The sequence below is a fragment of the Dendropsophus ebraccatus genome, chromosome 1, assembly GCF_027789765.1.
Source record: "Dendropsophus ebraccatus isolate aDenEbr1 chromosome 1, aDenEbr1.pat, whole genome shotgun sequence".
NCBI classification, from domain to species: Eukaryota; Metazoa; Chordata; class Amphibia; order Anura; family Hylidae; genus Dendropsophus; species Dendropsophus ebraccatus.
In genome coordinates, this window is record NC_091454.1 from 155,208,453 (window position 1) to 155,280,541 (window position 72,089).

The 72,089-nt window shown below is 42.5% G+C and overlaps 1 protein-coding gene across 1 annotated transcript; it reads right to left on the reverse strand.

Moving 5' to 3' along the window:
* Positions 1–21,026: 21,026 nt before the first annotated feature.
* Positions 21,027–48,816, reverse strand: LOC138783565 (tetratricopeptide repeat protein 24-like). The gene is made up of 9 exons (XM_069958400.1): positions 48,156–48,816; positions 45,285–45,500; positions 41,458–41,586; positions 35,210–35,331; positions 26,744–26,863; positions 24,039–24,103; positions 23,928–23,947; positions 22,374–22,545; positions 21,027–21,435 (listed from the first exon to the last, which is right to left on the reverse strand). Exons 1-9 carry the CDS (start codon positions 48,814–48,816, stop codon positions 21,027–21,029), a joined length of 1,914 nt encoding a protein of 637 aa, XP_069814501.1.
* Positions 48,817–72,089: the final 23,273 nt, after the last annotated feature.

A 72,089-nucleotide genomic window follows, 5' to 3' on the forward strand; every position in this document is an offset into this window, starting at 1 on the left:
CATAGAAACTGTATGCAGGGCTGGGCTTCCAGCTGTCAATCAACCAGAGACAGGGATGGAAGAGGGAGTGAGAAGTTGTTGCAGCTTCAGGCATGGGAACACCTCTTTGACACTTTGCACTAGAGAATAAAAGCATTTTTCTACATGGTGGAAACACAGACAGATATATGAAAGGCGCTATGTGTTTCCTGGCTCTAACAGCTCTCTAACAGTGTCTGCAGTATGGAACATGAATTGACAAATTTACTTTAAATTAGATCGGTAAAATACAGAGCCTGAAAGGCCATTGGAAGCAACACCAAGTGCTCCTTGAAGTTATATAATGTAACTTTAGCTCCTTGCCCTAAATCCGCAGTGACATTTATATAAATATTGCATCTTTAGTTAATAATGCTAGTTACTGGGCATGGCAAAGGCTAAAACAGGTCCCTGCAAAAAAGAGATATGGGAAAAGCACTGGATCAGGAAATCTCTACTTCCACTCTGCACTATTTACAACTGAACTAACTGCATTTTTCTCTATATATTACATAGTTATATATATATATATATATATATATATATATATATATATGTATAGTCTCTATACCACTAGTCTTTGAACATTTGCATACTTAATGTTTCCATAGCTAAAGTATTAATGGGCAAAGAAAAGCGTTGGTGTTAGACTGTGTGCATGGAGCATGAAGCTTCCTGCGGGTTTTAGTACAATTAGTCAGAGCGGTGTTTAGCTGCATACTAATCACAGCATTTCCATCATTTCCACTATGGAGTCTGAAGGAGAAATGCTCATAGTGTTTGTAATAAATACTGAAATGACTACAACCATTACTTGCATTATGTATACACAACATTACTGTGTGGCCTCAAAAATGGGAGACTCGCCATTTTGTTTCTTTATGTTAGCCAGGGAAAGTAGACACCATGCTTAACACTTTACCATATGACTGATCATATGACTGTTTTTTTTTTTTTTTTTATTCTTGCTTCTTCTAATCAATTGAGTCTACTACCATAAAATTCAATTAAAGATTACAGGCAATTTTTCTGGAATGTCATTTTGCTTTGATCTTAATCACAGCGCTCCAATTCGTGTGAAACAGAAATACATTTTAAATTCTGGGTTTGTCATTGACAGACTGACGAGATTATTGCTTGCTAATTTCTGCATTTATTATACCAAGACGTATGTAGTATATGTCAAGTGTAAACATGAAAGCACTGACAATCAGAAGTTAACACAGGAAGCCAAGAATTGCTATTTTTATACTTTGTACTTACATATATAATATTACTGAAGGCTTTGTTCCCACAACATCTTTTTAGGCCATTATTTTATAATGAGGGCAGTAAACAATGATTGTTAGCATTACTATCGGCTGTCATTATAAAAAAAACAGCTTTTTTTTAAATAAACGGATAACTGTAATTTCTAACAGCTTCCCTCCCTTGGCATTTCTGTAAATCCTTTCATGTCCCAAAAATGACTGTTTCCTTATCCCCCAGAAAAACTACTCTATAGTCTTGGCCACTGGGTGTCTTTGTTCTCTGCATTCTGCTGACCACTATCTATGTTAGAAAATAGTGTGAAATCCATCGCGAATCCTGTAAGTGTGAAACTGGCCTAAAGGTGCATTTGTCATATGCAACAATACTTGTAATCTTGCACTACTGGCCCAGTTCTACGAATATTTGATGAATATACCTGCTTCTCTCGAGATGTATATATCCACTTCGGAGACACTGTGGAGAATGTTTTGCTGCCTGCAACATCCTCCAGCATAACCAGTTTGGCAGTGGGTCAATAATGGTGTAGGGAAGCATTTTTTTGAAGGGCTGCGCAACCCATGTGCTATACTTATCATTGAGACACTGAGGCAGGTGGAATTCTGAGCAGAGTCCGCGGCAGGCACTCCGCTGTGAATTTCCGCCACTTTTCCTCAGTGTGAACATACCCTTAGGCTACATGTACAGGGAGCAAAAGTGGTGGAATTCCGCCTTGGAAAGGCGCCAGCCTTCCTGTCATAAAGAAAGCCTATGGGAGGTTTGCGCGCCTCCTCTCTCCGCGCTAAATAATGAACAAGTTTTAGAAAATAGCTGTAAGTATGATCATCGAATATCCTTACTGTAATCCCAATTTTATAGAGGTTTTCCACTCATATTAATTTTTTAGGAAAGTCTCATTAATTTAGCTGTTGGAGAAATGTGCCTTTAGCTTGCTTAACCGCTTCCGAGTAATTTTATTTTTTGTTTTTTCCATGATGCCCTTCTAAGTGGTATAACCATTTCATTTTTCCATCCCCCTGTGTTAGTAGTCAGAGACACACATGTATGGAGAGTTCAGAGACTTTTACTTCCAAGATTATAACTACAATTACTATGCAGTGTTAGACCTAAAAGTCAGAGATCACCCCAGCCCATGTCGTGAACCTCTCTGAAAATTTCAGGGCAGTGTCCTGGTACAGAGGAACTGACCCGGATAGAGCAAAGCTACCGTAACAAAGATCTACGTACTCTATCTCGCAGCAAAGGTGACATCGGATAATTTCGGACACTTAGCTTTTTTCAGGTAACCAAGACTGGTGCTTTTGCCACCCTGAAAGGACGGGTACCCTGACAATGCAGGGCAGAAGGTGGTTCGGTGACATCATAGTCAAAACACAGGCACAATTATTCTTCTCACAAGTATTCTTCTCTCAAGTATCTCTCTCAAGTTCTGGCAAAGCACACTACTACCCTGGATTGGGGCTCTCATGACAAACTCTCTCCCCTTCTCTTCACTACTTAACACTAAGCTACACCAGAACCGCTATTCTATTTCAGTGCTCTCAAGTATCTCCCAGCACAGATTCAGCAAACACAAGTCTGTATCTAAAAAGTTATCTATCACCAGCGTATCCTGTATTGCAAGAGCCATTCTATTTATTCTACTGGGATTCAGTGATCATTGCACCAGCACCTACACATACCGGCTACATACTCCTTGGGTTACTCTCCCCTTTTTGTGTGTGGCAGTACCGACAGTCTGGGTGGGTTATCTCCCACTCTGGACCACTGTGACAAGAGCCCAAGGGACCTATCCTGACCATTGGGGAACAGTACAGCCAGTCACAACTTAAAGCAGGTATACCATCACACCTGTGTGCTGAACTAGCACTGGCGTCCCAACATTTCCATCACTGGCATAGCTGTACTGCACTACCAACCACCACAGAAGTGGCGCTTAACACCTCAGTGTGATACCGGTAGTAACACACACCACAACAGGTGACGTGAAACCCATTGACTATATTGTTTCTTTGGCACCCATTAGGGGGCGGGCAATATAAGGCAGCAAGTGATAATCAGTTCTTAAAGATGAAGTGATAAAATCTGAAAACAATTGGTAAGTCTAAGGATGTAAGCAACAAGGACTAGTCTGTGAAGGCTAGATGGCTGTGGCAGAGCATCTATAAAATTGCAGATATTGTGGGGTGTTCATGTTATGCAGTGGTTAGTACCTGCTCAATGTAGTCCAAGAAAAGACAAGCAGTGAACCAGCAAATAAAGTCAATAGTTAGAAAAGACTTGTACATTCCAACAAAAGATAGAAAGGTGTCAGTATACACAGTGCATTACAACTGAATATGAGGCTCTATAGCCATACATCATGCACAGAGCCCTTACTTACCCTTGTTCACGGCATACAGCACTCATAATCAACACAAGAACATCCGAACTGGACCATAGGGCAATGGAAGAAAATGGCCTGGTCTGGGAGTGAGGTTTTCTTTTGGGTCATGTGGGCTGCCAAGGTCATGTGTGTCACTTTAATGGGGCAAGGTACCAGGGTGAAATATGGGAAGAGAGTAAGTTGCCTGCACTACCCAATCTTCTGCAGGGATTCAAGTGGATACTATTTAACACCGATCCCAATTCCGTGATGCTCAACCAAAGATCTGTGGGATGTGCTAGAAAAACAGGCCTAGTCTGTCATTGATGTTAGAGGGGGCAATACACGGTATTAACCCCTTCAAGACAGAGCCCTTTGATGCACAAAACATAAATGCAATGTCCCCCCCCACACACACACACACTCTAAGAGCCATAGCGCTTTTATTTTTCCACCTACAGGGCTGGTTGGGGTGTCATTTTTTGCACCATGATCTCTAGTTTTTATTAATATCATATTGGTGTAACAAAAAATTTTAATTGTTTTTTATACATTTTTTTGTGATATATGATTTAATAAAATCATCAATCCTGGTGCGTTCTTTTGTTTCCGTTTACGCCGCTCACCATACAGGAACAATAATGTTATATTCTAATAGACCGGACAATTCCACATGCTACGATATGTAAAATGTTTATTTATTTATATTTTTATAATAGGCAAGGGGGTCTTTTAAACTTTTATTGGGAGGGGGTTTATAGCGTTTTTTTGCTACGATATGTAAAATGTTTATTTATTTATATTTTTATAATAGGCAAGGGGGTCTTTTAAACTTTTATTGGGAGGGGGTTTATAGCGTTTTTTTTAATACTTTTAAAACCTTTTTTTTATAACTTTTGATCCGTCACTGAGCACCTTAAAGCTCTCTCTGCAGCGATCCCGCTCACATCAGAAAGCCCCTGTAGTCAGGTACGTATATATACATTCCTACTGCACGAGGTATGTGCAGTACGAACGTATATATGTGGAACGTTACCATATTAAGGGTGTGTTCACATAATTAACTTCTTAAGATCTGCTCCAAAAAACTCCAAAAACAATTGCCTAGATTCACCATTCTGTCTGAGACACAATTGTTTTGATTTGCCCAAAAGAACCAATCACAGTTCCCAGAGCCAACTGAGAAATAGAACCCAAACTGTGATTGGTTGTATGGGAAAAAAGACACAAACTGATAAATCTGGACTAATGTATTTAAAATGCTTTGTGGATTAATTGTAGGGCAGTTTCAGAAATGCATGGGAAACGCTGCGCTGTATTTCCCGTGTGTGAATACACCCTTAAATGGAACTTTTCATCACTTTCATGCTACTTGAACCACAAGTCACTGGGGCACTTCCCAGCAGCTTTTCCTTGCCTTCAAGTCGTGTTCACACACACACACACACACACACACACACACACACACACACACACACACACACACACACATATATCAAACAGAAGTCCACTAGACAGGTATATATCATCAATAAATACCAGGGCCGGACTGGGACTTAAAATCAGCCCTGGCAATCAAACCCCAGCAGCCCACATACTGCTTCAATTCTGCTTTATTTAGCCATGTCCCCACTACTCCCTTATACATGTGAACCCCACCATCAGCACCTAAAAATAATGATATAACATAATCTGCTGCGGATTTGATGTGGCATATTTATGCATTCATTTCAACTGATTAAATCAGAAGCATCAAATCCGCATTGGATTAGGTATGAACGTGCCCTTAAAGGGAACCTGTGGGGTCTATTCCAGGTATAGAGCTGTAGATCCCAGCGTACAGGTCAGGGACTGGATCTTTAGTCCAGTGTAAACCTCTATAATCATTCTTTTCATTACCAGCTGAAGTGTCACAGAGGTGGAGCCACAGCAGCACCTTCTGCCCTCGTCCCTTCCTGCTCTGACTGATGGACGTATAGGGTGCTGCTGCTGCGGCTGCTGTTGTGAAACTTTAGTTGGAAATGAAAAGGACAATTATATAAGTTTACACTGGACTAAAGGTCCTGTCAGTGATATCTCCCTCACACCTGTCTGCTGAGATCTACAGCCCTAGACCTGGTATGGACCTCACAGATTCCCTTTATAGGAGAAAAACATGGCCACCTTCTTCCAGAAACAGCGCCAGACTCTTCTTCAGTTTGTGTGAGGTATTGCAGCTCAGTTCCATTTAAGTGAATGGAGCCAAGTTGTAAAACCACACACAGTCTGAGGACAGGGGAGGTGCTGTTTTTGGACAAAAGTTACTATATTTTTTAAATCCCTTTTATCCTCACTAAATCTGCACTCCATATAATGGCGGTATAAGTAGTAAGGTTTAATTATCATAATGTGTCTGCTGGTTGTGATCTAATGTGTAATCAAAGCTACATAATAAGCTGCTAGATAGCCATTTCCTACTGGATATCTATCTATCTATCTATCTATCTATCTATCTATCTATCTATCTATCTCCTATCTATCTATCTATCTATCTATCTATCTATCTATCTATCTCCTATCTATCTATCTATCTATCTATCTATCTATCTATCTATCTATCTATCTATCTATCTATCTATCTCCTATCTACCTATCTAAGTAGGGCCCCAGGACAAATTTTAGCATATATAATGGTAACATAGGTAAGAATTTCCTGTGCATGATAATACTGTCATAGTTAATAACACCAGTAAGCAAATATTATCCCCATACTGTACACGTTACTGCCATACTGTTACTAAGCAAACCTACCAATATTCCAATACTACCAGTATATAAGTAACAAATAATACCACCTCACCATGAGCCATTACCACCACATAATGACTAATACCGCTACACTGTGACTGAATATAATCCACTATATAAAACACTAATATTACCAATAATATGAGTAATACCATCACACCATGCCCACTACCCTCAGCATACAGTGACTGGACAATACCCCTATACCATCACACCATGCCCACTACCCTCAGCATACAGTGACTGGATAATACCACTATACTGGCACCAAATAACAGCCACTATATAAAGACCAATATTCTCCCAGAACACAGGTGTCACACTCTGTCCCTCCAGCTGTTACAGAACTACAAATCCCATCATGGCTGGACAGCTAAATCATGATGAGAATTGTAGTTTTGCAACACCTGGAGGGCCGAAGTGTGACACCCCTGATACTGAGGCAGATCCCAGCTGTATAAATGTTCTGAAGACCTTATAAGGGACCATTTACACAGAAAGATTATCTGCCAAAGATTTGAAGCCAAAGCCAAAAACAGACTATAAACAGACATCAGGTCATAAAGGAAAGCCTGAGATTTTTCCTCTTTTTAAATCCATTCTTGGCTTTGGCTTCGGCTTCAAATCTTTGGCAGATAATCTGTCAGATAATCTTTCTGTGTAAACGGACCCTTAGTGATTATAGTGCAATTACATCCTGTCACTCACAGTAGGCGTCTTCTCTGCATGAAGAGACGTCCACTTTTCCTTTTCTTCTCCATCTGGCTCCGGCCATCATGAAGGCTTCTCTGGCCAGGACTCCTCTCCACGGGATCTGCCAGACAGACATTTTAGGCTTCTTGCTCCAGCAACATCCTCATCTATACATCCCCCCAAATAGAATAGCCCCCCCACGGTACTTCCCCCCATATAGAATAGGCCCCTCTGCATCCCCGCATATAGAATAGCCCCCCCTGTGCATTTCCCCATATAGAATAGCCCCCCTGCATCCCTCCATATAGAATAACCCCCCCTGCATCCCACCATATAGAATAGCCCCCCCTGCATCCCCCCATATAGAATAGCCCCCCCTGTCCATCCCCCATATAGAATAGCCCCCCTGCATCCCCTCATATAGAATAGCCCCCCTCCTGTACATCCCCCCCATATAAAATAGCCCCCCTGTACATTCCCCCATATAGAATAGCCCCCCTCCTGCATACCCCCATATAGAATAGCCCCCCTCCTGTACATTACCCCCATATAAAATAGCCCCTCCTGCATCCCCCCATATAGAATAGCCCCCCCTGCATCCCCCCATATAGAATAGCCCCCCTGCATCCTCCTCCCATATAGAATAGCCCCCCTGCATCCCCCTCCCATATAGAATAGCCCCCTGCATCCCCCTCCAATATAGAATAGCCCCCCCTGTCCATCCCCCTCCCATATAGAATAGCCCCCCTGTATCCCCCCATATAGAATAGCCCCCTGCATCCCCCCATATAGAATAGCCCCCCTGCATCCCCCTCCAATATAGAATAGCCCCCCCTGTCCACCCCCCTCCCATATAGAATAGCCCCCTGTGCATTCCCCCATATAGAATAGCCCCCCCTGCATCCCCCCATATAGAATAGCCCCCCTGCATCCCCCTCCCGTATGGAATAGCCCCCTGCATCCCCCTCCCATATAGAATAGCCCCCCCCGTCCATCACCCATATAGAATAGCCCCCTGCATCCCCCTCCCATATAGAATAGCCCCCCTGCATCCCCCTCCCATATAGAACAGCCCCCCCCCCCCATGGCCAGCCACATATGAAGGGGTTAAAAAACAAAAAAAAAACAAACATTCTCACCTCACCTCGTTCCCAGCAGCTTCTTCCTCGGCTGGATCTTCCGTCCACGGCGGCGGCGGCTCTCCTCTCTCTTCTCCAGGTCCTCAGCGGCGCGTCAGGGAAGTGACGTCACCGCTGGGGGCCTGGTGGAGGTGGCCGCAGACGTGCCTGCGCGCGGCACGTCTGCGGCTCTCGGCACTTGGGGGAAGACACACCACCGCAGCCCCCTTCTGCCACCGCAGCCCTCTCATCTGGACCCGGCTGGCCCGCTCCTGATGTGCTCCGCCAATCAACGAGGGGCCGCTGCGGACCCACGTTGATTGGATTGGAGGAGCACGTCAGGAGCGGGCCGCAGCGGTGATTTTTTTATTTATTTATTTTTTTCATTATGCGGCCCACGGACTGGTAATCTGGCCAGCCCAGCGGGCATTTGCCCGCCTTGCCAGATTACCAGTCCGGGCCTGATAAATACCAATATTTGCAATATAGGGTGCAAATTAATGGCATCATAGTATACAGGTAAATGCATGGGAAGATGATTACGGGAAGACACAGGGTTTAAATCTGGACCATAATACTTTTTTCTTGTTTACAGGTATAATCTATGCACTTTGCAATAATTTTTTCACATGTTTTCCTTGAGCTTGTATATGCGTTTTTGCTGTGATTTTGCTGCTAATTGCACAATCGCTGTAAAATATCGCTCTCTAAACCAGTGTGGGCATAAGTAAAGCATTTAACTACATCTGCACATAGTCAGATATAACTTGTGAATGTAAAAATGAGACTATACCAAACAAATCAAAATGTCCAAGCTCAAGCACAAAATAAATGTACATGTAGTATGAAATACAACACTGTTTGAGAGCTCCAAAAAGTCCTAGTCAATGTTGTTTTTTTGCCTGGTATCATCATCTCACTAAGGTAGAATGCCTGCTAATAGTCAACAATCCCATCATTCCACATTGAATGTGATGGTAAATCAATGTCTGCCAAATAAATAACAGCATGTTCTCGGTAAGAAAATAACCTTTTGTTGACATTTTTGCTCACTTTAGCCAAATGCTTAAGAAATAAAATTCTTATTTTAGTGCCAGCAATTAAAAAGCTACTTAATTCATGCTCAATTTAGTTCAGCAAGGACACCAGAAATTAATAATTCTGAAGATTTAATATTAGGAAAGAAAGATGGTGAATATAAAAGGGAGAGCTGAGTTGGCGGTGATGGCGTAGCAGAGCTGAGTTCGTGGTGACCGTGTAGCAGAGCTGAGTTGGCGGGGACGCCGGTGTAGCAGAGCTGAGTTGGCGGGCACGCCGGTGTAGCAGAGCTGTGTTGGCGGTGATGCGGGCGATTGCGAGGGGCGGAGGTTGTCGCGGGGGCGGAGCTTGACGCGGGTGATCGCGGGGGCGGAGCTAGTCGTGGGCGATTGCGAGGGGCGGAGCTTGTCGCGGGTGATCGCGGGGGGCGGAGCTAGTCTCGGCGATTGCGGGGGCGGAGCTATCGCGGACGATTGCGGGGGGCGGAGCTAGTCGCGGGCGATTGCGGGGGCGGAGCTTGTCGCGGGCGATTGCGGGGGGCGGAGCTTGCCGCGGGGGGGGGGTGCCGCGGGTGAGTGCGGATGCCACGGTTGATGGGGGGGGGCGGTTGGTTGTGGGCCAAGGGGCTGTGGGTGAGTGCTGGACGGTGCCGGGAGGCTCTGGACATGGGGTGAGCTCTGGGCTGGGGGTGACCGGGTGGCTGCTGTTAGAGCGGGATGCAGTCACAGCTGCGCTGATCACTGTCTCCCTCTGTAACAGCAGCCACCCCATTAGTGTTCTCAGTCACTTCACTGTGCTGGGACTGAGGACACGTGATGCCGACACGGAGGTTGGGGGCCATGAGCAGGGAGCGTGTCGGTGTGGACTGAGGTCTGATGATTCTATGCAATCCGTGGGGGTGAATGCAGCAGGATAACAGCAAAACTGTGCAGAATCCGTAATAACTTTATATTGGAAAGATGGAAAGCTACGGGTGGGCAGCGTATTAATGCAAAAATAATTTTGGGGGGAATACCCCTTTAATGCAAAAAGGTAATTAAGATGGACATTGTATGCATAATATTTCCATTAATAAGAACATGTTTGAGGCAATGTTCCCACACAGTATTTGTGCACAGTATTTTTGGTCAGTATTTTGCAACCAAAACCCGGAGTGGATTGAAAACACAGAAAGGCTATGTTCACACATTGTTGAAATTGAGTTGATGGCCGCCATTTGGATGGCAAATAATTGCTGTTATTTCAAAACATCACATTTACTTCTATTAAAAAATGTCAAGTCTTCCAGTACTTATCAGCTGCTGTATGTCCTAAAGGAAATAGGGTATTATTTCTAGTCTGAGGTAGTGCTCTCTGGTGCCACCTCTGTCTGTGACAGGAACTGTCAAAAGCAGTAGCAAATCCACATAGAAAACCTCTCCTGTTCTCCAGACTGGAAAGAATACAGCACTTCTTGCAGGACATACAGCAGCTGATAAGTACTAGAAGACCAGAGATTTTTTAAATAGAAGTAAATTACAATTTTCTGGCACTTTCTGACACTAGTTGATTTAAAAAAAACTTTTTTTGCTGATCTACCCCTTTAAAAAAATAAATATATATATATATATATATATATATATATATATATATATATATGTTAAAGCAGTCCAAAGCCTTAATTGCCTATGACCTACCAGCAGTCCTTATCAATCAGTTAACATCCAGTTTTTTTTAATCACTTTTAGATTTCTGTGTGAAAATATATAAATTTTAGGAGAAATTGTCATGAGACCCAGTGCTGACTTAAAAAACCCATCAGCAGATACAGCGCATTTGCCACTACTTTGCTGACTGTGCCTGCAGGGCATATGCAAGGAAGATGAAATTCCTTATTATTGTAATTGCTAATGCTTGTAAAAGGGGCAATTTCTATAACAACATTATATTAGGGAATTGGTCATAATGAGAATTACTAATATAATATTTATGTTGTCTTCAGTCAGAGCACTGCTGTAAATATGGTGTGACAGGACGGAGTCAGCGGAGGTTCAGCATTCTTCAAAAACAATGTGAGTTTGCAGGTCGATATTTTACAGCAAAGCCAATGTAATAATAACTTTGCCTTTCACAAGGCTATAATGCTGAACGGATTTTCTGAATCCATGTCATGCTGGCGTGATAATCTACAGTTGATGTGCAAGGTAACACTGTGCTGTGACACTAGCTTTATTGTAACAGGCAGGCTGTATAAATAATCGCTGTATTGTAATTGCTACAATTGAGAGAAGCCAAACGCTCTCCATCCTACTCTTTAAATGTCAAGGTGATGTTCTACTTTATACAAGTGGCCAGTTAATAGCTTTCATTTTAATAATTTAGTGTTTGTTAATTGAGCAATTCTTTTGTGTCACCAATGCCACAGGTAACTTCCTTTAGATAAGTTTATGTTCTCCGCTGCGACATATACTGGCATATTTAAAATTAGATAAAACCTAAAAATCAAATCTGTGCAAGCCATTGTACCCAGGGGCGTCGCTAGGATTTAATGTCCAGGACCCAAGGTCTAAATTTTACTATGTAAAAGAAGAGCCCGTGGAGCATATTCATGTTTCCCAGGTGGCAATGCACCTAGGACTTCACTGCTTTGAGCGCTTTCACTAGCAGCCGGCAGTGTTGTCATTTGTCTGGTCTCCCTGAGATCAGTGATCTGTTTCTCTTAAAGCCCTAAATTTTGGCATACAGAAAGCAGGGACTCCAGTGTGAAGCTGTACTCCCTTGCTAATGCACTGTGTGAGGCACCTGTCATGTGTGTCTGTATCCTGTTAGGGCGCAGATGTAGCTGACAGTAGGCACAGAGCAGGGGGTCATCACCTCTCCGCTCTGTGCCTTTTACTTCTGGATCACAGGTTACGTTGGGCCTGTGATCTAAAAGGGACCTGGAGCAGCTAGTAATGTCTTCTTGGTCAGGTTGCTCCATGTGATCAGCCTGAACCAGGAAGCATCTAGGGGACACTGCAGCATGGGAGCCACTGATCAGGTAAGTAGCTGGATTTTCTTTTTTACTTGTTAGGGGTCATGCACAGATTCTGCAGAGCGGAGTTTGTCACTTGACTCTGCAGGTTGCATTGCTTGTATTGTTTTGCGTATGTAGATTCTCTACTTTTGCTACATCTGTACACTCACCGGCCACTTTATTAGGTACACCTGTCCAACTGCACGTTACCACTTAATTTCTAATCAGCCAATCACATGGCAGCAACTCAGTGCATTTAGGCATGTAGACATGGTCAAGACAATCTCCTGCAGTTCAAACCGAGCATCAGTATGGGGAAGAAAGGTGATTTGAGTGCCTTTGAACGTGGCATGGTTGTTGGTGCCAGAAGGGCTGGTCTGAGTATTTCAGAAACTGCTGATCTACTGGGATTTTCACACACAACCATCTCTAGGGTTTACAGAGAATGGTCCGAAAAAGAAAAAACATCCAGTGAGCGGCAGTTCTGTGGGCGGAAATGCCTTGTTGATGCCAGAGGTCAGAGGAGAATGGGCAGACTGGTTCGAGCTGATAGAAAGGCAACAGTGACTCAAATAGCCAACCGTTACAACCAAGGTAGGCAGAAGAGCATCTCTGAACGCACAGTACCTCCAACTTTGAGGCAGATGGGCTACAGCAGCAGAAGACCACCCGTTACTAGCATGGTGTACCTGTATATTGATGCCAGGAAATGTTCATTGCAGTGTACTATGGGCTAAGAGCTTTATGCAGCTTTTCTAGAGATGGGGGGATTACTATTACTTGGGACACAGTGAAGGGGGTCATTACTGCCTGGGACATAGAAAGGAGCATTATTAATACTTAGGGGCACAGAAGGGGAAGTCTAACCACTGTCGGGTGCAGAAGGGGAGTTATTGCTCCTTGGGGGAGGATGCTACTTTGAGGCCTATCTATCTGTCTGTCTATCTATCTATCTATCTATCTATCTATCTATCTATCTATCTATCTATCTATCTTTTGTGTAAGCACTCAGTAATTATGAGGTTCAGATCGAAGATATAAGATCCAAATTATTTTTACTGTTCTTCATACTGGCTTTGGCTCCTGCCCATTTCTGTCATTCCGCTTTGGCTGTACAGAAAATGAAGCATATGCATGGCAGAACTATGGTTATCAGCAAAGATAAATAAAAAAGACATCATGGGATACAGTTTAGTATTGTCGTGAATAAACCTGGTCATGGATTCCTTAGAGAAAATTCTGTAGACTGTAGCTTTTTCACATTGAGTGGCAGCCACTCATTACTGTTTGTTAGAACATACCTGCTATAGTAGCCCTCATCGGTTGCAGATACGAAATGACCACCTAGAAGCTATGAAGACAATGTACTAAGGCTGGAGCTACATTGCGATTCCTGGTCCCACAACCAAGAGCCACATCACACTGTCTGTTGCACTGCCAGTGTCTATCCAGGATGGATTCTTTGCAGCTATGGGTTCACAGCTGCTTGTGAGTCACAACACTTGGAATCCTATGACCAGGTAGCGCAACAGATAATGTGACACAGTGATACCTGGTCACATGATTGAGAATTGCTGTGTAGCTGTGGATGACACATTCACTTTAAATAAGTGCCAAGCCAGACCATAGAGTCATATATTGATAAATATTGTTTGTTCATGGTTTACAATACTATTTGAATTAAGTATTTTTGTCCATGGTCCATGTGCAGTTATGTCTAACCTAAAGGACACCTGTCACCCCCCGTGCCGGGGTGACAGGCTCCCGACCCCCTGTTAGATCCCCCTATACTCACGTGATCCCGCCAAGTCCCGCTTCCTGAGTCAATCGGGTCACGAAGATATCAGCGCCCGAAGCCCGGCGCGCGCGCTGACAGCAGAGTCAGATGCCCATAGAGAATGAATGGGGAGTCCGATGCTCCGTCATTCTCTATGGGCATCGGACTCATCTGTTAGCGTGCGCGCCGGCCTTCGAGCGCTGATATCTCCGTGACCCGACCGGCTCAGGAAGCGGGACCCGGCGGGATCACGTGAGTATAGCAGGGGGTCGGGAGCCTGTCCCCCCAGCACGGGGGGTGACAGGTCCTCTTTAAGTGCGGTTTTACACACAGCTTGGCATTTTTTCTATAAAGGGGTTGTCCAGGCAAGAGTCTTTTTTGAGTAATGGCTAAGGAGGGGTGCTTGACAATAATAAAGTACACTTACCTCCCTGGATTCTGCGCAGCTGGTGGTGTCTTAGGGCCATATTACATGGTGTGATCACTAATTTATGCAAGAACGATCTGCTGATACAAGACAGTTCAGCAGCCAGTGATCAGCCGAGCAACCTGTCACTTTAGAGACCGGCTCAGAACTTACAGTGGCAGCTATGGTCAGAGGGCAAAAGCAAGAAGAACACCAGGAAGCGTGGACAGGCATGTACATGGTTTATTATTTTTTTTACTCAGTCATCAGCTGCCAGCTGCACAACGCTATTACATATAACGATGCACGCACGGCGGCCGATGATTTTTAGGCTGGAATAAATGACAATGATCAGCTGATGATCAGTTCATCAGCTGATTATTGTCTTTCTTACTCGGAACAATAATCTGCTGAATCAGCTTGATTTGACAGATTATCACTCTGTTAAATAGGGCCGTTACCGGTCAGTCCCAGCCATGCATCCGTTTTTGGGTTCCAGGGCTGTGACCTTGCAGGCCTACCTAACTAAATAGGCACTGGACGAAAATATTTTCAAGCACTCCCTCTCAAAACTTATGTTACTTAATGTTCAACTTTACTGTTACTGTCAACAAAGCAGTAGTCAATGGCAGGTGAGCAGTAGTCAATGGCACCATGTCACCTAGTCAGCCATTGTACTATATTGTACTGTACTATACTCTACTGCCTAAATTCATTGCATGTTCTTAATGGAGAGCAGGATCCATTAAATAGGCTTTCCTTCTTTTAAAGGTATCCCCTATCCATTGAATAGGACATAGCTAGCTGTTCGAAGGGCCCGAATGCTTCCCCCCCCATTCTTCACAATGGGGGCCCAAAATGCCCCAGAAATGGCATTAAAAACATTAACATTAACAACAGATTGTTGGTTTCTCCAAGAAAGTCTTTATGCTAATTGAATCAGCAGGTGAGGACATCCAAAGCACATGCAAAAAAGCTGTAATGCAGATTTTTTCTTGTGGGACCTCCTGAAGGAAACTAGAATTAGCTATGAACTATCCAGGTAGTGAAAAGGAACATTGTACAAGGAACGCTTATCATGTCCACAACTATGGATAGTCAGGTTCAGGCATGCTTGACTGCAAATGGAGGACACTTTCAGCACATGCTATGATGGGCTCCTGATTCTCATTGAAAAAGGTAGGTTTTGACAATATTTTATTTAAATTTGTTCATTAGTTTTGATGTTACAGTTGGGCATTTAGTGAGTGGTATAACCAGTACTTCCAATTTCTTTTGAATCCACTTTGGCTTTGGTTAAAAAAAAAAATCCTGAATGAAAACTGTCAGAAAAATCTGTGTTTAAACCCGTTTATATTTTCCTCTGACAGGATCCAGTCTTGCACTCTCTGTGTGACTTTTGTTTGGTGTTCGATATATATAGAAAAGATGAATAATCTCATGAAAAGTATTCTAGAATGTATAATTTTGTACCATATTCTAAAATGGTAAATATGCATATAGTTTCCCTTGCATTGTTTGCATATTTTAGATCAGACTGCACTCAGAGCTGACTTTAATCGCATTCTATCTGAATTATTCAGTTCATCCTTCAGTCACTCTTAACATGAAAACAAATATTTTATTCACTTTGAAAAACATTGCTACAGCGGCAAGTTTTGGTCTTATTATATGATATTTATCCATGTGTATGTTTAAGTACTAGTTTAACGTACATTTTCTTGACTGGGCAGGAAGCATGGAATCACTTTAATTACCAGATTGTGAATTTACCCGCCTGACTTCAAGCCCATCCATGTACATCAGGTATTTGGCTCTATATGCTAAAACCAGAAATGTTGTGCTAGCTGAGAATTTTTTCCTGTAAGAGACTCGCTTAGAATGGATTATTGTTGGAAATTGTACAATTTAACATTTTTTCAAATAGGAAACAAGCAAACAAACAAACAAAAACTTTAATTAAAACTAGGAACTTTTGAGTTAAAGGGGTTGGCCATTTTAACCTAAAATTATAAATGCTACTTTAAAGCGACTCTGTACCCACAATTTGAGCTCCCAAACCACTTGTACCTTCGGATAGCTGCTTTTAATCCAAGATCTGTCCTGGGGTCCGTTCGGCAGGGGATGCTGATATTGTCATAAAAACAACTTTTAATCCTGCAGCGCTTTGTCTAACGGCCGGGGCTTACATTTGTATATGCATTAGGCTGGCACACCCTCTCTGTCCTTCCTCCCCACCTTCCTCATCATTAGGAATGCTCCGGGCAGATTGCTTCCTATTCCTCTTCTGTGTGCATAATGAACATGGGCTGGATCGTTAAGACACCTGTGCAAAGCTCAAACAGCAGTAAATGTTCCTGGATCATTCCTAATGATGAGGAGGGTGGGGAGGAAGGACGGAGAGGTGGTGCCAGCCTAATGCATATACAAATGTAATCCCCGGCTGTTAGACACAGCGCTGCTGAATTAAAATTAGTTTTTAGGACAATAACTGCATCCCCTGCCGAACGGACCCAGGACAGATCTTGGTTTAAAAGCAGCTATCCGAAGGTACAAGTGGTTTGGGGGGGACAGATTGTGGGTACAGAGTCACTTTAAGTAAAGTTATCCCTACCTACCTCCCTATAATGATATGCTCCCAATGTGCCTTACTCTTGAGGTAAGAGAAACCCTGCCCTTTTGCTGCCCCATCCTTCCTAGAACTGTAAATATATACTGTCCCTAAGATGGCCCAGCATGGAGGAGCACCAGGGGCGTAGCTAATGTATCTTGGGCCCTGGTGCAAGAGGTCAACTTGGGCCCCCCCTTTCTCGATGCTATTGGTATATATATATCTCAAGACTGATATTACCAATAATACCAGTATACAGGAAATATCACCATACCTATTACCGCCATACTGTTACTAAACAAATCCTGTTTACTGAGACCAATATTGCCAATATTACCAGTACACAAGGGGAAATATTACCGCCACACCACAACCATCACCACCATATTGTTACTGACCAAATCCAGTATACTAAATCCAATAAAACACAATACCAGATAACAAGTAACAAATAATTCCACCACATGCTGACTAATACCGCCACATACTGACTAACACCCCGCTGCTACTGACTAATACCACCACCACATACTGACTAACACCACCGCTGCTACTGAATATAATCCTCTGTACATATGCCAATATCACTTCATACAGTCATATAGAGGTGGACGCACTGTACACAGGCTCTTCACACCATATATATTACAGTGCAGTTATATCAAGTGACTCACAGGGGACGTCTTCTCTTATCGGAGTTCTTCCCTTTTCATCTTCTCCATCTGCCCTGGGCCATTATGAGAATCCGCGAATCCACAGAATCTGCTAGACAGACATATTAGGCTCCTCACACTGCCACCATCCTCATCTCTATACTAACTGCACATCTGTATTGGCCCCTTTACACCCTCATTTAGTAGGTAGCCCTGACACGATGTGACCCCCCCTTACAGTACATGCCCCCCTCTGTGCATGCCCTATTGTATACACCCCCCCATGTAGTCCACCTTATAGATGGCCCCCCAATGTTTCCCCCTTATAGATGGCCCCCTGTGTTATCCCTCTTATAGATGCCCCCCCATGTTATCCCGCATATAGATGGCCCCCCATTTTATCCCCCTTACAGATGCCCCCATGTTGTCCCCTCCTCCTGCCCCTTCATCACCATACTACTACCCCTTTCATCCTCCTGCCCCTCCATCATCATACCACTACCCCTTCATCCTCCTGCCCTTTCATCATCATACCACTACACCCTGTCATCCTCTTGTTCCATCATCATACCACTACACCCCCAGCATCCTCTTGTTCCATCATACCACTACACCCCCATCATCCTCTTGTTCCATCATCATCATACCACTACACCCCCCATTATCCTCTTGTTCCTTCATCATATCACTACACCCCTCATCATCCTCTTGTTCCACCATCATACCACAACTCCCCTCATCATCCTCTTGTTCCATCATCATACCACTACACCCCTCATCATCCTCTTGTTCCATCATCATACCACAACCCCCCTTATCATCCTCTTGTTCCATCATCATACCACTACACCCCCATCATACTCTTGTTCCATCATCATCATACAACTACACCCCCATTATCCTCTTGTTCCATCATCATACCACTGCAGCCCTCATCATCCTCTTGTTCCACCATCATACCACAACTCCCCTCATCATCCTCTTTTTCCATCATCATACCACAACCCCCCTTATCATCCTCTTGTTCCATCATCATACCACTACACCCCTCATCATCCTCTTGTTCCATCATCATACCACAACTCCCCTTATCATCCTCTTGTTCCATCATCATACCACTACACCCCCCATCATCCTCTTGTTCCATCATCATCATCATACCACTACACCCCTCCTCATCATCCTCTTCTTCCATCATCATACCACTACACCCCCATCATGCCCTTTAAAACAAAAAAATCTTTACTCACCTGAATGGTTCCTCTTCTTGTCACGCGCGCTGGCGGGCTTCCCACGGCAGGGGCGGGGCTTCCCGCGGAGGGGGCGGAGCTTCGCGGGACCTGTTTTTTTGCCCACAAGATGCTCCCAGCCCCGCAAGTCAGCTGGGGCCCGTCCCAGCCTGCTTCTTGTGATCGCAGGCAAAACATTGCTTGCGGTCACAAGAGGGAGTGGGAAGCGGGCAGTACAGTGGCAAGGGGGGCCTCGCGGGACCCCCCTTGGTAGCAGCCCGGTCGCGGCGGCGACCGCTGCGACCGTGGTAGCTACGCCACTGAGGAGCACATAACATACATATATGTCTGTGGGCAGGAACAGTGAAGGATGCCAAGTGAAGTGTATGGTCATCTGCTCTGCTGTTCTCTGCCATCTTATGGACAGAATTGTCATACACACTGCTGAGAAAGATTGAGCATGAAGAGGGTAGGTATTCCCATATCTCAAGAATGGGGCACAGTGGGAACATATCACTGTAGGTGGCATAACTTTACTATTAGCCAAAATCAAGAGTAGAACCAAAGGAGAAAAATTGTAATAAAAAGATTTGCACATTTTCTGTGTTGTCAAACATAGCCAAAAAATAACATTAATTATTTCAGAATAATGTGGCCAACTCCTTTAACAAGAAGAGGATATGGCTTTATGGCTCATCATCTAGTAGTAAGGAGAATTGAAGCTTCCCCCACACTTTACAAATGGTTCCTGTGGGTCCAATATCAGGATCCTGTAATCCGTCTATCATAGGTGGACCATTCCTAGAAAAAGTGGTGGCTTTTGTGTTGTGTTTGTAATGTTCATTCTGGTTTATCTAACACTCGGGATGCCTGTTTATCCTTAAATCTAATCATACTGCCCCATGAACATATGATTGTCAATTAAATCATAGTTTATAGATGGCAATTTACATTAAATTAATGTTCTCCAAACCTACAGGGAACAGAACACCCTTCAATGTGGCTTTTTAACTCTCCCCCAACCTTAGATGTCAGGGAAGAGAAGGATCAGGTGTGTTGGATTTTGTCATGGCTGATCCTTTTGTTTTCGGGGAGATAGTCTCCACCAGAGGTGTCCAAAAGTAGCTTACCCCTTTTCCCATTTTTAACACCTGCATTCTCGGATCACAAGAGATAGAAAATTATTTGAAATATATAACCAGCTTAACAAATATCTCATGGCTCAAGTGGTAAGCTGCCCATACACATTAGACAGAAGAAAGGTAAGCACCCGTTCAGCTGATATCTACTCATGGTTAAGTCAAGTAGGTATGTGTTTCTAATAGGGAGTAGGAAATACGACCAGTGAATGACTGAGCAGCCTGTCACTTCAGAGACTGGCTCTGAATTTGTACCGGCTTCTGCAGGGAGCATGGAGAATACAGTGTATTATTTACTGTATACAGTAAGGGCTGCACAAACATCACTAATGATGTCTGTGAGGCCCATGCTACATGATAATTGAGCTGGGTAATCAGCTCAGTAAATGAGTATCTTCAGTAGGAGATCGGTGCTTGTTTATTAAAGTGGTTGGACTAATGGCTCTAATGGCTCTAAGGTTATTAAGTGAGGCAGAAGGGTCCCAATTACACAGTAGTTATTTGTTTAAAAAAAATATATATATATATCTATATATATATATATATATCTATTAGAGATGAGCGAACCTCGAGCATGCTCGAGTCGATCCGAACCCGAACTTTCGGCATTTGATTAGTGGTGGCTGCTGAAGTTGAAGTGAAAATAAAGCCATAAGGCTATGTGGAAAACATGGATATAGTCATTGGCTGTATCCATGTTTTCCAGATAACCTTAGAGCTTTATCCAAGTTCAGCAGCCCCAGCTAATCAAATACCAAACGTTCGGGTTCGGATCGACTCGAACCCGAACCCGGTTCGCTCATCTCTAATATATATATGATGAGCTTATCTGGAGTAGAAGCATGACATACTCCTTAAAAGTCTGATCCATTATTAACCCAACCGACACCAAAATAACATAGGAGGTATATATTTTTTTTATCTATGATTATAGAACCTTAATCAGAGCTTTTAAATCATGATTTTGAAAAATATACCTGATGTTCTGTTTGATCAGTTCAGCTCTTTGATATGGTAAGATTCTCCGATAGTTAATGAAGCATTGTTCTGGGGACTCTTCATCATCTAAAGATTCAGTCTTGCTCACACGCATTTCTTTATATGGATTTACAAGATCTGTATTGTAGCTTGATTGTTCCTCCTCTTCTTCTTGGATGCATTTGAATTTAGAAGTTTTTCTCTCTGGACTATACTGGGATATGGATTCACTTTTTGAAATGTCTTGCTCATTACTTTGAAAATGTTGAACTTTTGAAGCCGGTGAGTGAATTTTGTTCTTGCGTCTTAGCTCTTCCTCATTATCTGAGCTGTCAGAACTTGTGATGTCACTGTTTAAACTGCAGAAGACACTGAGATTTATTTCAAGTTATAAGTCTTTTATTGGTCTCACTATAGTTTTATATTGAACAATGTAGAAACTGTATATCATGAATTAAAAGTAGAAAATATCCAATACATAAAGCCATGAGAACTATTTTAAAATCATTACGGTAGGTTAGATTAGTTTCCTTAACTGAATTCCAATTTGCATCACTTAGCACTTGTTTTATGTATAGTTTATGTTTATACACACCTTAATATTCAGGCTGGGTTCGCACTACGTATATTTCAGTCAGTATTGTGGTCCTCATATTGCAACCAAAACCAGGAGTGGATTAAAAACACAGAAAGGATCTGTTCACACAATGTTAAAATTGAGTGGATGGCCGCCATTTAATGGCAAATATTTGCTGTTATTTAAAAAAAACAGCTGTTATATTGAAATAATGGCCGTTATTTACTGTTATATGGCGGCCATCCACTCAATTTCACCATTGTGTGAACAGATCCTTTCTGTGTTTTCAATCCACTCCTGGTTTTGGTTGCAATATGAGGACCACAATACTGACTGAAATATACGTAGTGTGAACCCAGCATACATTTGCATGAATATCAAGAGGTCAAGGACGGGAATATGAAGCAAGTTTAAGAGCTGATCCAACGCTATTCACAGAGAGGAACCAGATGTTTTTTACAATGAACACCTGCCTGCAATAACTGGAATTGGAGACAACGGTGGTCTCGGCCCATTAACTACCATATTTTTCAGCGTATAAGACAACTGGGCGAATAAGCCGACCCTTACGTTTTAAGAAGATTTTCAGGGGTTTGTCTTATAAGCCAGAAAATGTTAACCCCTGCCTGATTGCAGCAGGGTTTGCTAGCTGGAGCCCTGCTGCTGCTGTCAGGCAAGAGTTAACTGAAGTTGAAGAAAAAAAGACAACAATCAACTTACCTGTCACCCGTTCCTGGCAGCCACGCATCTCCTGTCATGTTCCTGGCGCAGGCAGTGGGATGCACACTGTCTGTGCCGGAGGTCGGAGACAGACGACTGTTGGGAGAGCTTCTGGAAAATGACTGAGGCTTTGGGGACTTCCGGCACCTCTGCCATTCTCGACCCCCGACTTCTGAGAAGATTTTTCAGGGTTAAAAAGTTTGTCTTATACTCTGGAAAATACATTACCTAAAAGTAATAGTCAACGGCAACCTTCACGAAACGGAGATTTCATTGATTGCCTATCCTCAGATTGCCCATCAAAGTCTGATCAGTGGGGGTCATACATGTGGAACCCCTAGCAATCAGCAGTTCACACAGTGAATATTGCCAGAAGCAGAAGACTGTATTCACTTCTGGGTTTGGTTCTTGCAGCTCAGCTCCCTTTACAATAACAACCGAGGGAGCTGAAAGCCCCAAGGTCAATAATGTTACTGTAGCTAAGACACTAATGCAAGCTCCCCCCACCTACCCTATGCACAGTAATAGGGAGTAAGCTGTCACTCAGTGGTGGGTGGCAGTGGAGCCTGCATCTCATAAATGCATCACACTTCTGCCTCGTAAGGTGCTGTGAAAAACTGGGTCAGGGAGAGCCACATAAAGGGGCTTACAGGTTTTCTTTAATTCAGAGATGGAAAATCTTCTGCAAATTTGCATTTCTTATAACTAATATGGCTTTCTGTGCTACAAAACATGGCATGTTACTTATAATGTGGTAAAGGAGAAGTCTGGCCAGACCCAGTGCTGGTGGCCGCATACTGCCGCTCTGGTCCCTGGGTCCCCGGCTGCTTCCTGGTCTGAGTGGGGACCCAGGTTGTAATATGTGAGGTCTGCTCAGCCAGCCAGCAGACGTAGTGGGGTCCTGCCTTGGCTGCTTACTAGCTGAGAGGACCTTACAAGTCACAACCCGGGCCCCCAGAAAGCAGCCGGGGACCAGAGCGTCAGGATGCGGCCACCAACGATGGATCAGGGTAAGAGCCTTTTATTTCTTTTATCCTCCCCAGCTCTTGCTAAAAAAATGGGTCTGGTCCAACGTCCCTTTTAACATCTAATCATCTAGAAGTGATTGTCAGTTTATGTATAGCAGATAAGTGCTGAATAGTTTTCTTCACTTGAGCTGTGCCTTAGGGAAGACATGTCTAATGTTCCTAGAAGATGATGGTAATGGACTTAAAGAAATCTAAAGCACTGATGGAGAAATTAAAAACAAAGAAAAGTAAGCAAGAGACTTGCAGTGGTGCATGTGTTTTCGCCACGTCTGGGAGACAGTATAATGAGTGTGTATTACAGAAGCTGGATTAAAGCCATGTAGTATGACACCTAGTGGCTGTCAGACAAACATGCACAATGCCAAGCAAAATTCCTTCTGCAATTTTTCAGCTGCGGAAAGCTGATCGTATCCTGCATCCTTTAATCTGCTCTGGATTTAAGTTGTAAATAGTAAGTGAACTGAGACCACTAAAATGCTTAAGATCTTCTGACAGAATGAAACCTTTAAATCATAGTTGATCTTACCTGCCTTAGTACTGGGAGACCTAGAGACAAGAGATTTAAATCTTAAAGTTATTTTCAAGTCACCCAGTCTTAAAAAATTTATTGTTTAATAGCTGTACTTCTATAACTCACCAGGATTCATGATATTGAGAGGTGACTGATTTGCAGGCATCATTAATACTGTTGCTAGGAGATAGCTGATGGGAAAAAAGCAAAGTTCTTGTTTTATTGCTGGCAGCAACATTAGATACAATTAGAGTTCTTCATTTTTTTTTTCTATTATGTTTTCTTGTCATGTATTGATTATAAATTGTAGCGTTATAATATATTGTATTGTATTCTTCAATTAACTGCATCAGCTCTGTAGGAGAGAAATTTGTAATAGCAAATTCATTTCAGCCATTGTAAGCTGCTAGTCGGTGTCAAGATTTTACCTTGATATTACGGAAGTTCAGGTTTTTGTTTAGTTTGAAGTTGAATTGGACATTTGGAAGACATATTTTATATGATATACATACGCGTTTTTGCAGTCCGTTTAACATATACGATTTATGAAAAAACGGATGCAAAAACAGATGCAATTGTGTGTCATCCATTTGGATCCGTTTTTGCTTTGACTTCCATTATTAATAAAAACAACAAAAAACAGATTGAAACGGATGCGTTGTTTTTTTTAACATGCAAGGTAAACCACCGCATATCCTAAAGAGAAGGGAGCTCTTTTGGATACATGACCTCAATACACGCAAACCGCATGGTTTGAACGTGGACTTTAAGATTTCCCCATTTTTGTAAATAGGATACATCGGACCTGTAACGAACTGTGTTAAAGGAGAAGTCCGGCCAAAACTACTTTTTAATATGTTATTACTTATGGAAAGTTAGACAAATTTCTAATGTACATTAATTATGGGAAATGCACATATAGGGCTATTTCCCTTTATTTAGTAGATCAGGGAGACTTCAGATTCTCTGAAAAACCGTGACGTCACGAACCGGGGGTGTAATTACAATGGAGTGTTCAGCAGGGGCGCACTATATATAGAAGTCAATGAGTACCATTGACTTCTATATATAGTGCGCCCCTGCTGGACACTCCATTGGAATTACAATGGATGTGTATGGGAATGTACTATACAGTATGTTTTTGATTGAATACATTTATGTGTCCTTGCTCCCCAAAGTAATCCATAAATGTATTTAACCAGTACATTTGTTTGGAGGGCACCAAGCAGGGAGGGAGAGAAGTGCATCTACCTCCCCCCTCCCTCCCTGCTCGGGGCTGCTGCTCCTGCCACATATGCACAGTACTACTCCCCCATTATCTGTTCATATTATGAACAGATAATGGGGGAGTAGTACCTGTGCTATTCCGATAACGAACGTCGCCGCCGCCGCACAGCTGCTTGTCCCAGCACTTCAGCATGCCCCCTCCGCCGCTCCCCCTCCTCCTCCCAGCTAACAAGTTGTAACTATAGCGTCGATCATCGCCTTACTGCCTCTCTCCGTCGCCTCTCTGCTGGCACATACTGCTTCCCGGTCCGCACTGCATGCCGGCCGGGGAGAGTAAGCACCGGAAGCGCCGCGTTCCCTGCGGGGTGAGGTGCTTCCTGCATGCTTCTAGGCCACACCTATATAGTATTAGGTCCCCTCTGTGCCTCCATATAGTGCCCCCTATTTAGTGTTAGACTCCTTTCGAGCCTCCATATAGTAGTTAGGCCCCCTCTCTGCTCCTATATAGTGTTAAGCCTCGGTAGGCACCCAAATGGCCCCATGAAAAAACAAAAACTTAACACTCTCCTGCTGCTCCTCTCCCAGCTAACTCATCAGCAGCTTTCTAAGCTCCGTGTGTAAGTCCCCAGCATCCTCTTCTTTATGTTGTTCTTTTAACTGTTTGTGTATCTTAAAGGTGCACTCACAGTTCAAACCTATACTTGCCTGGGACCTTTGACCTGAATTCCCGGGAAGGCCCTGCATCATAGTGTGCTAATTTGTTTAGTATTTATGACAGATCTGGCATTGGAGGAACCAAACAAAACTTCTAAGGGCACTATAATATGGCCTAATATTAGGAGCAAGCGAGGGCCGACCTGTCAGGTCAGCACTTGCTTGCTCCTTGTTCCCCGCTTGGTCACGGTGCTACTACATGCACTAACAGCGAGTGGGTAAGAACAGTGGGGCCTCGGGGGGCTGCAGGAGGGGCTGCCGTGATGATCTTTAGATCATCTGGGTAATCGATAGGAGATAGCAGTGATCTGCTGCCACTCCTGTTACACGGAGCGTCGGCCAGCAGACCGTCACTAGTGGGATTGTTTTCCTTCAACATGTTGAAAGACAAAGATCAGCATACATCATGCATGTTAGCTGATCACTGCCTTTTAACATTACCTGTTTAACCTAGCAATTGCTCGGTGTAATAGGGCCTTAACACTAGTGTGAATTTAGCCTTATTGATTAGATTGTGAAATGTGTGGATTCTGGAGTAATGGTACGTTTACACAGACAGATTTATCTGACAGATTTTGGAAGCCAAAGCCAGGAATGGATTTGAGAAGAGAAGAAATCTCAGTCTTTCCTTTATGACCTGATCCCTGTTTAAAGTCTGTTCCTGGTTTTGGCTTCAAAAATCTGTCAGATACATCTCTCTGTGTAAACGCACCATTATCCACTATAATTAAAAAATTATTACTTTAAATCTAAATGATGATTGATAAGTGTCACATAACTATAACTACATCATTAAGATGTCTATGCCTTTCATTAGTAAATGTAAGTGTACAAAACAAGTGCATTGGGTTCATATCATTTCATTTTGCATTCATATTTAATAAACTCACATCTGGTCTTGTCCTGGAATTGCTTTCAGTCAAAGCTGTGCGATGTTGATGGGTGACTTTATATTCAATGGTGTCTGTAAGTTTTCCCAAAATTCTCTCCCTAATGATGTCAGATGTTTCCTGTAAATATAAAATGAAACCTTGTAAAATGTAATAAGGTTCTCTCTATACTATATACTATACTATGGTATATATACTATATATCCTCACTGCTATATAAATTATATTGTTATTTTATTAAATGTAGATATTAAACCATATTGAATCATACCTTACAAAATTTCAAATTTAGGACAATAGCATATAACTTTCCTAGTAACAAGAGGCTATTGGGTGGCTTTCAGCACTCACCAATATCTACTTGGAAAAAAGGTTTATTCCTATATATTTAGTAGAGCTACAAACTTGTCTACATCCAACATACCTGATCCTTCTTTCTCTAATATCCGTTGGGTTATTCAACATGAATCTCATGTACGGCCAGCTTGAGAGGGGATGTCCATGCTTAGAAAAACATGCCTGCTTTCTTCCACAAACAGCACACCTTCAATCCTCAATTTGGGTGTTGCTTTACAGTCCAGTTCCATTAAAGTGAATGGAGATGAACTGCAATATCACATATAATCTGAGGACCATTGTAGTGTTGTTTTTGCAAGAAAGTAGCTGTGTTTTTTCTAGTTTTGGAAAATCCCCTATAAGATGGCCATAAATAAAAAAAAATGTTTGAACACACCAGTTTCAGCAAGATCTCCCAATGATATTATGTGTTCAAATGAGAGACAATCTACAGTCAAAGGCCTCTGGCAGCAGATTTTTCTAATCTCATCTCATTTTTTAATGGAGTAAAGGGAAACAGCTGATTGGTGCACATTCACCTTAAAGTGACACTGTCGCCCCCTTTTTGCATTCTGACTTCTCTACACAGGTGTAAAGTGTAAATTTTGCAGTATTTATACCTTATGTTATATCATACATCATGGTGCTTTTTTCAGTAAAAAATGATCTTTTAGCATCTGGAGATTGTGCTACCTGGGCGGGGCTTCATGGCCACAGCGCCACTTAGCCCTACCCACATCGCCACCGTAGACCCCTCCCTCTGTGACATCACCATCGCATAGGCCCCATCCCCTCAATGGCCATAGACTTTAAGGCCAGCCCATGACAATGGTCATTGAGGGGGTGGGGCCCAGTCATGACATCATTGAGGGTGGGCCCACAGTGGCGATGTGGGTGGGGCTAAATGGCTCTGGACCCATCAACCCCCATTCAGGTAGCACAATACGCAGATGATAAAATATCACTTTTTCCTGCAACAAGCACCATGATGTATGATATACAATAAGGTATGAAAACTGCAAAATTTACCCTTTACACCTGTGTATAGAAGTCATAACGCTAAAAAGGGGTGACAGTGTGACTTTAAAGGAACCCTGCATAGAGAAGATAGCACCACTTAAAGCAGTAGTTCAAATCCAGGGGCTTTATTGCAGTGTTTCCCAACTCCAGTCCTCAAGGCTCACCAACAGGTCATATTTTGAGGATATCCTAGGCAAAGAACACCTGTGGCAATACATGATGCAGTATAAGGCTATGTTCACACTACGCAAAAGTGTGGCCGTTGTTGCAGATGGCAACAACTGCCCTACTTTTGGCGTAGTGGAACAATGCCTCTTTCTTTATGGGATCCCGGACGGAGCGTATACACATCGTACATGCTCCGGCCAGGATCCCATATGGTGCCGCAAATAACTGACATGTCAGTTTTCTGCGGCCGGGATTCAGTGAATTCCGGCCGCAGAAAGACCTGTCAGTTCACACAGTGAAGCGAGCTTCTCCGGCCGCTTGCTTCACTGTGTGCTATGGGAAGCTCTGATGCGGGTGCGCGCTGATGCGCCTGCATCAGAGCTCTGCGGTCAGATGATCTTAAGTACCGGCCGTGATGATCCGGGCACAGACCGGCCGTTCCGTGACCCGGCCGGGGTCATGGAACGGCCGGTCTGATACGTAGTGTGAACTTAGCCTAATTATATCACCTGTAAAATACTAAAGAAATCCTCAAACATGACCTGTTGGTGGGCCCTGAGGACTGGGGTTGGAAAGCACTGGTTTATTGCATATTGCAAGTGTCAGTTGTGATACGCAATAAATCACCAGGATAATAAAAATCATGGTTACATTTAAAATATTATTATTTATCAGACATTCTGTTTATAAATGTTAAAAATGTAGATTATTTTGTTTGTTTAGAGATATACTCTAATCACAGTGCCAATAATGTACCTCAAAGACTAAAGCTATAGATAACTCACATTACTGGAATCTATAGTCAAAAGCTAAGCATTAAAAACATCTTTGGCGGTGCTTTAAAAATGTCTGTCTTTCTCAGCTATTCAATGAATCCATTTCATTACTGTGAGAATGACTCTAAACTGGCTTTTTGTTATTCATGCCCTTGTGAGGAATTCATTGCTTTCGAAATCCCAGCAAATCTCAGGAATACAATTGCCAAAGACCTGATAATTACTACATAGTTAGTCTCTCATCTCCAAGTGGCCAAGTAAAGTGGCACCACTGTGATTTTCTTCATTTAGCGGCTCCATGACTGCTTGATTAGGCATATCTTCTGACAGGAAACCAAACACTGCAAGCACACTGATGCTTTTAATTCATTGCAATCCTATTAAGTATGATTTATCTGCAATGACAATGAGGATTGTTTGCTGTGTAAGATAATTCCCACCACAGCAGGCCTGTTATCATCCAGATAAGGAGCTGAAGTCTACAAATCTATTGTCAGCCATGGTTTGGTATGAAGAATACTGTGTCTTATAGCTGATAATTATGTTTTTTCTTAAATAATCCTATCAGTGTTGAAATGAAATAAGCTATCTTGATGAAATATTTATAGCATGCATTGTACAAGTATTTAAACCGTTACACCATCCCTTGTTGTTTTTATCTGCCGTACTAGGTACTTTTTTATCTTATATGAAATGTATCAATGACAGTGTAAAATTGAACAGTCCCAGCAGATCATCATGTATTTTTCTTCCCATTTGCTTCAAAACATAAAAGGGGTTGGCTTATCCACATGACAATTTCTGCATTATTTACCTGCGGCTGATTCTGAGCCTCAGATAATAAAACAACCATAGACAGAAGAGTCGTACTGTATGTATATTTGTGCAAGGACACTGGGTTTGTGTAGAGTATTCCACCAAAATGAGCACCTTATTGTGTCCCAGTTGGCAGTTAGAGAAGTACTTGAGTGTTCGGATGTGTATAAATCTTTCTTGTCTGTGTTTGATGTTGATATAACATTTCACTTCTACAATAAATAATAGGATGCAAACATCACTTTCCCCATTCTTATAATTGTTTTCTGAACTTTAGTTCAAAATTTGTAAAAAAACATATAATCACCCAGTATGCATAGTACATGATCTTGTCCCCATGCTAAGAGTTGGCATGCAGGATGGAGGAACAGTGATGAGGCATGCTCATTGCAACATTTTAGTGTCACCCCCTTTTATTACTATTATTACTAGCTGAGCAACTAGTTTATATTATATTAAATAGAGATGAGCGAACCTTGAGCATGCTCGGGTCGATCCCAACCAGAACTTTCGGCATTTGATTAGCGGTGGCTGCTGAAGTTGGATAAAGCCCTAAGGCTATGTGGAAATCATGGATATAGTCATTGGCTGTATCCATGTTTTCCAGACAACCTAAGAGCTTTATCCAAGTTCTGCAGCCCCAGCTAATCAAACACTGAACGTTCGGGTTCGGATGGACTCAAACCCGAAGCCGGTTCGCTCATCTCTAATATTAAACCATTGTGTAACATGTGATATACTGTATGATGGCTGAAAATAAAGCAATATTGTAAGATGTTGCTAGCAGGGCCCTCATCCCTCTTGTTTCAGTAATTGTGTATTGTTATACAAAGTCGGATTGTCTGTTTATGCATCCTAAGACCTAGTAGGCTAGGGCAATGAGGTTGATAATGTTAGTACCCCTGTGGATCTACAGCAACAAAAGGGTTAGTGACAATACAACTGATCATTCAGGGCAGTGAAGGGGTTAATGTAAGCATTTTTGGTGGTATATGGAACATGTGACAGTAGCCTCATAAATTGTTTATATAATAATTTTCTCCTTACACTTATTATGGAGATGAGTGCAAGGAGCTTGGAAAAGAAGTCTATGCCGATGTAACTGTTTCTCCCTATCATCTGGCACTGTGCTCCATGAATGCTCAGGGGGCCTGTGTGAATCTTGAGCAGGGATAGCTTCTGAGCTAGATGGCCTTGCTGTTGTGCAGTTAGAGGTGACAACGTTTATATCCTGCTATTCATTTACATTCATAGTAGCACTATATTTGCCAAAACACTTAGAAAATACAAAGCCATCCAGGTTTTAAGATGGTATAGTAATTTCTGTTTTTATTTCTTAATTTGACAGGCAACACAAGAATCAACACTGAATGCTATGGGATTCCCTCTTTATTTAAACCACACGTGTCAAACTCAGGCCCTCCAGCTTTTACAAAAGTACAATTCCCATCATGCCTGGACAGCAAAAGCTAAAGCATGATGGGATTTGTAGTTTTGCAACAGCTGGAGGGCCTGAGTTTGACACCCTGATTTAAATCAATTGGTGGCAGGTTATAAAGATTTGTAAATGACGTATATAAAGAAAAATCTGAAGACTTCCAGTTTTTATAAACGGCTGTATGTCCTGCAGGAAGTGGTATTTTCTTTCCATTCTGACACAGTGCTCTCTGCTGCCACCTCTGTCCATGACAGGAACTGTCCACAGCAGTAGCAAATCTTCATAGAAAGACTCTGCTGCTGTTTGATCATGGACTCACACCCAATGTAACATGTTGGAGATGCAGTAGAGAAAGAGGTTCACTCTCCTATATTTGGTGGTTTTGTAGTGCCATTCGCCCTTTCTGGAAACAATTGCCCTTCTGGATCTCCAAACTACCCAATTCAAATTTCCCACTTTCCCCGGAATATGTTCTCTTATGGGCACCAACCCCCTCTCTCTGTCCGAATAAACGTTCTCTTATTACCTACTTGGTGACTGTAGCCAAAATGCTTATCCCACTCCATTGGAGGTCTACCGACCCCCATCAATATCTCATTGGATTAAAAGAGTGGAGGATACCCAGAGGCCTACTTAAAGGTGTGGAATCCTTGGATAGCCCTATTGAAACGTAAACAATCCTAAGTAGTATTTTTTATAACATACAATACATATCTGTATGTGGATATTTTACTTTTACTTTTAAATTTTTGTTCTTGAGTCTTTGATATAGTGGGACGCAGGACTCCCCCCCCCCCTCGCTTACCTCTCTTCTCCTCTGTTTCCTATACAACTTCCCCCTCCCATGGTTTTGTTGGTTCCACCCCCCCCCCCCCCTCCCTCCCTCTCACCTAAGACCCTCTCTATATTTTATAGCTAGAAAAGACTGTTATTACTGTTATGACTCTGTAACTTATATCTACATTATGTATTATAGTATGTACAGTTAAACTGAATCTATAATGGGGTCCTGACCCCTCCCCCCCCTCCTCTTTTCTCTCTGTATTGCCTAAAGTATTGTCTAAAACTAAAAAACTTCAATAAATAAAGATTAAAAAGAAAGAAAGACTCTGCTGCTTTGGACAATTCCTGCCATGGACAGAGGTGGTGACAAAGATCACCACATCAGACTGGAAAGAATACACCACTTTCTGTAGGACATACAGTATAGGGGCTAAGAACTAACTGAAGGTTTGAGATTTTTTTTAAACAAGGTAATTTACAAGTCTGTATAATTTACTAACACTAGTTGATTTGAAAACATTTTTTTCTCTCCAGAGTACCCCTTTAATATAAATCTGTTAGTTCGGCTTTGCAAATATCTGATTATTGCAAAGACTGTCTGTCCATTGATCATGCAGATTATTGTGGGTACCCTACATCCCTTTCACCCTCAAACTCCTTTCTGCCCTTCCATAGTGCTTGCATCAGTATTTAGAAAAGGCTTTCCTCAAAATGTGTTTTTTCTATTGAGATTAAACTGTGTTTACACATGCTTTTACTTTCAATCTGACAGATTACGACTGCATGGAGTGATAATTGGTTTGTTTACATGAGAAGTAAATCAGTTCTCATAGACAGAAACTGCATCCTGCAGCCACAAAATGTACCTGACATAGTTGTCATGTTTGCATAGTTGTTATAGTGTTTTCAGTTTGTTAAGCAGGATCGAACAAGTCAGTTTTGTCCTATCTAGTAATCATGGATGAGTTGGCATTGTCCTGGTTACTAAGCAAGGACAATTTACAAGTGTCTAATATTATGGTCAGAAGTTTATGTATTTGTGATGAGTAAAGGGGTATGTTTAAAAAAAGAACACTCATTCTAATGGAGCCACGTCACAGAGGGTAGGGGGTTTTGTCACACTGGGGGCGGGTGGGCCTGCCTCCAGTGCTTCAGCATGGGCCAGTGGTCTATATACCAGTGGTCTATATACCTGATGGTACATTCACTTTAAGCTTGTTTGTAATAGGTATGTATTTCATGACTAGGTCTGTTTGTCTGCAGCACATCCCAACTCCTGAAGCCGTTGAAAATCCTCACTTCTTAGTCCCCTCTGTCTCCGCTCATCTTTCCTCCTCCCCCTTCTGCGACAGAGGTCACACCTCTCTTCTGTTGCCAAGCAAGCTGTACCACCTCGTCTGTAACCGCACCTACCACTGACATTACACCAATATGTGATCACTTGGTGTGAAAATAAAACCCTCTCCTGAGCAGTATAGGGGAAAGGAGACAGTGTTTCATTTCTCCCTCTAATCTACCTATATATAATAGGGTATAGATAGACAGACTCTGGGCAAAGTAGAATCAGATCAAGCCAGTGGTGAGCAGATACTACAAGACAGGGGCAGGTACCCTGCAACTGGCTCTGAGGTGCAATGCATGCTGGGAGATGTAGTTTCCAGGTTAATGCCATGATGTAAAACTGATCATTTGTAAAAGTTTGAATCTATGGCTAGGAGCAGTGTAGGCAATTTGAAAAGGTAAGTGCAACTTTATGCCTTTTGTGCATTTTTTTTAATGAGATCACTGATGTTCCCCTTTAATATACTCTGTCTCTTATTGCAGACAGAGCAGCAGGGAAGGATGCCAATGCAGCCAATTGTTGCACAGTCAGACATAGAACATTGAGATGAAGGGAAGAATGGCTGATCTCATTAGACACATATAAAAAAAATTATATATTTCATTGCAACATGAGACAACACAACAACACATTGATAATATGTATATTGGAATTGCTGTGATGTTGCGTCTTTTCTGTGTTTATTTCAACAAGCAGGGGAGCGTAGAACGGTAAGTAAAATTTTATTATTTTCAATATACACAGCAAGGGCTGCATGGACATCTCTAACAGATCGGTGCTCACGTACATTAAAGATAAGTCATATAATATGGTCCTAAGAGTATCTTATAGAAGGAAATTACTCGCATCCAGACAACAGTTTCCTACATCCACGTTTCTGAGAAAACTGATTTGTTGTGAATCTTGAACCTTAGAGTCCATTTACACAGAGAGATTATTTGACAGATTATCTGCCAAAGATTTGAAGCCAAAGCCAGAAACAGACTTTAAACAGGGAACAGGTCATAAAGGAAAGCCTGAGATTTCTCCTCTTTTCAAATCTATTCCAGGCTTTGGCTTCAAATCTTTGGCAGATAATCTGTCAGATAATCTTTCTGTGTAAATGCACCCTTAAACATGGGGGTCCAGATTGACTACAGCTGTCTTTGCTGCCCATAGCAAATTACAGCTCAGCATTCATTACTTAAAGTGACACTGTCAACCCTTTTTTGCATTATGACTTTTTACACAGGTGTGAAGGGTAAATGTTGCAGTTTTCATACCTTGTTATCATACGTCATGGTGCTTGTTCCAGTAAAAAGTGATCTTTTACCACCTGCAGATTGTGCCACCTGGGCAGGGCTTCACAGCCACAGCGCAACTTATCCCCACCCACATTGCAACCTTAGGCATGCCCCTCTGTGACGTCATCAGCGTATAGGCCTTTAGGCCAGCCCATTCTAATGGTGAGGGTCAAGGCGGCTATGATGTCACAGAGGGGCGGGGTCTACAGCACAGTTAAGGGTGGGGCAAAGTGGCAATTCAGTTGGGAAGCCCCGCCCAGGTGGCACAATCCACACATGATAAAAGATCACTTTTAACTGGAACAAGCACCATGACCTATGGTATAAAATGAGGTATGAAAACGGCAAAATTTACCCTTTACACCTGTGTAGAGAAGTCAGAATGCCAAAAGAGGATGAAGGTGCTCTGCTAAAATAAAAACTGAGCTGTGATTGGTTGCTATGAGAAAATAAAGACAGTTTTAGCAAATCTGGGCCAGTATGGGAAATACAAAATGATGATACCTTTGATTTTCCAGACAGAGTCAGTGCTTGCTTATAGTGTTGAATAGCTTGATCCAGATTTCCAGTGCAAAAATATGTGGCACCCAGCCCTTCACTGACAAGGCATTGTCGTAGAAGATCACCTGTCAAAACAAATAATTTTATTTTGTCAATCATATAATTACTTTTTGCAACCAGTGTGGATTGGTGGCTGCTCTCTTTATTAAATCCATTTACTTAATGCTCAGTATATTTTCCACTTTGAGGTACCCCCATCTTTTATAAATGCAATTACCAATGAATCGTTCATACTAAGGATTATTGCCATAGCTCATTTTTGGCAAATTCATAGGTGGCCTATAGGTCAACCCACAACACAGGAATGGCCCTTCTAAGGTTCCCAGATTATTTTTAGACATGCAATCCTTTGTGTATTTGTACCATATGGATTTTGCTGCACCCATTGCACAGTAATTTTAACAGAAAGCCTTGTAGTAATGTTTCTGTCTGCAAATATGCTTACTGGATATCTGCCACTATAACTGTGCCTGCTGTTTCTAGCTACAAATTGGCAGACATCAAAATGTCTCATAAAGCAAAAATTATTTAATAGTGGGATTCATTCTACAGTTATCGACTTTGCACACAGCAGTAAATACTACAAAGCATCGGAAAAAATATTGAATGTTTAGAAGAGCACAACGTGGCCGTAATGATACAGGAGAAAATTCTTACACTGAGCTAATAAGGGCCGGACGCAAGACAGCCTATACAACAGGGCAGAAGGATGGGGCATGCTGCTCTGCTTTGTAGTCTGTGCTCTGGATATCCTATTGCAACCATACCAAAGGGAGATTCACAATCATTTACTATTGATCTGAAGGGGTATGAAGTTATAGCTGTTGAGGATTTGCTCGGCCCAGCTTGTAGCTGTTGCTGAATAAAAATCGCAGTGGACCTTGTTTCAAAGTGTTTGTTTTAGTTTTCTCTAAGGCAACTGAGAGTGCCAGATAAATTGTGTGTGACACTTGTACTGCGGATGGGCTGGGTTTAATCCCCAGTCACAACAGCTTTGCTACCTGTTTATCAAGAGCTGCAACCAAAGTTAGGGCCAGTTCACACTGTGGATTCAGCGAGGAAAGTGTTCCGGGAGAAAAGTATTCTCGTGGAATTCTCATGAAATTCTGCTCGTAATCCATGGGGAAAGTGTCCCGTCTGGTAGAATTCCGTGCAAATTAATTTTTTATTTAATTAAATTCATTCCTTTTTTCCAATTTCGTGTGGATTCCGTGTTGAATTTCTGCGCTGAAACTTTTAGAGAAAAAACTCACTGCTCAATTAATTTCAGTGGGATTCTGCCAGCGGAATCCGCCAGAAGAATCGACATGTCAATTCTACTGGTGAAAAGTGGATCCACCGCGAAAAACTGCAGAGCGCAAATTCAGTTGAACTCAATGGAATTTGACTTTGCACTATATTTTCGGGTGGAATTTTCAGTAAGGAATTAGCGCTGAAATTCAGCACTGATTCCTCAGTGTGAACTAGCCCTTAGGGTATGTTTACAGTGAGCAAATACGGTGGAATTCTGTCTGCCGGATGTCTCCGCTGCAGAATCCTGCCGCTCTCAGTGTCCTGCTGTGAGTGAATGGGAGAGTGTGCGTTCCTTCACTGCCACCACTCTCCGCTCAAAGAAGTGACATGTCACTTCTTTGAGCAGAGAGCAGCGGCTGTTAAGGAGTGCGCACTCTCCTATAGATGGGCTATGGGACACTGAGACAGGCGGGATTCCGCGGTGGAACTTTTACTGTTTTACTCTGTGTGAACATACCCTTAGGCTATGTTCACACTACGTATGAGACCGGCCGTTCCGTGACCCCGGCCGGGTCACGGAACGGCCGGTCTCTGGCCGGATCATCCGGGTGATCTTTCCGGCCACAGAGCTTATCATAGCACACAGTGAGCCCGCATCAGAGCTTACCATAGCACACAGTGAGCCGGAGCCGCTCGCTTCACTGTGTGAACTGACAGGTCTTTCTGCGGCCGGAATTCACTGAATTCCGGCTGCAGAAAACTGACCTGTCAGTTACTGTATTTGCGAGGCCGCACAGATCCCGGCCGGAGCATATAGGATGTGTGTACGCTCCGGCCGGGATCCCATAGCTTAAAGGCTGTGTTCCGCTGCGCAAAAACGATGGCAACAATGGCCATAGTTTTACGTAGTGTGAACATAGCCTTACAGTGCGTTGCTATACTGTTTAGGCAACTCCTATTAATGTCAACTACATTCACACAAAATGCACAGAGGAGCTTTCCCGCCATGATCTTGGGGGTGGATGCGAGGGGGGTTGTCTCGCTCTTAAGGTGGATCCTGCATCTATCAGGTGTTTTTCTATATCCTGTGAATAGCCCATACAGATAGGAATAACCCTTTAAAGAGAATCTGTCACTATGTAAGTTTGAGAACCAATTCGAAATTCTTATAAAACAACTATAAAACAGCCCTTATAGTAAACATATAAACATATAGTTTACTGGCTGAAAGAGTTCATATGACTTCAAAGAAGCCAAGATATGATTTTATCTCAGCACCATTTAATGGGATATTCCTATCACAGACATTTAAAGTGAATGAATCATCAGGTACATTTGCTTTAAGTGTTGCACATGAATAGACCGTCATCGGTGTGGGGAAGCCGGTGCCAATGTCCTTTTTTGAACCTCAGCCTGGTTCCTGCGCATGGCTCTGGTCTGTTGCTGAGTACCTGATGGTACATTCAATTTAAGATATATCCACCAGAATATGAATGCGTCATTTGTTTTAAAATCTGTATACACTCACCGGCCACTTTATTAGGTACACCATGCTAGTAACGGGTGGTCTTCTGCTGCTGTAGCCCATCTGCCTCAAAGTTGGAGGTACTGTGCGTTCAGAGATGCTCTTCTGCCTACCTTGGTTGTAACGGTTGGCTATTTGAGTCACTGTTGCCTTTCTATCAGCTCGAACCAGTCTGCCCATTCTCCTCTGACCCCTGGCATCAACAAGGCATTTCCACCCACAGAACTGCCGCTCACTGGATGTTTTTTCTTTTTCGGACCATTCTCTGTAAACCCTAGAGATGGTTGTGCGTGAAAATCCCAGTAGATCAGCAGTTTCTGAAATACTCAGACCATGCCACGTTCAAAGGCACTCAAATCACCTTTCTTCCCCATACTGATGCTCGGTTTGAACTGCAGGAGATTGTCTTGACCATGTCTACATGCCTAAATGCACTGAGTTGCCGCCATGTGATTGGCTGATTAGAAATTAAGTGGTAACGTGCAGTTGGACAGGTGTACCTAATAAAGTGGCCGGTAAGTGTACATTGCAGAGATGTGCAGGCATAGAGATGCAGGGAACCAATCACAGTCCATCATAACCAGTATGTGTTTTCCTTAGTATCTATTGTGCAATCACATAACTCTAATCAACCAGTATATCATTTACAATATAATCAGAGGACATTCAGTGCTGTATTACACTGCGGGAGTCATTTATTAGTGTCTATGTCAGAATAATGGCAAAAGTACATTGGTAAGTAATAACATTCGCTACATACATTATATCCAAGCATCTTGATTCTTACAAATATTGACATCACTTTTAATTAGTTACTGACAAAACAGCATGTTATACAGCAGACTATTGATATCTGTATCTTTGTGCATACACTCAGTATATTGTATGTACAAGAGTAGGGTTTATACATGACTGTGTACTATACAAAGTACTTTGTACTGTCAATCACTTGAGTCTCCTGGCTTTGGTTTCTTTCTAGTTAAATTAATAGTTAATGAGATGAGGCATGAAGCAATGTATTGATCAGAGCGGAAGCTTTCCTAATGCATGTCTTTAGTGAATGACTTATAACATGTGTTGTTGCAGCTTATACTGGATGAATAGTCTACCTGGAATTTTCTGCTATAATTTTGTTATATGTCTTATACATTCTGCCATATTATTAAAACCACTCAGATAATGTGATGCCCTGGACAATATTCTGCTTGGAAAGCTTGGCCTAGCACCCTTTTAGCAGAACTATTCCCTAATGACTTTCACTGTCAACAGGATAATGTGAGCTGTTCAAGGTGCTGACTTGGCCACCTAAAATTTTCAGATCTCAAGCAGATCTAGTATTTGTAGGATAGAATGGAAAAACAAGTGCAATCCATACGTCCAATTACAATATATCCCACAGGGATTTATACAAGTACCTTCAGATGCGACACTGTTTACAACAGATACACAGACCAGACCTGAGCACGTCCAGTAATCCTTCGTACGAACAATACTTTAATAACCCTTACAAGGGAACTTATATACCCTTCCATGCTTACGTAAATGGGAGATAGACCTGGCTTGCACTGTCTCACAGGATTAATGGAACCATGTATTCACTTCGGTACCTAAAATATCTAGATGCATCAATCACTTAGAGGCATCCTGTAAGTTGCCCTATAGATGGTACCTTACCCCCTACTGTCTATCTAAAATATTTTACACCTCATCACCACTATGCTGATGGTGTCAACAAGACACTGGCAACTTAATGCATATTTGGTGGAACTGCCAGAAAATTCAAATCCTGTGGAAGCAGGTATACTTAAAGGGTAACTGTCATATTTTTTTTTTATTGCAGAAAAAAACGCAGGTTTCTGGGGTCAGAAAGGTCAGTGCTTATCTATGAACTTCCTGAGAGAAGATTGCAGGGTGTTGTGCTGTGCAGGACTGCTCCGTGCTCAGTCACTCCTAACAGCCCCTCCCCTCTCCATAGCCACATAATGGACACAGAAATCCTGCTGCTTCTGAAGTGAGGGGGGGGGGGGCTGGGAGATTGCTTTTTCAGTCCAGAAGGAAACTCTTTTGGTTTATAAAACCTATTACAGAGTTTCTTAAAATCGCTTGTACTGTTGATATTTAATGTTTTTTAAAAAAATGACCCTGAAATGACAGTTACGCTTTAACCTTGGTACACATTCTCGGCACTTCATTTGTATGGACGCCAGGTTTGACTTTACTGGGTTTGGGAACTGAAGATTGGGCTCTAACTGACCTTACGATTATCATGCATGTGCTCTTAGCCACAAGGAATTGCATTGCAAAAAAATGGAAGAGTAATATAATTCCGACTAAGAGTGAAATCATTAATGCAATGAGTTATAACTGTCAGATGGAGTTATCTGTTGCATCCAGATTAGGATCCATAACTAAAATGAGGTCTAACTGGGCGAAATGGACGAACCTATCTCCTACTTCTATTTCCATCTTAATTGGTGCCTCTCTCGCACAAGATACCAATGATTCTCACTAGTGAGATTTTTGGAATAAGAATTCTTAAAAACATATTCTCTGTCACATTGGCTCTGTATGGACTCTGTGCCCATTAGTATTAGGTTTCAGTTTTATGTTTTAGATATTGATATCACTAAATAAACCTGTATCATGTAATTGCAGGAAAGATGTTAGTATATGTTCTCGCAACTTGAAGGGTTTATCAAACATTATAAAATTATTGGGTAAATTATTTATATACATGTTCTTCTGAACCGTACCCTTTTGTCAATTAAGAATATTGTAACATGTTTCTGGAATGTTAGTAGTTCTTTCTGCTCTGATAAATGCACGTATATAGGCCCTTATTTACAATAGGGGTCTCCATGTCCCATTTATGTTGGCATATCACCCAAATCATGTAGGCCACTTCTATTCTGAGGAAGGGGATTTGATCCTTGAAACGCCTGCATTATCGTTGGAAGACTGGGTGTTACTGGGAAATACATGTAAACCTTTGTAATATAATGTAAGTACATGCTGAAACTCCAAGTTCCATCTCATTACTGGAGGATATCATGTGGCTATAGCGTTACATTATGGTGAGAAATGCAAAATGATAGTTTTACATTATTTAGTTGAAGCCATCCCAAATGTATTGCTAGTGGTGTGGATTTTTTTTCCAGTCCTCATAACCAGTTTTTAAGGATATGTTGCAAACATCTTGGTTCTAGATATCCCAAGACATCTTTCAAGGTCTTGTAGAGTCCAGGCCTTGATGGGTCAGGGCTAATTTGTCAGCACAAAACATCCCCCAATGTTATTGTAATGTTTGGTTGGTATACATGTACAGTATGCATTTCAACTATCCATTTCATGGTTTTAGCAAGGCTCTCAGCTCTCTGCCCTAGCCCACTTAACCATGGCAAACAGCACCTAGGGCTCAATTCCATTACTGTACCTGCATCTACAAAGGCTTGGAGGGCCTGCTGATAGTAGAACTCTGCCATTTCATAGTTTTTCAGCTGGCTATAGGCATATGCCAAATTGCTGAGGCATTGTCCTTGCTCACTCCTTTCTCCCAGTGATCCTAGAAACAAATTATGTCAAGTTGAACACAGCAATATGTATTAACTAGTAGATTTACGTCTAAGAAAAACATACAGATAGGTGAAGTGCTGCGGAATCTGTGTGCGCTATACAGATAAAAGCATTATTAAGAAAAACTCATGTAGGCAATACAAAGTGCACTGGTATTTTGATGAAGGGGATTTGATCCTTGAAACGCCTCATGTGAGTGCTTTGTAAATAAATATAATTTTATTATACCTCACCTAAACCTAGACCTCACCTAAAAAACATATTGATAAAATATAACGGGTCCAAACAAAATGGTGGAGGGTGTGAGGCATAAACCATATCAGGAAAGACTTAAAGGGGTATTCCCCCCAAGAGCTAAAAAAAATGTAATGCTCCCAAATCTAGCTGGCCTTACTCTTCAAGTCCCCCTGAGTATTTTGAGCCATCTCCCATCTTTCTAGCTGCTGCCGTTCGTGAGTTACACATTTTTCTAAAAGATGGTTTATAATCAAGATAGAAAACTACATTTCCCATCATGCAATGCTTCTGCCTGATGATGGTGAAGTAGCTGTGCTGAGATGGTGAAGTAGCTGTGCTGAGATGGTGAAGTAGCTGTGCTGAGATGGTGAGTAGCAGAGCTGAGATGGTGAAGTAGCTGTGCTGAGATGGTGAGTAGCAGAGCTGAGTGAGTTTGCAGAGTGTGCCCAGGGGAGCGGTTGTGGTGCTGCGGGCAGCCACCGTGTCAGATACGGGGAGGTGACGGGTGTCAGTGGGTTGCCGCAATCAGATGCCATGGGAGGGCACCCGGTCAGATGCGGGGGGGACACTGTTGTTGGCGTGATCAGATGCGGGACGGGGGGTACGGGGCTGCCATGGGAGGCGGCCGGACGGCCACGGGGTCAGATGGTGGTGGTGGGGGAGCCGCGGGAGCCAGCCGAACGGACACCCAGGGCACCCAGTAAGATGCCGGGTCAGATGCGGGAGGGGGGAATTGGTGCCGTGATCAGACGTCAGACGCGGGGTGGGGGGTACGGGGGTGCTGCAGGAGGCGGACGGACGGCCACCCAGTCAGGTGTGTGTGTGTGTGTGTGTGGGGGGGGGGGTGTCGGCGGCGATGCTGCGGGCGAGTCAGGTGTGGGGGATGTGCCGCGTGTGACCCGCAACTAACTGGGCTGTTCGGGGGGGAGGAGGTGTATGAAGGCCACCTAGTCAGGTTTCCAGGTCGGGGAGATGTACAGGGGGTGCAGCGGTAGCGGGCGGAATATGAAGTGGCCACCGGGTCTGAGGGGGGAAGGTGAGGGGGCTGATATCGGCGGCGATGCTGCGGGCGCCCACTGAGTCAGGTGTGGGGGGGTGCCACGATCAGATGCGGGGGAAGTGCTGCGTGTGACCCGCAACTAACTGGGCTGTTCGGGGGGGAGGAGGTGTATGAAGACGATGCTGCGGGCGGCCACCTAGTCAGGTTTCCAGGTCGGGGGGATGTACGGGGGGTGCCGCGGGAGCGGGCGGAATATGAAGCAGCCACCGGGTCTGAGGGGGGGGGGGAAGTGAGGGGGCTGATATCGACCGGCCACCGGGGGGGGGGGATTGGGGGGGCACCTGCTGTATTGAGGGGAGGGAGGGCTGCCCTCAATGGAGCGGCCACCAGGTGAGCAGAGAGTGGGTACGCTTCGGGTGGGGGATACAGGGTGCAGGGCGGGCGAGGGCGAGCACGCTCTCTGGAGGGGGGGGGGGTTGGGGGCCTGCTGTCAGATAGGGAGACGGTGATCAGCTGCAGCAGCAGTCAGTGTCTCACTGTTCTCCCTCACTTCCGTGGACTGGGTTAGAAGTGCTAACCCGGCCCATTGAAGAGAAGGTCGACACGTGATGCCGTCTCGGAGGGTGCGGGCCAGGAGCAGGGAGCGTGTCGGGTTGGACTAAGGTCTGATGATTCTATGCAATCCGTGGGGGTGAATACACCTGGATAACAGCAAAACTGTGCAGAATCCATAATAACTTTATATTGGAAAGATGGAAAGCTACGGGTGGGCAACGTATTAATGCAAAAATAATTTTGGGGGGAATACCCCTTTAAGGATTTGAATCTGTATAGTCTGGAGGAAAGAAGGGAAAGGGGGGACATGATTGAAACCTTTAAGTATGTTAAAGGACTAAATAAGATTTAGGAGCAAAGTGTTTTTAGTAAAAAACTGAACTCAAGAACAAGAGGACACAGTGAGAGGTTATCTGGGGGAAAGATCAGAACAGGAGCAACGTGAGAAGTTATTACTTTACTGAAAGAGTAGTAGATACTTGAAACAAACTTCCAGCAGATGTGGTTGGTAAATCTACAACAACAGAATTTAAACCTACCTGGGATAAACATATATCTATCCTAAGATAATAAGAATGGAAATACTAAAAGGGCAGACTAGATGGACCCAGTGGTCTTTTTCTGCCAACAGTCTTCTATGTTTCTACACCTTATACTGTCACCGACCCTGCCTTAAGTGGCGGCTACGGCTGACAAATGTATAAGGTGTATGGGGACCTTAAGACCCAGTGCGATCTAACCTTTTTATATGTCTGGAAGACACGTCAAAAATTTAGATAAATGACAGTACCGATTTAAACCCCTTTGAAACTGTTCAGAATGTGCTGTGGCCATGTTCAAAGGTATTTGCTGCAAAATGTCCCCTTATTTACAAAGTTCTGCAAGTAGTCTGTTACTTAAAGTGACACTGTCACCCCCTATTTGCATTTTGACTGCTCTCCACAGGTGTAAAGGGTAAATGTTACAGCTTTCATTACTTATTTTATATCACACCTCATGGTGCTTGTTCTGGTAAAAAGTTGTTTTTATCACCTGTGGATTTGTATATGTGGGCGGGACCTCACGGCCTATGTGTCACATCGCTCCGCCCCTAGCGCCACTTAGCCCTGCCCCATCCGTGAAGTCATCGCCACATGGGCCCTGCCCCCTCAGCAGCAATTGGTGTGGGACAATCTAGGGGGGGGGGGGCCCTAGAGCTTTAGGCTGGCCCTTCCAATGGCTGCTGAGGGGGCGGGGGCTGTTCAGCTATGACATCATGGATGGGGCGGGGCTAAGTGGTGCTAGGGACGGAGCGATGTGGCACATAGGCCGTGATTCCCCGCCCACATATACCAATTCACAGGTGATAAAAACGACTTTTTACTAGAACAAGCACCATGAGGTGTGATATAAAATAAGTAATGAAAGCTGTAACATTTACCCTTTACACCTGTGGAGAGCAGTCAAAATGCAAATAGGGGGTGACAGTGTCATTTTAAAGGACATACTTCAGATCTACAGATCCACAGCATACTCTTACATCTGCATCATTTTTTCCCACTATATAAAAATGAGGTGTTGTAAAACCCCTCATTGATCCGTACCTTACTTGCTCCGAAATTGTAATTTAAAGTTTTTTACTGGAAGAGTGCTTGAATAAAATAAGAGAAAAATGTAAAACCCCTCAGTTTTAGATTTTGTACATGTATAGCAAAAATAAATAGCTGTGCACAATGTATCACATTACCAATTTATACATTTCTGTGCCTGAATTTCATATTTTGAGGCTGTAATTCAGTGTAAAATATTGTTTACTGGCTGATCACTCAAGAGAAAGTAAGGGGCTATCTAATGGACAGAATGATTCATCTTCAAGGGAGCTTTAATTAATATAGCTAATGAAACTGATGTCTTACCGTACATATCTGCTGCTTCGGCATGGCTCCTGAGTGATTTCTCATATTGGTAAAGAGCATTGTCGACAGCCCCTAGGTTCTGGAGCAATACAGCCATCTTTCTTATAGAGAATTGTTTTCCATTACATAAGTTTAAACTTGCTGTAAAACACTTTTCCGCCTGGCTAAAGCATTTTAGTTCAGCATAATGTAGACCGACATGGTTATACAGTGTTACTGAAAACATAAGAAGAAAAGAACCATTCTGATGATATAAGCGTGTTCTTCCATTTAAGTGCTTGATCTATTTCTTGTTATTATCTGCTAACAATGAGGGTTTGAATGGTACAGTACAGAAAGAGGATTACCACCCACAAGGTAAAATACACTATATAGCATTAAAGGGGGTGTTTTGACATTTTTTTCTTTCTTATCAACTAGTTCAGAAAGTTATAAAGATATGTAATTAATTCCTATTTAAAAATATGAAGTTTTGCAGTAGTTATCAGCTGCTGTATGTCCTGCATGAAGTGCTCTCTGCTGCCACCTCTGTCTGTGCAAGGAACTGTTCAGAGCAGTAGCTAATCTCCATAGAAACCCTTCCTGCAGCAGAAAGCACTATGTCACACTGGAAAGAATACGCCACTTCCTGCAGGACATACAGCAGCTGATAAGTACTGGAAGACTTGATATTTTTACATAGAAATTATTTACAAATCTGTATAACTTTGTGACACCAGTTGATTTGAAAGAAAAACATGTTTGCTGGGGTTACCCTTTAACCAGGAGTTAGATTACAAAGTTTGGTAACTATGTTTAATTTACTCAGTTAAATATTGCTAGTTATATTTTTTTTTATTAAATGCACAACAGGAGGTATAGCCATATTGGCTGACATCTTTGAATTATGTTCTAAGATTTTACCGTTTGTTTCAGGGATAATAATTCAAATATTACAACCAACATTGCTGCACTGAAATAACGTCTGCCACAACAAAGCCGGAAAGATGTCCATATCTCCGAGCGCGAAGGAAACAGAATTACTAATTGAACTCTGTTATAGTTATATTTTTGTTACATTGCTACCACTAACATGTCTGTTTTACTAAATAATTGCATTTTTAATGAACTGATTGTAAACCATTCTTTCTCACACCTGTACATTGTGCATTGTTATTTGTGTGACAAATTAAAGGGATTATCCAGCAAAAATCTTTTTCTTTCATATCAAATGGTGTCATTTGTAATTTACTTCTATTAAAAATTCTCAAGTCTTCCCATACTTATCAGCTGCTGTATGTCCTGTAGGAAATGTTGTTTGATTTTCAGTCGGATAGATAGTTCCTCTGTTGGCCAGAGATGGCAGCAGAGAGCACTGTGTCTGACTGAAAATAAAACAACATTTCCTGCAGGACATATAGTAGCTAATAAGTACTGGAAGACTTGAGATTTTTTAATAGAAGTAAATTACAAATCTATTTAACTTTCTGATACCAGTTGATTTGAAAGATAAAGATTTTTGCGGGACTATTAGCCGTTGGACATATCACTCTTATTTGAGGTTGTTATTTAAATGGGAATTCTAGACGCTTCAGCATATGAACAGGAAATGTATAACTGACTAACTGTAGATATTTAAAGCATGTTAACTTGATTTTATCATGAATACAGAGTAAGGGCCCTATTACATGGAGTGATAATCTCCTGATTATCAGATAATCTCCTGATTCGATAGATTATCTCTCTGGGCAATAAAGACAACAATCAGCCGATGACAATGATCAGTTTGGCAGCGTCCGTTGCTATGCAATGGTCATTGTTAAATGTTGTGTGAACATAGCCTAATAGTGATGTTCAGCTGACTCTCCAGTGTTCTTCTTGCTTCTGCCCCTTGCTGCTGTCTCTAGAGCTTCTACACTGATCTACATTGGTCTAGAGCTTCTACTCTGGAGCTTCAATCGCTGGCCGCAGTGCTGTCCTGTCTCGACCAGTGATTGGCTGACCGACTCTGAAGTTCGAGGCACGGCTGCAGGGAGCGGGGAGAAGTGAGAAGAACACTGGGGAGCATGGAGAGGTATCGTATATACTTTATTATTTACTATATACAGCCCTTGCTGCACGATTATTGAGCCATGTATTAGGCTCAGTAGATTGGCACTTGCTTATCTGGAATATAATACAGCCCTAGGGTGCCTTCACACGTACCGTATCGCTGCGTTTTTAACGCTGCGTTTTTGGTGCGACTTTTACATGCGGGTTTTGATTTTCACATGATTTTCATGTGAAAATCAAAACACGCATGTAAAAATCGCACCAAAAACGCAGCGATACGGTACGTGTAAAGCTACTCCTAAATGTTTGATTGTGAGTAATTTGGTGACCCCCTGTGGCACCTGACTATTGCTAATATTAAATGTCCATGGTGCTCATTATATTAGGCCAACCTACTAATGCAGTGAATCCGATCATAGGCAGTAGGAGGGGGCATGGGCATGAAAGTGCTGTGTAGTATGTATGTTTTTGAGCAAGTGATTGGATAAAGCACATACATCTGAAAAATGGAGATCTGACCATTAGGACTAACAGTGCAAAAAACTGTAGCATCCAGTCCCTCATTTATATTGCAAATATAGTTGCATATGCAGGTTTAGTTTTAGAAGGAATTGCCCCCTTAGGTATAATAGAATAGAAAAAAATACAGAAAACAATCTAATAGATCTGTGATTGAACATATATGAGGTTTCCTTTGCCTGAGCTAAATGTCCAGACAGACAACAGAAACCTTCTATACTGTATGTTTAATCACAGATCTATTAGATTTTTTATTCTATATTGTCCATTCTATTATAACTATGGACATACCAATGTATGGAAGCAAGGGATTACACTTACCAAGCAGCTGATTGTCAGATACACTTCCCAATGACTCCACACAAGAATTCAATGTCTGGAGCACTTCCGTCTGGGAGAATGCTTGGCTGTTAATCATATATTTAGCAGACTCTCTCATGGCCATAGCAGCATCCTCCACCTTTTGGCTTTTCAGGTATGAATGACTTGCGAGCCTGAATGAATGTGCGGCAGAAGAAAGGTCCCCAATCATTACAAAACAGTAGCCCAGCTTGATGAGGGCATCTGCAATACTCTTGAGTTCATCGTAACCATAATTACTAATGGCTCTCTCATAAAACTTTACCGCTTTGCCGTACTCCTTCATTTCATCATAAGCAGCCCCTAAGTTAAAAAACAGGTCACCGTCTCTCTCTTCCATTCCACCGATTCTTGACTTTATAAGACACTTCAGAGCTTTCTTGGGTTTACCGACACAAATATAAGTGGCACCAAGATTGAATAGGCAAGCTTTCTGAATTTTTTCTTCCGGTATCTTGCAGGAAAGAATGAAAGCTTTTTTGAAAGTCTTCAAGGCTCCATGTATGTCATCCTGATTCAATAACTCACTTCCTTCTTTGCACAATGACTGTATTTTTAACTGAACAGTATTTTGCAACTTTGATTGATTTGATGATTGGCTTAAAGACTTTGAGTCACTCATGGTGTGTTGTTATTATTACCTAGGGAGAATAGAGTATGTACAATGTGGTTAGATAAGAGAGGACACTGCTTAGATCTGTTTTTTATGTATTTTTTCAAGATATTGGTGCCATAGTACTCTACTTTTTCCTAGCTGGTCGACTATAAGGGTATATGCACACAGAGTAATTCTGGTGGAAAACTCCATGCGGAATCTGCTGCTCGTCCCCGTGCGCTCCCGCTTCCCTCTCCACTGGCTCCATAAACTCTATTCTATGGTTGGGCTGATTCTGCTGTCCACCCAAGGAATGGACATGTCATGTCTTTGGGCAGACGACGGAATCTGCCCGAGCATATAATGGAGCCTATGTTACTGGTGAAACTTCAAGTGGGAGTGGGGGGAGCCGGATTCTGCCCGGAGTTTTTCACCAGAATTACTGCGCGAGCATATATAGGTCAGCTAGGTGGCTTCCGAAGAAATCTGAACATAACTAATAGAAGACAGAGGCATAGATTTTATGGGGCTGCTGACAATTCTTTGTAGAGATTGTGGAAGGGCACAGTGTTTAGATCCCCAACTATCCAGCATTGGTGGTTTATATTAGCCATATGCCACCAATATGTTAGCTTTAATTATTTGCTTTACCAGCAGTTTATGACATAAAATCTATCAACTGATTCCAACAAAAAATAACATCATATCAGCAATTTAGAGGATAATTATTAGTATTCATCTTCCTGGGTGATCCCAATGCCCTACCATTACACATTTGTCAATGATAGCATATTAATCCAGTTACTCTGTCCAAGATTCCTGCCAGAGAACAGCTTGGATTTAGGAGATGTGTGTTCTTTGTATATTTTGGGGAGAGAAAATGAGAGGATTGAGCGTTCCTCATAAACCACAATCTATCTTCCTCTTAACCTTCCCAGCACTTAATAGGCAGCGATGACATGGATCACATACTGAAGTAAAAAGTAATTTAGCTGCTTTGAAATACTATGATAAATTGTAGAGGTGAAAAGACATTACAAAGTGGGGAGCTGGTTCTGTCTGGTAGTACAAAAGTCTCTAATAAATGAGAATAACAGTTACCAAATGTGTAAACGCTTTGAACTTTTGTACAAGTTATGAAGGTTACAAATACAGAGTGAAGAATGGTCAATATCCTGAACCATTTTTGACAAAAAGATATCTGGAATAAATTAGTGAATACAGTGAAAATTCAGATGAAGTCACAATACAATTTATTTGAGGACATTTCCCAGAATTACTTCTTTTTGGGGGGTCTCACACACACTGTCTATTTTTTTAAAGCTGCAGTTTTCAATCCAAACTCAGAAGTTATTTTAAAGGGAATGTAAACATAAGGTAAGGGCTTATATTCCCTCTTCCTGCTATATCCACTTCTGGTCTGCGCTCAAAAGCTGCATCCAAAATTGCAGTGTTGTTTTTCTAAACATAATCTTTGTCTTAAATTCATCCTAATGCTATGTTCCCACACAGTATTTCTGGTCAGTATTTTGCAACCAAAACCAGGGGTGGATTGAAAACACAGAAAGGCTATGTTCACACACTGTTGAAATTTAGTGGATGGCCGTCATTTAACAGCAAATAACGGCCATTGTTTTTAAAAAGCAGCAATTATTTGCTATTAAATGGGGGCTGTCCACTAAATTTCAACAGTATGTGAACATAGCCGTTCTGTGTTTTCAATCCTGCATTCATTCTTGTGCGACCACTATTCAATGAATAGCGGGCACACAAAACTGATGCAATGTATAGAAAGTGTATACACTCTGGCCGGGATTCCATTAAAATCAATGTGATCGGCAATTTCATTAAATAACGTCTGTGGTTGCAAACCTGCAACTACAGATGTTTAATGAAATTATACGTGGTGTGAACTTAGCCTTATAGTAGATTTTTGATTTCAATATTGGACTAATCTGTTAAAAAACCTTACTTTTATCACTCTAAACATTGTAAAACACTGTATTTAAACAGCTGTCACCATATTTTTTACCATTGTACTTATTATACAGTCTGCTTTATGAATATAAACTATTTTATGCATAAAATTTGTTCATTTGTTTAAAGTGCAAACAGCCAATAAGGTGTAAATAGCCAATAAGAAAAAAATAAATAAAACACATGTAATTCTTTAAGGAACTCTTTGGTTGGTAATATATATATATATCATAAACTAGGAGTGATACAGTGTGTCATACTTGTATGTATGTCAACATACTTGCGCCTTATGAGAGGATTCAATATACTTCCCTCCTTAGCAACTTTTGCATCAACCCTCCCCTGTATGACTAACATAGTATCTACTGTCCCCTGGTGGTGCTCAGGAAAGTGGCTGGATGCACCACAGATGGAACAGGCTGTTGGGATATGTTCCATAATGTGTTGTTTTTATTTTCTCGTGCTGCACCCTGTAAAGTGTGGTGCGAGTAATGCCTTGTTTAGATCTCCTGTCAACTTGGTATATTGGTATTCATTCTATGCATATTGAAGATTATTTTGGTTATCATTGATGTACTCAAAATATTTCTGTACTTCACAGATGTCATCAGTGGGACAAATGCCCCACTTCCACACTCCCAGAACATCATCAATGTACCACCCATACCAGGTGATGTGGCAGTTGAAAACAATGTGGAATGGCTATACAGGGCTACCACGCCACAGAACAACCAAGGAAAATGTAATTTTATATAGGTGAAGGTATCTGACAACATCATGGCTTTTTCTCATGGCAAATCCAGCTGGGCCCCATAGTAAATTTTTAATTACCCCCCCCCCCCCTCCATATGGTCACACATTTTGTTTTCTCTCTCTTCTGCCAGGATCCATCTCCATTTTCACTTATAAAAGCTACTATTTGGAGTTTTGCTTATAAGGATTTTCTGCCACAGTTCCATATTGTGCTAGGTATACTTTATATTTGACCCTTTCTGTGTAGCATAGTTTTTATGAAAACTGTGACTTGTGGTCGAGTCATACTTACTAACCATTAGAGTCACTGGACACTCAGTGATCATAACAAACTTGCTTATGTACAATACAGAGATTTAGGTATGAAAGGTTAACCTGTGTAAGGCCCTATTCAAACGTCCAATAATCTGCGGATCCATATTTCCATATTCAAGCTAGTGCACATTGTTGTCTATTGGGTTAGTCACACGATCAGTAGATTACAAGGACGCAAACCAATGCTGAAAAAAAGGACGTCCTAGTGCAGACCCAGATTTTTTTACAGATCTTCTAATAGAAATCAATGGGATCTGCTATTTTTTACGGATTGTAATCTGTTTGGCATCCGTATTTCCGTAAAAAAAATACGGATGAGTTATAATTGAAAAAAAAATGTTGGAAAAAAAAAAAGATTTACAGAATTACGGATGCACTACATATGCCTAATCTGCGATTTTTAGCGGATTGTACGGGTGGATAGCGGGAGGAATCTACGGACTTATAATACTGAACGTGTGCATAAGGCCTAAGGCCATGTTCCCACTGTGTAAGTTTCGTAATAATCACGATTATTGTAACAAAGGCCGTGATTACTACGGAACTTAAGCAGTGGTACCTTCTAAGGAATCCCGGCCGGAGTGTGTACACATGGTATACACTCAGTCCGAGATCCCTAGCGGTGAATAGTGAATAGCGGCCGCAGAAATAGTGAATAGTGGCCAGAGAAAACCTTGTCAGTTCACACAATGGAGTGTGCGGCTCTGGCCGCATGCTCCATTGTGTGCAGCGAGGAATTCAGAGGCGGGTGCGCACGGATGCGCCCGCATCCGAATTTGGCGCAGTGAAGATCATCTGGCTGGGTTACGGAACGGCTGGTGTCTTACAGAGTGTCAAATTGGCCTAACTGACCAATTTCTCATGCTTTATAAGAGTTGTCAGGCAGCTGTAAAACAGACCTAAACTTTGCTTTTGATTACTGTTATTATAAAATCCGGACTATGACATCTGAAAACATTAAAGCAAATCTTCTCCCATTTAGGACCTATCTAGGTGTAGAATGCGAAACTCTCAAGTCTATATATTTAGGATATTGGACACCACAGGAGATCATTAGCTCCTCATAAAATGTTTGATATACACATCCCACGTTTTACCATGTAACGCTAAAAAGATTCACTAACTGTTCACCAGTCTATGCAAGTCACACTGTACGAGTGGCTACCTAATTAACCTAATATAATTGATAAGAAAAATAAATATAAAAACGACAATGGATTTCATTGTTCCCTTATGACTAAATTTAATTTTGTCTTACCATAAAACAAAGCGCTATAGCTCTTGTGATGCATTTAAAAGAGCTTATTGCAGCTCAATTTTCCCTTTAATGTCTCTTCTTGCATTATGGGTTATCCCAATTGTATCATTTTGTTGCTGGTTCGGTTTGGCTCCGGTTAACCCAGTGCAATGTGTAAGATATATGGAGATTTTTAGTATTTGAGGAGTCTGTAAATAGCTTGGTGGATTGCAGTAATCTCTTTTTAAACTGTGATGTGAACCAAAGAGGAAAAGCAGGTTCCTGCTACCTACAGTAGTTCTAATGACATTGGCTTTATGAATACCATTGTGACTTCCCATTCTTTTCTTACTCGTTGCTAAATCAAAGTGTTCATATAGCTACAGCCTGGGTGTACAGTTGCATGGAAGTCACTTGCATTAAAAACTCTGGCACCTGGCCATTTTCACTCTGCTCTTGTCACGTTTTCAAAAGTGTACATGACTTTGGCAGTAAGATTGGGCTACTGTACAGTACATTTCAATGTGTAGGGCGCAGGCAATGAAACAGGCTTCATATTTGTTAGAGCTCAGCCTTTAGCTTCTAGTTAAATGATCGGTGATACCAACCTTGTGGTGCAGAGGCTGCCATACTGTGCTGTAGTGATGGCCAGCTTCCCCCCAGGTACTGTATATAGGAATATACAGTACACAGGGAGAAGAGGACCATGCACTGTATAGCACTGAGCAGCAGTGCTTGATTAGAACAGGGGATAGGAGATAGCCCTGCCGTTCCTAACACAAACATTGGTGGGAGCAGAGGGGGCCCATGCTGCCCCTTACTGCTGCCAGTCAACAGAAGTCACTATATAAAGAAAAAAAACTATACATTTATTTTAATGAAGTTATATTACAAATTAATATAACTGTATTAAAGCAATGAATTGGCAAAATTTTTTATTTTTTTTAGTCTCCGGAATACTGTTTTAAAAAGGTTTTTCAAAGGGCTGTGGGTTTGTGCCAAAGGGTTACTAGAGTTTGTCCAGTGAACAGCAATGGGCAGTGATAGCTGGAAGTATCTGATTTAGAGGTAGGGACTAGCTGATACAGATAAGTAATACGTGTACATTAGCTGCCTAGATAATGTATGGAAATGTAGATACTTTAGCTTTTTACATAATTTGACATTGTATTCTGCATAAGGGCATTACATGTATTTAGCTTTATTGAATAGGTGTAGCCTACTTTGTCCTAGGTGTGATTTTTATCATAAACCACCCAGCAGGGACCACTTTCTTCAGAGAAGAAGCTGTGCATACCGCAATTATGACTGCTAGTGAACTCCATAGCCATTTGGGCTCCTCTAAAAGACTATGAGGGACATTTATTAAGGAACCTAATGTGTGCAACTATTCTAATGGGGATTGGTGTGTATTTTGTTCCAATAACTGATTCTTAAAAATTTAGCACTGCCATAGTGAATGCATCTAAGAAAAGTCACAATAATTGCGCAGGCATATGCACGTAGGCCTGCACTTGTTTGTGCGACTTTTTAAAAAGTCGCAAATGATAAATTGGGCAATAATCCCAGATTATGCAAACTTTTGGGTGAACACTCAAAACAGGCAGATTAAAAAAAAAGGTGCATCTAAAAAATATTTGCTAGTCGAATACTGGTTCATAAATAGAACTTAGACCAAAAAATGGGTGAAAAATACAATTATTCACAGAAATAAACTCTTGATAAATTTCCCCCTATTACTCTAACAGTAATGTCTTGTAAACTCAAAGTAGGTGAATGTGAGCCTGCCTGCAATAAACATATATCTATCCTTAGATAATAACAAAGGGATTAATATAAGTGCTTTTTTTTTTTTTTTTGCTGACAGTCGTACATGGTTCAAAAATTCTCCTCTAAATTGAATTTAAAAAATTATTATGGATTACATAATGAAACTTCTATATAACATACTATCCTAGCTTTTAAAGCTGTACATTATACATACAGTATGCAGTTATATTCATGCAGGCAGTGCATTTCTCTATAGTTAAACGTACTTAATAATACATTTCTATGTACCTGAAATCTCTTTCAGATAGAAAGTGGAGATATCTTGTCAATGCCCAGAGTCCTGTATTGTCAGGTGCTTCAGTGCAGCTTCACTCTATGAACAAAGTGTTTGCAATTGCTACCTTAGTAACATGGAATCAAGTGTTCTTAGCAAACAGCAAAACAAATCATACCTGTCCGTGGAGTTAGCGGTGACATGGATATTTGCTGTGGTTTATGTCTACGTAGCGATAAGGGAGTAAAACAAGTATTGTTAGTACCACATTCATTTAGCTATGTGCCACAGCTTTATAATTTGCAGTAGGTCTAAAAAGTGCTCAGATCATATTTGCACTATATTTGTCAAATATCTAAAGGGGTAGTTCACCAAAAATGTTTTCTTTCAAATCAGCTGGTGCCAGAAAGTGCCAGAGATTTGTATTTTACTTCTATAAAAAAAAATTTAAGTCTTCCAGTACTTATCAGCTGCTGTATGTCCTACATAAAGTGGTGAATTCTTTTCAGTCTGACACAGTGCTATCTGCCACCGTAACAGAAACTGTCCAGAGCAGTAGCAAATTCCCATTCTCCTGCTCTCCAGACTGGAAAGAATACTACTTCCTACAGGACATACAGCAGCTAATAATTACTGGAAGACCTGAGATTGTTTAATAGAAGTAAATCTCTGGCACTTTCTGGCACCAGGTGACTTGAAAGAATGTTTTTTTAAACTACCCCTTTAACACTTGTTTTAAGCTTTTTACAATGTCCAAAGCTAGATCAGTCTGGTTCTGATCGAACTATTATTCTGATATTTGTACCACTGGGAAAGAGGTAAACATGAAAACATATTATGACAATTGAAAAAATAAGTCTTATTGCTCTTAATAGGAGAAACCAAATAATGATCCTGCAGTTATGATATCTTTTAATGGCTGACACTGAGTATCACAAGGTTTCAAGACTGCAAGACTATTATTTTCCTTATCTTATTGTGTTTTAGTCGGAAAAAAAACATGTACTAGCAATGTTTCTATAATGAATTTATCACTCCACTCCTGTCGACTCTAAATGTCACAGCACAGATACCTTATATTTGCAGCTATTGCTAGAATACAGATGTATGTCAACCACCAGCCCTATGTCACTCTCTGTTACTATACTTGGTTCTGGCTCACATATACTAATGAAATATACTGGCTAAAATACTGCTGTGAAAAACTGACCTTAAAGAGAACCAATCATGGCCGAAATTCAAAAATTTTTTTTTTGCTAATTAGCTGTACATTTAAATTTTATTAATATTTGCAAATACACTTAATTATTTTTTTAACTGTATTTTTTAGATATACACACTTTACTTTCCTGTCTCGCGCCGGCTCTTTTCAAAAGAGCCGGCGCGAGGCAGGAAGCTCCCGTCATGCAGAGTGGCAGCAATGCCGGGGGCGCCGCCATATTGATGACGTCACTGTGCGTTCCACCGCTGGAACGCAAGTGACTAAATTAAGATGGCGGCGCCCGGCAGCGGACAAAAGGATTGGGTAAAGTATAAGATACAGACTGCAAAGGCAGTCTGTATCTTCATAAATAGACAAAATGAAGATACAGACTGCCTTTGCAGTCTGTATCTTATACTTTACCTCATCCTCTTGTTCCGTACAGCAAGGCCGGCCGCCGCCATCTTGAATACGTCACTTGCGTTCCAGCGGTGGAACGCAAAGTGACGTCATCAAGATGGCGACACCGGCCTTGCTCCACCGGAACAAGTGGATTAGGTAAAGTATAAGATACAGCCTGCAAATGCAGTCTGTATCTTCATAAATAGACTTCATAAAGATACAGACTGCATTTGCAGTCTGTATCTTATACTTTACCTACTCCTTTGTTCCGGTGCAGTAATGCCGGGGCGCCGCCATCTTGATGACGTCACGCTAGAACGCACGTGCGTTCCAGCGTGACGTCATCAAGATGGCGGCGCCCCGGCATTACTACACCGAAGAAGAGGATTAGGTAAAGAATAAGATACAGACTGCAAAGGCAGTCTGTATCTTCAGGAATAGACTTAGGGAGAGAGGACCTTTAATAATAGGGACAGTGATTTTTAGGTGATAGGTTCTCTTTAAGGCTATGTTCATACACAATAACGTAAAATAGGTGAACAGAATGGCTGTAAATATTGAGCATGTTTATGCCCGTACACAATAGATCTCTATTAGAGATGAGCGAACGTACTCGACCGAGCTTGGTACTCGATCGAGTATTAGGGTACTTGATGGTACTCGTTACTCGGACGAGCATCTCGCGATACTCGAGGAAATCTCATCATCCGTTTCCTGTAAGTTTGCGCGCTTTTTCGCAGCCAATAAACATGCAGGAGACTCTTTGGTACATCCTGCGATGACGTGGGACCCATACATGTCGATAGCAGCGATTGGTTGGCCAGATCAGATGACCCTGCCATATAAAACGCGGCGCCGGCAGGGACAGAGCTGCTGCTGGTCAGGGAGAGTGACAGTGTAGGATTTAGCGTTCCAGTAGGCAGGGTATATACTAGCAATATAAACAAACAGCCCTTTTCAGGGCTTCAAAGTGTTTTTTAATAGTATTACTACAGACTGCTGGCTGGGAGTTGCAGTGCTGCTACCATGATTTAACCAGCACACTGTGGTGACCGGCTGCTGGCAGAAAGGGGGCATTAGGTGTTGCATACACACCCCTAAGAAATGCTCAGTGTACTACTTTTTGATTTTGGGGCTGGTGGTCCTGGTGTACTGCACTGTATAGCTGGGAGTTGTAGTGCATCTCGCATAGAACTTACTTCACTGCTCATATTGTATTGGGGTAACAAAGCGTGTGTACAGTTGTTGCCCATACCAGATAGCACCACCTAAACTAGTGTGTACTGCACTGTATAGCTGGGAGTTGTAGTGCATCCCGCATAGAACTTACTTCACTGCTCATTGTATTGGGGTGACAAAGTGTGTACAGTTATTGGCCATACCAGATAGCACCGTCAAGCCCCCCCTAAACTAGTGTGTACTGCACTGTATAGCTGGGATTTGTAGTGCATCCTGCATAGAACTTACTTCACTGCTCATTGTATTGGGGTGACAAAGTGTGTACAGTTGTTGCCCATACCAGATAGCACCGTCAAGCCCCCCTAAACTAGTGTGTACTGCACTGTATAGCTGGGATATGTAGTGCATCCTGCATAGAACTTACTTCACTGCTCATTGTATTGGGGTGACAAAATGTGTACAGTTGTTGCCCATACCAGATAGCACCGTCAAGCCCCCCCTAAACTAGTATGTACTGCACTGTATAGCTGGGATATGTAGTGCATCCTGCATAGAACTTGCTTCACTGCTCATTGTATTTGGGTGACAAAGTGTGTACAGTTGTTGCCCATACCAGATAGCACCGTCAAGCCCCCCCTAAACTAGTATGTACTGCAGTGTATAGCCGGGATATGTAGTGCATCCTGCATAGAACTTCACTGCTCATTGCAAGGGGGTGTCACAGCGTGTGTGTATAGTTCCAGCCAATACCAGATTGTACCGTACAGCCCCCCCCAAACTAGTGGGTACTACACTGTATTGCTGGGATTTGTAGTACACCTGCATAAAACTTCACTGCTCATTGTAAGGGAGTGTCCCAGCGTGTGTCTAGGTCCAGCCACAACCAGATTGTACCGTACAGCCCCCCCCCCTAAACTAGTGGGTACTACACTGTATTGCTGGGATTTGTAGTACACTACCCCTCAAGTGATGATCCCTTTGCATGAGACAATTTCCAGATCCTCAAGGATGAAAGTCAAATTCAAAATCAAGGCAGCGGTGGGGGGAGAGGTGGTGAGTCACATTATGCAGGGAATGCAGTCAAATTGAAAATCGAAAGGGTCGTGGCGGGGGTAGAAGTCAGTAGTTACATTATGCAGGGAATGTTACCCCAACTGCTGCAGTCAAATTGAAAATCGAAAGGGTGGTGGCGAGGGTAGAAGTCAGTAGTTACATTATGCAGGGAATGTTACCCCAACTGCTACAGTCAAATTGAAAATCGAAAGGGTGCTGGGGGTTGTTGGCTACTTATTGGCTACTGCTGGGCCTTAACTGGCACCCATGTAGCCTACTGGTGTGCCTGCCCTTGCCTCGTTGTTGCTGGGCCTTAACTGGCACCATGTAGACTACTGGTGTGCCTGCCCTTGCCTCGTTGTTGCTGGGCCTTAACTGGTACCCATGTAGCCTACTGGTGTGCCTGACCTTGCCTCGTTGTTGCTGGGCCTTAACTGGCACCCATGTAGACTACTGGTGTGCCTGCCCTTGCCTTGTTGTTGCTGGGCCTTAACTGGCACCCATGTAGCCTACTGATGTGCCTGCCCTTGCCTCGTTGTTGCTGGGCCTTAACTGGCACCCATGTAGACTACTGGTGTGCCTGCCCTTGCCTCGTTGTTGCTGGGCCTTAACTGGCACCCATGTAGCCTACTGGTGTGCCTGCCCTTGCCTCGTTGTTGCTGGGCCTTAACTGGCACCCATGTAGCCTACGGGTGTGCCTGCCCTTGCCTCGTTGCTGCTGGGCCTTAACTGGCACCCATGTAGCCTACTGGTGTGCCTGCCCTTGGCTTGTTGTTGTTGGGCCTTAACTGGCACCCATGTAGACTACTGGTGTGCCTGCCCTTGCCGGTAATGGCCACTTAATTTTTTTTAATTTTCTAACCTTCAATTTAAATTTTAAAATCAAATCGACTTCAATTAAAGTGCAATTTTCACTGTTTAAAGGAACAGACAGTGATAATGTTGGATCCTAATTTGGCATCCTTGTGTTATCCATTTCAAACCATATGACCTGTGGATGTGAACTTGCGGGGATTCTCTGCTGTCCTTTCATTTTTTAGCTCGGGGCCTCTTAAGAAGACTGTATTGTTATTCTTTGTCCCTACCTCCAAAGAGATGCCTATCACACACAACTGCATGAGGGTGTGAGGCTAAATCTAGCAATAATACGGCTATTTTACTTTTGGGCCCAGCAGCACTGCCGTGGGTAAGCGCCAACAGGCGGTGCTTCTACCTTCCTTGGATGTTTTAGCCGTTTTGAAGGCAGGATTGACCAGGTCTTTTACCATTAGCTTCTTTCCTTTCTTGGATGTTGTAGTAGCCTTTTTGAAGGCAGGATTGACCAGGTCTTTTTAATACACAGGCTACCGCACTTGCCGTCTCTTAGAGACTCTTTAAAGGATTGAAAGTGTATTTGATCAAATTCCGTGGCCTCTTAGGCAGACTGTATTGTTTTCTGTGTCTTCACTGCCATGCTCTGACGTTACACTACGTCTGCGGAGGAGCGGGACTGGTTGTCGGGGGTCCACCAATCGCGCCCCTACCAACCAGCCAGCTTTTTTATTTTTATTTTTTTGGTCTAGCTGTGGTCAGGGCCTCACCACCCCCCGGTCGAGAGGCATCAGGTGTACCCTTGATGGTCACTGGCAGCTGGCCTAGCCAGTTAGCTGTCAGCACCCGGGTTCATGTGTAATTAGCAGTGAGCTTGGTTGCGTGTGACAAGGGGCGGAACCTGGTGGCGGCTCTGCAACTCGGCAGCCTCACACATGTACTATGCCTGGCCCACATCTTCAACCTAATGTTGCTGCAGTTCCTTAAAGATTACCCCAATGTGGCTGACTTGCTCAACAAGGTGCACCGCATCTGTGCGCATTTCCGCAAGTCAACTGGCATCCATGTTGACTACTGGTGTGCCTGCCCTTGCATCCTTTTTGCTGGTCCTTAACTGGCATCCATGTGGACTACTGCTGGGCCTTAACTGGCATCCATGTTGACTACTGGTTTTGGACAGCACAGATTACTGGGTGTTCACTCTCCTGGACCCTTGGTAGAAACCGAACTTTTCCACTGTCATTCCTGCCGAGGAACGCAGTATGAGAGTGAATCAATATCAACAGGCCCTGGTGCAGAAGCTGAAAATCTACTTCCCATCTGACACCACTAGCGCTAGAGGACGTAGTTCTGTGGGCCAAAGAGCGGGGGAGAGGAGTGCTGGAGCAGGCAGCTTGTCAAGGGGAAGGGAAACACTCTCCAAGGCCTTTGACAGTTTCATGGCACCCCAGCAAGACTATGTCAACCGTCCCCAGTCTGGAAACCTCTGGAAGTAGGGGGGAAGCCTTCAGGAAGATGGTGAGGGAGTACCTTTCTGACCATACTGACCGTCCTTCACGATCACTCTGCTACCTACAACTACTGGGTTTCAAAGCTGGATACGTGGCCTTAACTGGCGCTTTACGCCTTGGAGGTGCTGGCCTGCCCTGCCGCTAGCGTGTTGTCAGAGCGGGTCTTGAGTGCAGCTGGTGCCATCATCACTGATAAGCGCACCCACCTGTCCACTGACAGCGCTGACAGGCTGGCGTTTATAAAATTGAACAAAGCCTGGATTTTACCTGAATCCAACTGTCCACCCGGGGAAAGCAGCTGAACATGAAGATTCTTGGTATCTCCTCTCCTCCTCCTCTTCCTACAATTCTCAGCCAACTGCCAAGTCTTCTTCCACCATGCAGGGTCTGGCCTAATTATTGGGAGGCTCAATTGCTTCCTCACTCCTAATGGTTCTCTGTGTCCTCACTGCCATGCTCTGACGTCACACTACGTCTGCGGAGGAGCGGGAATGGTAGGCGGGGGCCCGCCGATCGCGCCCCCGCCAACCAGCCAGCTGTTTTATTTTTATTTTTTTGTCTAGCCGTGGCCGGGGCCTCACCACCCCCGGTCGAGAGGCATCAAGTGTACCCTTGATGGTGAGTGCTGACTGACAACTGGCCTAGCCAGTTAGCTGTCAGCACCTGGGTTCATGTCCACTACATATCCAAGCTCCTGGACTCACTCCAATTTTTGGGAGGCTCACTTGCTGCCTCACTTACTTGTAATGGTTATCTGTGTGTTCAAGGCCCTGCTGTGTCTGGCTTAATTTTTGGGAGACTCACTTGCTTCCTCACTGAGTTGTAATGGTTATCTGTGTGCTCAATGCTGGGTCTGGTATAATTTTTGGAAGGCTAACTGGCTACCGCTTCTACCTTGCTCGCTCTGTTCTCACCGCCATTTTGTGTCAGGCTGAATTTTTGGGTGGTTCATGATATGCTACCTCTGTTTTAATGGTTCCCTGTGTTCTCAAATTCCAGGGCCTCTAAAGAAGACTGTATTGTTCTATGTGTCCTCACTGCCTGATGTTACACTACGTCTGCAGAGGAGCAGGACTGGTTGTTGGGGGCCCGCCAATCGCACCCCAGCCAACCAGCCAGCTGTTTTATTCTATTTTTTTTTTTTTGTCTAGCCGTGGCCGGGGCCTCACCACCCCCGGTCGAGAGGCATCAAGTGTACCCTTGATGGTGAGTGCTGACTGACAACTGGCCTAGCCAGTTAGCTGTCAGCACCCGGGTTCATGTCCACTACATATCCCAGCCCCTGGACTCACTCCAATTTATGGGTGGACTCACTTGTAATGGCTCTCTTTGTCTGGCCTAATTTTTGGGAGGCTCACTAGCTTCCTCACTCACTTGTAATGGTTCTCTGTGTGTTCAAGGCCCTGCACTGTCTGACCTAGTTTCGGGGAGCCTCACTAGCTTCCTCACTCACTTGTAATAACTCTCTCTGTGTGCTGAATGCCATGCTTTGTCTGGCCTAGTTTTGGGGAGCCTCACTAGCTTCCTCACTCACTTGAAATGGCTCTCTGTGTGTTCAAGGCCCTGCAGTGTCTGGCCTAGTTTTAGAGAGCCTCACTAGGTGTGCCTGCCTTTGCCTCTTTTTTGCTGGCCCTTAACTGGCATCCATGTTGACTATTGCTGGGCCTTTACTGGCATCCATGTTGACTACTGCTGGGCCTTTTCTGGCATCCATGTTGACTACTGCTGGGCCTTTACTGGAATTCATGTTGACTACTGCTGGGCCTGCCCTTGCCTCCTTTTTGCTGGGCCTTAACTGGCATCCATGTTGACTATTGCTGGTCCTTTACTGGCCTCCATGTTGACTACTGCTGGGCCTTTACTGGCATCCATGCTGACCACTGCTGGGCCTGCCCTTGCCTCCTTTTTTCTGGGCCTTAACTGGCATCCATGTTGACTATTGCTGGGCCTTAACTGGCATCCATGTTGACTACTGCTCTGCCTGCCCTTGTTTTTTTTTTGTTTTTTTTTACTATTTGTATAGCGCACACAGATTCCGCAGCGCTTCACCTATCTGTATGTTTTTGGGCGTGGGAGGAAACCGGAGTACCCGGAGGAAACCCACGCAAACATGGAGAGAACATACAAACTTTGCAGATGTTGTCCTTGGTCGTCTTTGAACCCAGGACTCCAGCGCTGCAAGGCTACAGTGCTAACCACTGAGCCACCGTGCTGCCCTTGCCTCCATGTTGGCTACTGCTGAGCCTTTACTGGCATCCATGTTGACTACTGCTGACTACTGTGTTGCCTGCCCTTGCCTCCATGTTGGCTACTGCTGGGTCTTAACTGGCATCCATGTTGACTACTGCTGACTACTGGTGTGCCTGCCCTTGCATCAATGTTGGCTACTGCTGGGCCTTTACTGGCATCCATGTTGACTATTGCTGACTACTGGTGTGCCTGCCCTTGCCTCTATGTTAGCTACTGCTGATCCTGCCTGGCCTCCATGTTAACTACTGTTGCTCCTGCCTGGCCTCCATGTTGGTTACTGTTGCTCCTGCCTGGCCTCCATGTTGGTTACTGTTGCTCCTGCCTGGCCTCCATGTTGGGTACTGCTGATCCCGGCAGTTCTCTGTGTGCTCAATGCCATGCAGTGTTTGGCCTAATTTTGGGGAGGCTCACTTTCTTCCTCACTCACTTTTAATGGTTCTCTGTGAGCTCATTGCCATGCTAGGTCTGGTATAATTTTTGAAAGGCTGACTGGCTACCGCTTCTACCTTGTTCACTCTGTCCTCACCGCTATGCTGTGTCACGCTGAATTTTTGGGTGGTTCATGATAAGCTACCTCTTTTTTAATGGTTCCCTGTGTTCTCAATGCCATGCTGTGTCAGGCTGAGTTTTTGGGCGGTCCCTATGCCTACCTCTGTTTTAACCAGGCTGTTGCACAGAATTAGGCATAATGGTGCCATTAGGCAGCCTCAGAGGCATGCATACATGCTGCCCCTGCTGTTTCCTGTCCATTTCTGTTTTGTTTCCATCAATTTCTGAGGTTGACAGGTTTTCACACGACCTTCTCTCTACCGAACTTGAGTCCCCTCAAAAAATGATCGAGTCTCCCATTGACTTCAATAGGGTTCGTTACTCGAAACGAGCACTCGAGCATCGGGAAATACTCGGCTCGAGTAACAAGCACCCGAGCATTTTAGTACTCGCTCATCACTAATCTCTATTTTGTCTATTCTGAGCGGTCATTTCCTGTCCACATGGCCAGACATTTTGAGAAAGAGAAAAGCAGTGTACACTGGGCACCCTGGGAATCAGCAGCTGCGGCAGAGTGGGACAGGAAAGCACTATAAATTATCAATTTGCAGCAGCCATCCCTTTAACTGACAGCTTTATTAACCGGTACCTTGAGATTGCTTGCATTTAGCAATATATAATAATTGACTAAATCAATCATGGTTATAAATATCAGATGAAGAACTGATGAAAGAACTAAGCCTTGTACACTTGCTCATGGCCTTCTAAGGGCCCAATTGTACAACTGTTTGAACTGGATCTGACATTAAGTAACATTACAGGACATTTTAAGATCCGAATGAAATAATACCATGGATGCATTATAGATGATTGGGCTCATCAAAGGAAGGATACGATGCATCATGGAGGCACTGTACTGCTGTCGCCTCTGTACCCATTCAAGGTCAGTACCCTCAACATTTGTGCACACGCCTTGCTCTTCTTCCTTTTGAGCGTAAACCATGTCTTTAGAGGGTAACTTGACGCTGAGGGGCCCCAGTGCAAAATCACCAGGGTAACAGGACCGCCCATCTATAATGCCCCATTTATAGTACTAGCCTGCTCATATAGGGAAGAGAGAATTTATGGGCCCACTCGGACTCCAGGGCCCAGGTGCAACTGTTACTTCTTCACCCCATATAGCTATGCCCCTGATTGTCTTGAAAAAAGTTGTGTAACACCCTTGACCCTGTAAAGACTTTTCAGATCACATTCATGCTACACCAATCTAAAAACTGTCACCAAAATATACAATAAAATCTGCATATATTACAGTTTGTTGATTTTGCTGCAGATTTCACCCTTCTATGTCTGGAATCTGCTGAATATTTTCTATGTTGCTAGTTAACATGGCTTGGCAAAAACCTCATTCATTGACACTTAACTGTACTTTTTGCCAGTTTTTTGTGGAGATTCCGCTGAAACAAATATTGTTTTTATCTATCCCCACTCCTCTCAGCATTAAGGAATACAAATCATTATCATCCCACAGACTATGGGACCAGCAAATAGCCACATGGAGCCATTAGACGCAGCATGGACAGCCTTTATAACAGTGAATCATGTGCTCCCACTGCTGCATGGAAAAATGAAAGAAAATTAAAAGCCATGCTTGTAAAATATTTGAAAGTAAAATGTAATTACATAAGTAGTTTCCAAAGATATAGGCCTGACATCACCGATACATTAACATTTCATTCCGCTTATTTAGAGACTGTTACCTGCGAGAGTTAGCAAATACAAGCAATAAACGTGCAATTAATTTACTCTGTAGGGCTTTTTTGATTGCAGCAGTATTCCTAAGCCCAAATAAACTAACATTATTATTGAACACATTTGCTGTGCATAAAATACTACAAATCAAGAGGCAAAAGGGTTGTGCAATTACTTGCTGAGTGGAAACCACACATGGCAATGGGTATTGCGCTTTGGTCGCACTTCTTTTGTAACCAGCTTAGAGTCCAGAAGTGAATACACACTGGGGACCAGAGCAGCGGAGTAGAGGCGCCTCTGTTCCTGATGGGAACTGTCCAGAGCAAGAGAAATCTCCATAGAAAGCTTCTCCTGCTATACACAGCTCCTGACATGGACATAGTTGGCAGCAGTCTGCCACTTCCTGCAGGACACACAGCAGCAAATAAGTACAGGAAAACTAAAAGTAAATTACAAATCTATGTAACTTTCTGATTTAAATGAAAATGAAAATAATAATAATCGGAGTAACCTTTATTACATAAGCATACAACCAACGAACATCGCAGGAACATAGGAGCTTTTCAATGGGGATGCACATTTTCCAGGGGCTGGTCAGTGGTCCCAATGACAGTACAAAACATGGAATCCAAGGCAGCACGTCCGAACAAGTCTTTAATTTATTCACACTACACACCTTTTTCACTGCTTGGGTAAAGTGTAAATAAAAGCAGGAATTGTTTGGAAGATCTTCAGGTAAATTTTTAACCAGTGTGGATTCACAGTATGGCAGTAGCAGTTACATTAATGTTATATTCACATAATTTTGGCAATAAAATTAGAAAAAAGTAAGAAAAAAATACGATTTTTCCAATATAATAATGTGCTCCATTAAAGTCTATTTGGCTCACACAGTAGAAAGTATGTACATAAAAATAATGGACTATTGCTCACTCCTTTTTGCATTTCGACATCTCTACACAGGTGTAAAGGGTAAATTTAGCGTTTTTCATACCTTATTTTATATCAGTGCTTCTCAAACTGTGAGGCGGGCCTCACCAGTGAGGCGCCCCCTAGTTGTTGGTGAGGCCCAGCTGGGGAGACAGTTTTCAGAAAAGTAACTATAATCTGCACAGTCCTTTTGCTGTTTGCAAAGATCTCCATTTTAGCAACATTATTAATTTATTTATTACTTGCTTTATTAGTATCTAGAGCTTGGAAGATGGGTGAAAGGTAGCCCTAGCATTATTTTCAGCTTTTAAATAGACTTTGGTGAGGCCCAGGCACCTTCTTGGTCATTCTGGTGAGGCCCAGGCATTGCCTTGGTCTGTTGGGTGAGGCTCCAGTAGAAAAAGTTTGAGAAGCACAGTTTTATATCATACGTCATGGTGCTTGTTCAAGTAAAAAGTCATCTTTTATCAACTGCAGATTGTGTTAAGTGGGCGGGGCGTCACGGCATTAACGCCACAGTTGGCCCCGCCCCCTCGCCGGCCATTGGAACAGGCTGGCCGAAAGGTCTAAACCCCACCCCTTTATGTTGGCCAACCAATGGGCGTCAAGTGGGCGGGGCTAATGTCGCAAGGCCATGCCCACTTAATACAATCTGCAGTTGATAAAAGGACACTTTTTACTTGAACAAGCACCATGACATACGCTAAAATTTACCCTTTACACCTGTGTAGAGATGTCAGAATGCACAAAGGGGGTGACAGTGTCACTTTAAGGACAGTGATCAGTGTACGTGATCCGATTAGCAACACTATCAAGTCAAAAAACAAATTAGAGTACATATTCTGGAAGCCATATTTCTAGGTATTTCCAGAATTGTTTTCTATTTTAGAATTGTTTAGCAGATTGTCTCTTCAATTACTTAAATTTTTGTATGTTGCTGTGCAGTTCATTTGCTCAATTATTGCATCCATATGGGGATCTCCCAAAAGGCAGTTCCTGGCAAAAGCAAGCAACATACAGAGCCAGTAGGATAATGACGTGGGTGGCTACTGAGGTGACTGAAGCACAGACAAGGGTCCTCTCTGTGCCACATCATTAGCTTACCAAAAATAGTTTTTCAAAACACAAATGATTGTTTTTCTGGAAACCTTCACATTTCAGTGCTGATTGCTGTTCAATGTCATTTTTCATTCACAAACATTTTGGCCATTAGAAGTTGTCATGCTGTGAATATTTTCATATAAAAAGAACCTGTTATATATATTGATATTACGCACGGCACATAGGCACCTGGCAACTTTACAATGAATTCTCCAATCCAATTCTTCAGACCTTCTAGGTCTTAATGCCTCATTCTAGTTTTGGGCAGAAAAAAAAGATAAAGATATGGCCACTAGTGTTGAACGATAACTAAAATACCCGAGTGCTCATTACTTGAACTTGAGTATTTTTCAACGCCTGAGTGCTCAATTCAAGTAACAAACCCCATTAAAATCAATGGGAGACTCGAGCATTTAACCAGATACCCCTTCCCCACACACACACCCGGCTCACCTATTGCAACGTGGTTCACGTATTGCTTTTTTTTTTGTTCTAATTTTTGGGTACTTCATTCCTGGAAGGAGTGTGTAAACAACATATGCAAAAATTTGAAGAAAAAAAAATGCAATAGGTTTCTGCAAGACACATTACAAATCTGAAGTGTTCATCCATCAGTAGGAAGGATACTACTAGCTAACTCCACCCAGTCCCAGTGACAGGAGACTGGGGACTTGTACTACCCTATTAGGACGTAAACCCGACACGGAGGGGCAGAAGGCGGTCATATATGCAGAGATTATATATATATGAGTACGAGGATTATTACAGAACACTATAGAGACACTTCACCACATCCCAGAAGAGTACTCACTAATTAGGCATGGGGCCCTCCTATCCGGTCCCTGACACCTGCTACTGTTAACTACTATCAGCTCATCTGTTTGCCTGTTCCTATTGCTGCTGTTGATTTTTGCATTGAGTACCTGAGCACTGTCACTCTTATTGCACTAAAGATATTTTGTGCTAAGTAAAGTGTGGACTTAAAGTGGGACTCTGTCTCCTATAGTGTTGCACTTGCATCTACACTCCGTAAAACAACCGCTTTAAGCCACTGATTCAAGATCAAGCCCTGGATCTGTTTGCTAATCACACAAAAACGTGATTATGGTTGTTGTAAAATACTGTATGTGATTTGTAAACCCACCTGGCACATTAGCTTTTTTCCTCTCTGGTGTATCATACACTTATGCATTTAAAGAGGACCTATCCAGGAGGGGTGTCTAATCTGTTTATTATTATTATTATTATTATTTAATCTATATGGCTAAAAAAGAAAAATAAACAAATATAAAGTGGCACAAGATGTTCCCTACTTACCTTGCTTCCCCCATAGTGCATTGCTGAATGCATGTCACAATCAGAGCAATCTTATGCTAACAATATTAAGCTGCATTACAGTGAATAGCCCTAGTTTAACAGCAAGATCACATTCTTTATACTGCAGCCCAATCTCACTAGTTAGCACGAATGATTCTAAATGTAACAACAGTTTGGCAGCGTACAGTATGGTGGGGGAGCTGCAGCGCCACAAGGTATGTTGGAAACATCTGATGGAACTATCTTATACTGACTAGTGATGAGTGGACATACCAATGTTTGGTTTGGATAGTGATTGGTTCGTATTCGCTGAACATTGATGAACATTATGCACATGCATACAGGAACAAAGCGCAAATTATGTAATAATGAATCAGTTACATAGCATTAGCACAGCAGAGCCTGGCAGAATGATTAATGATATATATATATATATATATATATATATATATGGAGTAGCCCTAAGAAGGGCTGGATTCTTAAATTTTTTTTCCACAGAGGACGCCTGATTGCTACAGGGTTAAGAAGTTAATCCTTATAGTGCTTAAAAACTGGATTCTGTCCCCCTCCCTACACTGACAATACCACAACATTCTAAGCCCTACTTGGTCAGCTCGCCATCCCTACACTAACTACCACTGTGAATATTGCTGCCTAACTAAATTCAGATGCTGTCCCTGCTTGTTTCACTCTCCCTACAGAACGGCACAAGAATCAGGAAAGACTGTGAGAAAATTACATTACATGTACGTAATGATGCTAATCGTACAGACAATCACAGTAATACCAGTAGTGAACATGGCTACTACATTACCAGTTGTGCCCCTCCTTCCCCACACAGTCATTGGCTCTTTCAAATTGGTGGGAGGAAACTTACGCAGTTGTGGACGCAGTTGCATACATACGCATGTTCAAAAATGTTCTGAAGTGATCATTATAACCATGCACAAACCTAAACAATTAGCGACATGTTTGTACAAACATACGACCATTCACAAACATGTTCGCTCATCAATAGTACTGACTACTTAGGATCAGTATTATTACGTCATTTTTATATAAAAAAAAACATTTATATTTATGTATTTTTTATTATTATTATTATTATTAGTAGTATTATTATTATTACATCTATATTTATAATTTCTTATTTATATTTATAATTATTTATATTTAGTTTATTATTTTAGATAAATATTAAACAAATTACACACTGCCCCTTGATAGGTCCTATTTAAACTTCTTTGGGGAATAAGAGGGTACCGATCATTCTGCTTGCGCGGCAGGATGCCCTTTCAAAACTCTGGCAGGTATGCAGTGAGCTCCTTACGTGAGTAGTATAAGGAACTGCCAGGAGCTTCATAAACTGCGCCTCCGGCATTTCCGTACACTGCTTGCTTTAGGAGCAGAGTGGGTAACTTCTGGAGCATAAAAGGGTATTCTGCTCTGTGAGTGGAATGATAGGTACCCTTTAAAGTGTGCCGTGGACATGTAGAAACAAAGGGTCAATTTTGTTGAAGCTCCATGTATTTTGAAAAATAAACTGTTCATGGATTTCGAATGTAAAAGAAAAGTGATGTATAAAGAGGCACTATTGCTTGGACCTCCAGGGATTCTGAGGCCGATTCCCTGAATCACAAAAAGCAACTAAGGCAGTGCAAGTGATGCTAAAGTCAGGACCTATGGAAAAGAAGAGCCCTAACACCCATATGGTTCACCATTACTTACTATGCATGTCTCCTAGGTAAACTCAGCAGGACCTGCCGCATGGCAGGTGCAGAAATCTACATTTGCTCCTTAGCATTAGTATATTTCTGCCGTTATTTACGCCTAGTAGCAAGTCTAACGCATAGTAAATTAGGCACAGGACAGGGTCACACCTCCTCCAAGCCTTTCCGCTGACATTTGCCACAGAGAAGGTAGGAATCTGCGCTATATGCCCATTCCACCAGTGCAAGTTTCATAAATGTCCCCCTTTGTATTCAAAACTGACATTAAAAACCATTACTACATCATGACTAATATTATTCAGTGAATTTCCTTTAATAGTGTTAATGAGCACAATATATGGTATTTAAACCCTACTGCACTGGTCAAAAATTTTGCATTTAGTTCCACCCTTTCCATGCATAGGAATTCACCACCCCCATTTGAAGGATTTTTCCATGTGCTATCCTTTTGCTGTCGGAGGCTTTCTCCCCAGAATACAGAGTAAGTCTCTGTAGAAGCTGGCTTAGATGTTCTGGACTTAGAACCTTGGTTGTCCTTGATTGGTGGAGGAGATTGGCACTACCACAGCGTGTGCATTGCTTGCTCGAATGTAGCCTTTGTACAAGCTGTTCAGTCTCTCTTTGGCTTAGAGTCTGATACCCTAATGGGAAGGGAGGAGGTACAATGGTGCCCCAAGGTTTCTTTGACATTATGCTAAAAAGAAAGAATTAGCAATCATTTAGTAATGTAAAGAAGACATTGTGCAATGTAAAGACATACAGTAGTGTCATAGGCTGCATGCATTTAGGAGTTCACGAAAACAGCAAATTAAGCCAACTATTAAAAGTGTGATCATGAATGTGGTGCAACATGCTAGTCATGTTATGGAATGTAACAACATTTATATGGTAAATCCCTAAATTGTGATCCAGATGATCCTTTTTTTATTTTAAAAACAAAAACCTAGGAAATTTAGGCAAGAGACACTTTCTGTATAGGATATTTTTCTCATTTAATATAAATCATCACAGAATATAACATCATAACAGGTGATATATATTTGGCCCATACATTAACAACAATGCTTTCGTTATTAATTTAATATTAAATTAAGTTACACCATGTCCTATTAAATACTTAAAGAGAAGACAGACCTACCCAGTATTAGTGTCCTGCTAGACTGGTGGAAGCCAGTATATGGTCAGTAACTGTAAATGAAGGTGAAACCACCCGTTGTTGTTCTATAAGGTCATCATTGTACATGTGACA

Excerpts from the sequence above, each read along its gene's own strand:
- LOC138783565 (XM_069958400.1), bottom strand. The coding sequence starts at position 48,816 with ATGAGTGACTCAAAGTCTTTAAGCCAATCATCAAATCAATCAAAGTTG. Across the intron at positions 35,332-41,457 it reads CCAAGCCTTTGTAGATGCAG|GTGATCTTCTACGACAATGC; the intron begins GTACAGTAATGG and ends TTGTTTTGACAG. Across the intron at positions 24,104-26,743 it reads ATTCCAGGACAAGACCAGAT|CTATCTCCTAGCAACAGTAT; the intron begins GTGAGTTTATTA and ends TTTTCCCATCAG.